The sequence below is a fragment of the Prionailurus bengalensis genome, chromosome B3 (genome assembly GCF_016509475.1).
Source record: "Prionailurus bengalensis isolate Pbe53 chromosome B3, Fcat_Pben_1.1_paternal_pri, whole genome shotgun sequence".
NCBI classification, from domain to species: domain Eukaryota; kingdom Metazoa; phylum Chordata; class Mammalia; order Carnivora; family Felidae; genus Prionailurus; species Prionailurus bengalensis.
In genome coordinates this window covers 31393353-31463112 of record NC_057355.1, presented here as the reverse complement: position 1 = coordinate 31463112, position 69760 = coordinate 31393353, and the positions used below count along the sequence as shown (strand labels likewise).

Genomic DNA, 69760 nt, shown 5'->3' with positions numbered 1-69760 from the left:
ATGAAGTCAAAACTATTTTTATAACAATGCTAAGACATTATTTGCCTTTTTCATTCTTATTATTTCATGAGTGTACAGTGGAATTTTCCAAAGGTTGCATGATGTGTGATACTGCAACAGATTTTTTTTAGCTGTTCTTTTTTTAAAAATAGCATTTTTTAATGTGTATTAATTTTTGAGAGAGAGAGAATGAGCGAGGTAGGGGCAGGGAGAGAGGAGGACAGAGGCTCTAAAGTGAGCTCCGTGCCAACAGCAGAGAGCCTGACGTAGGGCTCAAACTCAACAAGCTGAGATCATGATCTGAGCCAAAGTTGGACGCTTAACCGAGTGAGCCACTCAGGCGCCTCTTTTTTATTAAGTTTATGTTATCATGTGATGAGTTTATTGTTATTTTAAATGACTTTATGAAGAAACATTTTTTAGATTCCCAATTTTAATTTATAATACAGCAAATCTCGGTAAATCATGCTTACAAAGTGCTATGGTGTTAGGAATAATTTTTTTTTTCAACGTTTATTTATTTTTGGGACAGAGAGAGACAGAGCATGAATGGGGGAGGGGCAGAGAGAGAGGGAGACACAGAATCAGAAACAGGCTCCAGGGTGTGAGCCATCAGCCCAGAGCCTGACGCGGGGCTCGAACTCACGGGCCGCGAGATCGTGACCTGGCTGAAGTCGGACGCTTAACCGACCGCGCCACCCAGGCGCCCCAGGAATAATTTTTAAAAATGTAAAACAGGGGCATCTGGGTGGCTCAGTTGGTTAAGCATCCCACTTCGACTTAGGTCATGATCTCACAGCTGGTGAGTTCCAGCCCCACGCAGAGCTCTGTGCTGACAGCTCAGAGCCTGCTTTGAATTCTGTGTCTCCCTCTCTCTCTGCCCCTCCCCCACTCACACTCTGTGTGTGTGTGTGTGTGTGTGTGTGTGTGTGTGTGTGTCTCAAAAATAAATAAACATTTAAAAAAATAATAAAATAAAAATGTGAAATAGCTCTCAGACTAAAATGTTTGAGAGAATAGAAAGTAGAGGCTAAACTATTCTTCATGCTACAGAATTGGAGATTTGGGAGCTGATCACCAGCAGTTCCAAAAAGAGATGAGGGTTGGGAAGAGGCTAGGGGCCAGAACCCAGGGAAGAGTTGAAGTGTGCAAAGGAGCCCAGCATCAAGTGGCCCAAGCACCGTTGGAGGAACAAGGCCAGAGCAACAAGTCTCTGAATTTGATGATAACCAAAATTGTTATCTAGGGACAGTCATGTATGATATTAACTGTTTTGATTGGTCCAAAAAGATGGGATGCCTGAGTGGCTCGGTTGGTTAAGCATCTGACTCTTGATTTTGGTTCAGGTGATGATCTCATGGTTCATAGGTTCGAGCCCTGCATTGGGCTCTGCACTGACTGTGCAGAGCCTGCTTGAGTTCTCTCATCCCCACGTGTGCCTGCACATGTGCATTCTCTCTCTCTCTCTCTCTCTCTCTCAAAATAAATAAATAAAAACTTTAATTGCTTCAAAAAGATTTAATTTTTCTGGAGGAATATGCATAACCATGTTGTTCTTTTCATAGTAAGTTGCATATAAAAACAAAAGAATGAAGCAGCCAGATCCTTGAAATCAAAAGTGAAAAGCTTAACACTAGTGCTAGAAGCAGTTCATACTGGCTCATAATAGCCAATTGTTAAATTTTCGATTTTCAATTTTCAATACAGCCATTATTAAAATTTTAATTATATTGGGGGCTCCTGGGTGGCTCAGTTGGTTAAGCATCTGACATCAGCTCAGGTCATGATCTCGTGGTCTGAGTTCGAGCCCGTGTTGGGCTGTCAGCACAAAGCCCACTTCAGATCCTGTGTCTCCCTCGCTCTGTCCCACCCCCACTTGTGTTCTCCCTCTCTGTCTCTCAAAAATAAATTAAAATATATATATATATTAACAAATTTAATTGTATTAGCTTGCAATTAAGTGTAATGGATTAAAAGAAAAGTAATATTCAACTCATTCAGAACTCATCACTTTCTAATAACTTTATGACATTTTACTATTCGTGCTCTTGAATTAATTTATGCTTCTCATATTTGTGTGATGGAAATACTATAGGAGGGTGCATTATGGTGTATCTTTGCCCAACACAGCATTTAGTAACATCATATTGGCAGCTTGAAATCAGCCATGGGAGAAGTACTTACATCACAGAAATCGACAAACACTACAAATACAGAGCTTGGGGGCCCCTGGGTGGCTCAGTTAATTAAGTATCTGACTCTTGATTTTGGCTCAGGTCATGATCTCAGGGTCGTGAGATCGAGCCCCATGTCGAGCCCTGTATCAGGCTCCTTGCTGAACGTGGACCTCCTTGGGATTCTCTCTCTCCCTTTTTCTCTGTCCCCCCCCTTCTCTCTCTTAAATAAATAAACATTGAAAAAAATACAGAGCTTGATTTATTGTTTTTTGTTGCCGTTGTTAATTATCTCTGCTCATTCATCAGTTATAACTGTAGGCTGCTATGGATAAAGGACAAACCAATGAAAGTATTCTGTTGGCTCAGTACTCAGTTGGCTATATGGAATTTACAATAAGATTTTATTGTATATTTTATTATGCTTGTTATGTTATACATCCTTTATATCAGTAAAACTTACAATAAATATATATGTACATTTTTTCCCTGAAGAGCTGGTTGTTAAACATTTACCAAACACATGCTCAGCTGAGGTCCCCAGTCCCTGAGACTGGCAGTGGGTCGTGGTATGCAACACAGATGTGGGCCTGCTGCTTCAGCCCTGGCCCTGAACTCAGTCTGATGGGGAGTCAGAAACCTAGGTAACAACACAGCACTGGGTGGCAGGGAGGGAAGATGCTGAGGTATTTAGTCCAGGGAGGTGTTCAGAGAATCTGAGACTCATGTGGGCACTCAAGGGATGAGTAGGAATCAGCTAGCCAAAGGACCAACATGAGCAATGCCCAGCTGTTGATAGAAACAATAGGGACAGAGGATGGGAAGTTGAGGGACCCAGGGTGTGGTATGCCTTCAGGTAGGATAGAAACCTGCAGGCCATGTGAAGGTGGGGAAAGACCAGCTTTTACTTGACAGTGTCTTCTGGAAGAGTAAGAATTTCTGAGCAAAGGAACAAGGATGGGAGTCGGATGAGGGGAAGAGAGGACGGTGTGCGTGTGCTTAGAACTGTAAGCAGTACTGGGTGGCTGGAGTGTCTGTAGGGGAGGGTGTGCAAGAGGTGAGGCTGAAGAAGTGGCCAAGGGTGAGGTAAGGAGGGCTGTGAGCCAAGCCTGGGGAGAGGGTATGTATCCACAAGAGCAGTGGGAAACCTCAGGTGGGTCCTACATAGGAGAGTGAGTGGCACGATTAAGATCCCTGCGGCTGCTTGCAGGAGACTGGCTTGAGAGGGTATCAGGTGGAGAAAGACTGGAGGAGGTGAAAATTTTGGGGACACTAACACAGAGATGATGGAATTGGGGAGTGGGTGTGAGGATGTAAAAAAGAGAATTGATTCTGAAGGTATGGGGAAGCAGAATTGATAGGACTTAACTTCCAGGGGTCTGGCTTAGAGGACAGAAGATTGGCAGAATCTTTTTTTTTTTTTTAAGTTTATTTTTCAGAGAGAGAGAGAGAGAGAGAGAGAGAGAGAGAGAGAGAGAGCACATATGAGTAGGGAGGGGCAGAAAGCGAGGAAGAGAGCGAGAATCCCGTGCAGGCTCTGCACTGTCAGAGCAGAGCCCGAAGTGGGGTTTGATCTCATGAACTGGGGGCTGAAATCAAGAGACACTTAAATGACTGAGACACCCAGGCAGGTGCCCTGCAATCATTTTTGAACACTACTGGTCAGTTATTTTGTAGAATGTCCCTCAGTTTGTTTTTTCTGATTTTCCTGTGGTTAGACTAAAGTGCATTTTTTGGCAAGAATATCACAGAAGTCAATCATATCAGGAGGTACATGATGCCAATATGTCTCATTACTAATGATAGGACCATTCTTGGGGACAGGATCACTGGAGGAAGAACAAATATAGGGAAAGATCTGGGGTTCCAGTTTGGGATAGAGCTGGAGTGCAGAGAAGAATTCAGACCGGAGACAAAACTCTAGGAGTATCAGGCACCACAGATGTGGCTGAGGACTTGGGAAGGGGTGAGATTGCCAGAGCAGAAGGGTCAGGCTGAGGAGGGGGAGGGTAGACCGTGGGGGTAAAAGCAAGACTGGCTTTGCAATATATCTAAGTGGTCAAGCAGGTGAGGACTGGAACAGGTCCTATGGATTTGGCATCTAGGGGCTCAGCCAGAGCCCAAGGTCACTACTGCCGAGGCCAGGATCAGGCTGGGACTTGTGAAAGGCATTTTTTTTTTCTTTTGGCAGTTGGTAGGAGCAATTTTGGATGGGTAATTCTGTTTTGTTTTGTTTTTTTTTGTTTTTGTTTTTGTTTTTTTTTTTATAAACGACAAGATCATGACCAGGGCCAAAACCAAGAGGCAGCTGCTTAACCAACCTAGCCACCCAGGTGTCCCAAAGTATTTATTTATTTATTTTGGGAAAGAGAGCACGCATAAGCTGGGAAAGGGGCAGAGAAAGAGGGAGTGAAAGGATCCCAAGCAGGCTCTACACTGTCAGCTTAGAGCCCGATGCTCGAACTCAGCATTCTTAGGGCTCGAACTCAGGGAACTGTGAAATGATGACCTAAGCCCAAATCAGATGCTTAACTGACTGAGACACCCGGGCACCCCTGAAAGGGCACTTCTTTTTTTTTTTTTTTTTAATTTTTTTTTAACGTTTATTTATTTTTGAGCATGAACGGGGGAGGGTCAGAGAGAGGGAGACACAGAATCTGAAACAGGCTCCAGGTTCTGAGCTGTCAGCACAGAGCCCGATGTGGGGCTCGAACTCACGGACCGCGAGATCATGACCTGAGCCAAAGTCGGCCGCTTAACCAACTGAGCCACCCAGGTGCCCCTGAAAGGGCACTTCTGTTCTAAATTGACAAGTAAGCAGTGCGTGTTGCATGTTCAGAGCTGCTGGCTAGGTTATCAGAGGTGGTGGTGAGAAGATGAACTGTGTGTAGGCCAAGGGGGTACTCAGCACCCAGTACTCACAGCTGCCAGCAGAGCAACCTAGCGGTGGAAAATTAGCTCTTGCAAGTTTTAGTCACTGCAGGCGTGGGTGCCCCCAAGTGGTCTATTGGAGGCACTGATTGTAGAAGGGAAGCCCTGAGGAGTGGCTATTGACTAGGGCTTGTTACACAGCCAGAGGTTGGGGGCTGGGAATCATCCTTGTTTCTTAGATGCAAGCTGCTCCCAGGATCCCCATCTTTTTAAGCTAACAATACTTTACTGAGTTATAATTTACATACAATAGAGTACACAGATGTTAAGTTTTCAGTGTCATAATTTTTGACAATTTTATATAACTTGTATCTACCACCCAAAACAAGATCAGGAATATTTCCATCACCCTAGAAAGTTTTCTTCTGTCACTTTCTAGTCAGTCTATCTCCCAATCAGCAACCACTATTCTATTTGGATCACATTAATTTTCCCGTTGTTAAACTTCAGATAAGTGGAATCATAGAGTGTGGTTTTTTTTTGGGGGGGGGGGCACTTATTTTGCTTCGTATAATGTATTTTAGATTCATCCATATTGTTTGCACGTATCAGTTACTTATTCATTTTTATCCTTGAGTCATATTACGTTGTATGAATATACAATAATTTGTTTATCCATTCTCTTATTGATGGCTATTTCCAGTTTTTAGCTACTATGAATAAAGTTGCAATAAATTTCCAAGTCTTTTGTGAACCTGTGTTTTTATTTCTCTTGGGTTTATACTTTGCTAGGTCAAACCGTAACTCTATGTTTAACTTTTTGCAGAACTGCCAGACTATTTTCCAAATTGGCTAAACTATTTTACAATCCTACCCACAGTGTATGAGGGTTCTGATTTCTCCACATCTCCATTAATACTTATTATCTGTCTTTTTGATTATAACCATTCCAGTGGATGTGAAATGGTGTTTCATTGTGGTTTTGGTTTGCATTTCTCTGATGACTAATGATGGTGAGCATGTTTTCATGTGCTAATTGACCATGTGTATATCTTCTTTGGAGATCTTTCTTTCTTTCTTTCATGTTTATTTCTTTTTCAAAAATTTTTAATGCTTATTTACTTTTCAGAGAAATACAGAGACAGAGACAGAGTATGAATGGGCGAGGGGTAGAGAGAGGGAGACACAGAATCCAAAGCAGGCTCCAGGCTCTGAGCTGACAGCACAGAGCCCAATGCAGGGCTCAGACTCACTAACTGTGAGATCATGACCTGAGCTGAAGTCAAATGCCTAACCTACTCAGACACCCAGGTGCCCCTAAAATGTTTATTTCTTTATTTTGAGAGAGAGAGAAAGAGAGAGAGAGAGAGTTTGAGTAGGGAGGAGGCAGAGAGGGAGAGAGAGAGAGAGAGAGAGTGGATCCCAATCCCTGACTCGGGGTTCAATCCCACAAACTATGAGATCATGACCTGAGCTGAAATCACAAGTTGGACACTTAACTGGCTGAGCCATTCAGGTGCCCTTGTGAATTCTTCACATATTCTACATGCAAGTCTTCTATCAGATATGTGATTTTTCAGTATTTTTTCCTATTCTGTGGGTTGCCTTGGGGAGTTTCTAGTCTGGTTGGGGAGAGAAGACAAACACAAGGAGCAGGGTGGTAAGGAGGAGGTGTGGAGGGGAGAGGCACTGTATGGGGAGACCTAAGGTGAATTCTCTGAGTTTCAGGGTTGCCCACCTTTGTAGTAAGTGAGATTGATGAGCTACTCGGACATTGCCATGGTTCTGGAGGCAAGAATATGTATCATTGTAAATGCAGTGCTGTGCGATTAGAAACATATGCTAAGTGTAGGGATTTGGCATCTCACAAGACCAGGAGCATGGAGTGGGATGCGGGGAGCAGGGAGTTCTTTCTTAACTAAGGAGACTCCATACTGCAAACTTCCACAGGACTAATGGCTTACCTTGGAGGAAGCACGATGTGGCTTGAGAGCCAGGCAGACTTGGGTTTACATCTTGGTTGTAGTAGATGCTACTACATAGTGCTGTCTTCATACTTCCTTAACCATCTGATGGCTTCTTACTGAAGGTCCCTGGAATTTTCTGCATGAGGGCTTTCTTTGCTCAGAAGGCACACAGGAAAATCTAGAAATGCCAGAAGCCCTCAACCTTTAGCTCAAACAAACCTCATTTGTCTGGTGGGACAACTGTGTTGTACTCTGCACTGTGTTCCAGAGGTCCCCGGTAGGATGGACCCCTGTCCCCCATTGCCCATAGTGGTAACCTGCTCATTATTGTACTTTGCTTTTATTATTATTGTTGTTATTATTATTATTATTATTCATTTCTTTGTTTCAACTTCTTCCACTCCTCTACTAGTGCTTCCCAGGATCAGCTCTCAAATAGACTATTTGTACTCACATCCTTATCACGGTGCCCGCTTCTGGGGAAACTCAACCTTAGGTATTTTTATTTTTAAAAAAAAATTTTTTTTTCAATGTTTATTTATTTTTGGGACAGAGAGAGACAGAGCATGAACGGGGGAGGGGCAGAGAGAGAGGGAGACACAGAATTGGAAACAGGCTCCAGGCTCTGAGCCATCAGCCCAGAGCCTGACGCGGGGCTCAAACTCCCGGACTGCGAGATCGTGACCTGGCTGAAGTCGGACGCTTAACCGACTGCGCCACCCAGGCGCCCCGTCCTTAGGTATTTTTAAACCAGGTATTTTTTAAATACCGGTTCTTTCGTTTCTTAGATACATCCATTTTGTTTCCTTGGGCATATCACTTTACCTTTCTGAACCTCACTTTCCTCATATACAGATTGGGGATAATAGCACAACTTTATGGAATAGTCATGAGGCTTGGCATCTCATTTGGACATATTAAATGCTATTTATTTAGTAAAATGCATTTATTTAGTAAATTCTAGAGAAGTCCTCTTGTATTTTCAGTTGTTTACTGGCCTGTAACGTATATATTATCCTATATTATCCCAGAGACCCTTTGTTGGACATGCCTCAGCAGCTATAGATGGGCAAGAAAAGACAAGCAGCCTGGAGCTGACCCTATGAGAGATTGGATTATTGCTCCCAGTTACTTTCTCCCTCCCTGCAATAGAATTAGACATCCTCACTGTTTTTCATGCCTTGCATCCTTTAGAGAGAGCATGTCTTTCTGTCTATCATGCATTAGCCATATGACAAGGTTTGGTGAGTGGCATGTGGCATTCACCATATTTGAGAAGAAGCTTTGTATATATTATTGCATGACTTGGCCCAGGCTTTCTCATTCCTGCCCTCAACCATCAGAAAGACATATTCCCAGTGTACACAGTATAAACAAACACTGTAACAGGCACTGTCCGTGTGTTACATGTGTCTACAGGTGTTAATTCATTTCATCATCACAGGAAACCTAAGATACAGGTCCTATTATCACCTGATAATATCACTGAACTAAGTTTCAGTAAGAATGAGTACCTTGATCAAACTAACACAGCTTTAAAAGCCAGGTAGTCTGCTTTCTACGTCCATATTCTGAACCACTGCAGTATGCTGTTTCTCATAGTAGGTGATCAACAAATAATTGTTGAATAAAAGTTTGTTTAAATGATTGTCATTACTGACAGCATTATTCCCTTCCATTTACCCACATTCTAAAGGTGCAATCTATTGGGACAAAGATGCGCTTATGACTTTAGACATGGATACTTTTCTTTCCTTAGTTGTTGGAGAAATTAAATACCCTTCTGATTCTCCTGACTGGGAAAAAGTCATCTGTGGTCATCAGATGGGAACCCAAACATTTCTCCTGTAGGACCCACATGAACCACAAATATCTCCTGTAAATTCCATATGCGTCCCAGACATGTACACTGTGAGCGCCAATGTGGACCTCAGACCTCTCTCCTAAAGGCTCATGGGAATCCCTATATCTTCCCTGAGGCTCACGTGGACTCCCAGAATCTCTCCTGTAGGAGGTTTGACAACCTCCTCAGGTTTCCATTCATCATCTTATTGGGTCCTCCCCACAGCTCTGTAAGTCAGTTAAAGCTTGCATTATAGCAGGGACAGAGAGCAGTGACCATGTGAGTGAACCAGGCACAGGACTAACAGCAGAACCCAGGGTCCTGCCCTGTAGCACATGACTTTTTCCTCCTTATTGGCCTGGTGGCTAGATTATGGTTCCTGCTCAACCCTGCATAGCCCCTGAGTCTCCCTCCCTTCTCTTCCCTCTCCCTCACTATTTCTTGTGTGCTTTTCTTCACTCCTACCCCCTTTCCATCCCAGCTGTGGGAGTGAGGCCCCACTCCCAGCAGGCTAGAGCCAGACAATGGGCCCTTATTCTGGGCAAAGAATCCCCGCAGTGTCTCCCACCCACTGAGGCCCCCTTCCAGGCCTAGGATAGTGTTAGTGGAGGGCACTGTGGAGGGCAGGAGCCATTTTCTGGCAGGACAGAGGGTGGCTCTGGCAGTAGAGATCCCACAGGAGGTTTACAATGTAAACACCATTTACAATAAAAGCTTATCTTTCACTCCCAGCCCCACCCCGTCTCTCCAAGTGGGTCTCTCAACTGTCACTAGTTCTGGGTTGTTAAATATTAACCCTGGTCTCTACTCTCTTTAGGTGTTCATCTCTGCCTATCACAGTCTCTTTGATTCTTTATTCTGTGTCTCTCTTTCTAAAGTTCTGTCTTTCTATTCCCTTGTGTAGCTTGCCTGTCCCTATTTCTTTCTCATTTCTTTCTCACTTCGTGTTCTCTCTTTCTCCTATCTTTCCATGTCTCTGTCTCTCCGTGTTTCTATGTCTTTATGCTCGTGACTCTCCTCGTCTATGTCCATCTTTCCATGGATCTATGTGTTCATTCTCCTTATGTCTTGTCTCTGTCTCTTCATGTCTCATCTAAGATTTTCCATCCTCTGTCTTCTCTCTGTCACTTTGGGCCTGCGGATCTGAAGGACCGTCATCAGTTGTCCTGCTCGCAAAGCTCTTTCTCCTCTTTTCTGGTACGTCCCAGCAGCCCCTGGGGTCAGCATGGGAGGTTATTCTTCCCAATTTACAGACTTGTAAGCTGAGGCTCTGGCTGCTGGTACCAGGCTCCCATCTTTGGTTCTTTTTCTCTACGTTCTAGTTCTCCATGTATTCTTGTTCTCTTTGTACCCACCAACCACCTGATCGGCCGTGCCCGGGAACTTAGCACCTCGGACAGTTCCTGTAAGGTGCGGGGGTGGCCAGGCCTTCCTTCTCGCGAGCGCGGGAGGAGCGGCCCTAGAGGTGCCGCGGGAGTCTCGCGAGAGCGGCTGCTGCTTCGGGCGAGGGTGGCGCGGGCGCGTGAGGAGCCGGCAGGAGGAGCGCGCGCGCGCTCCCCGCCCCCAGCCCCGGAGCTGCTCGCGGCAGGCTCCGCGCCGCATCGCTGGGTGAAGCGCAGAGCAGGGCGACAGCCTTTCGGCAGCCGAACGGCAGCGGCGGGTGAGTCCTGGGCCTGAAGGCCGGGAGAAGGGATTTCCAGGGAAGCTGGGCGCAGGGCGAGATGCGGTCACCCACTATCCAGCTTTGTACCCCCTACGCTTCACCTTTGCATGCAGGGGCAGGCAGGCCAAGCTGCTAGAGAGGTGGGGAGTCGAGGTGACCTTCCCTGATTGGGGCAGGAGAAGAGCACCCCAGGTGCTTCCAGGTCCCTCTAACCCCCACCATCCCCATTCCCAGCTCCCGCAGAGGGAACCTGGGTCTTGGGTGACGTCAGACCCCTGGATTCTGGAGCCTGGGCCTTGGGCCCTCCTTTCCCCCAGCCCCACCTGGTGTTCCCTGGAAACCGGCCTCTTCCCCCTGTCGGGGGGTGGGGGAGATGTTGCACATGGCCAAGGATGGGGGCGACTGGAGACGGGGTGACAGTGGCCTCCTTTGGGTCCTTTCTCACAAGAGGTCCCTGCAGATGGACCCAGGCTGTGTCCCCTGTCCCTCTCCCGACCTTTAGTCGGCGGGTCGGAACCGCCTAAGGGTTATGGGGGATGGGTACACTGGCTTGATTGAGCCTGGGCTCCACCAGGGTTTTGGGGTAGTGAGTTGGGGACGCAGGACGTAGCTCATTCCAATATTGGCAGGAGTTGGCTATGAGGGTGGGGGCGAGGCGTTTGGGAACCCATCCCAGCCCCTACCTCAGGGAGCTCCTGCTCTGGGGGTTGGGGAAACCAAGTAGAGATTTCTACTGAGAATTCATCACAATCTCTGGCGGTTCAAACCGGTAATGCCCCAGCTCCGGGATGGGGAAATCAGCTTGGGCCTGGCAGACTTTCCCAGGGACATAAGGAGAAAGGGAGGCGAGAGCCAGTGAATAGACTTCTGGGGGGAGGGGAGATTTGGATGGGGGAGAGTGAAGAAAGAGCATTCCCTGGGAGTGGTATGGGCAAAGCGGTAGGAACTAAGCACAGCTGTTGGGGAGGTCCCCCTGGGTCCCCAGCCATGTGAAAGTGCCCACGGGGTGGCGGAAGTCTGGAGAATTTTGCAGCCTGTGCCCTACCTGTTCTACCTGCACAGGGGCAGGGCTCTGAAAGAGAAATGGTTCTTGTAGGAGCATGACTGACAGATTTTGTTTGGGGCTATACAAATCTTGTTAGTTTAAATTTAACCTGGGCTCACTTGGAGAGCCTGAAGGCAAAGTCCCTAGAGCTGAGAAAGGATGTCTCTGGTAATAGGTCACAGAAAGAGTTTTCAGTGTAGCAAACCTGTGGAGAGTTAGTGGGATCCTGGGAGGAGAGCTCTGGATAGGGGCCTTGGGCTCTGTAGCTGTTTCTTTCACTTTTTCCCTGGCTAATTGGCTACCTCTGAACAAGTTGGTTCCCCTCTTGGGTAGCTCTTTGCCAGCACTTTTCTCTGGGGAAGAAGTAACAGGACTAAGTACTGTCCTCCCTTGAGGAAGGGACTTGTTCTAGTTTAGAGTGTCCCTCCCAGTTCTTCTAACTTTTCCTTTCCTGCTCCCTCCCCTCCACCTCTTCCCCCTCCCCACAGCATTTCCTCTACTGACTCCACTTTGTTCCCTGCTGACAGCCTGGAATCTCTGAAAGTTTCCAGGAGGAAGTGTGGTAGAGCAGGGTTGACAGAGGTTGTGGGCTTAGCCTGACTGGGGGGAGGGCAGCAGGCACTCCACTCTCACCCCTTGGGAGGGTACTCAAATCTTAAGCAAGAACAGAGATTGGCTGTGCTCTGTGCCCTGCCCTGTGCTGCATCCCTGTGCTGTGCTGTGCTGTGCTGTGCTGTGCTGTGCTGTGCTGCATCCCTCCTGGAATACTCATCCATGAGGGAGTGAGGAAGAGATTGGATGAGAATGAGCGAGCACTTGCTGCCCAATAACAGATTCAGAATTTAAGCAGTGGGATGTGCAGCAGGGATGTCTGGAAAGTCTTCCCAGAAGAGGTGGGATGTGAAAAAATAGTAGGGCTTAGAGGAGGTGACAGGGTATGGGGCACTGGAGGCCAAGGAGGTGGCTGGACATGATCTTCTGCGTGAAGCTAGGTTGTGTCAGAGGCAGGTCAGCCTATGGTGGAGAGGCAGAGGTGGTGGTTTGGGAAGTTTGTAGCTGATTGACACGAGGCCTTGAATGTCAGGCTCGGGATCAGCACGGGTACTGAAGAGTAATCACACGACAGTGATAGCAATGCCAGATGAGTGCTGTTTTCTGAGGATGATTCGTAGTTCTGGGACTTCAGGGCTGGGGATGTGGGGTCTGGGGTGGGATAAGGGGACCAGAGGTAGAGCAAGAGGGGGGAACTTCCATCTTAGCAGATAGGCTCTGGACAGGCAGGAAGAAAATGACCATTACTAAGCCAAGGATGAGAGACTCATGCTAGAGAGGAGGGAAGGCTGGTAAGCAGGAAGCCCTCGAACTATCCCCAGGTCTCTAGCCTGATCTGAGGCCAGGCTTGACTCCCTTCTCTCTGCCATGGACCTCACTCTCTCCACTTCAAGATTTTCTGTCCTCCCAGCTTCATAGTAAGAAATAGAATAAATGACAGTCTGGGTTCTTTCGAACAAAGTTCAGGTAGTGTTTGCTATCTTATTAATAACTAAGGAGGTGCTTCCTTAGACCTACATTTTTAGGAGGTATGTAGCACCCCTCTAGCTCTCTATCCAATATTATGAAAGCCTCAGTTGAACAACAGATTGTTTCTTCTCCCATTTTGCAGTCTAAGAATTTTGGTTTGCAGAGACCAGTGACTGCAGGCTTTCTCTCTCTCTCTCTCTCTCTCTCTCTCTCTCTCTCTCTCTCACACACACACACACACACACACACACACACACACACACACACATACAGGCTAGCCCTGAAATAAGGGCAGAGTAGCTTAGAGCCCTCCATTACTGTGACCCTAACCTTCCACAGCCCTCCCAATCCTAAATTCTCTGGATTAACAAAGGAAACAGTCTTGCTCTGTCCTCTGGCTTCTCCTGCACTGAGTCATCCAGAGTCTGCTACACTGACTTCTCTGTAACCATGGGCACACCTTTGGGTGACAGCCTGGGAGCAGGATGGGAGTCAGGCTGGAGCAGGGTTAGAGTCTCCTCCTTTGAGTCTCCCACAATCTGAGTTATTACCTGCCCCCTATGCACACACACCTCTCTTCTTTGTTTTCGTGGAGGACTTTAGTGTTGGACCACCGTCATTCACTCCATTGCCTCCTTCTATTACCCTTTCTACCAGCCACATTTGAGTCTGGTCATCATTGGCATGTGACTACCTCTGAAATCTTAAGCTTCAGTCTTCTTGAAGCACAGTTTAACTTCTATTTTATCTGCTTTGTGACCTCGAGGAGACCTCTAGTTTTCTGACATCTCCATTTTCTCTGTCCCACACCTTCCACGTCCTTCCAAGACCCCATGGCCCACTGGCCCACGCTCTCAACAGCCATACAACTTTGCTAGTATGTCCCACTCTAACAGCAGACCCCTCAAATCTGGATTCTACACTCAGAATGTGGAAGTTTCTGGGGGCTGTCACATACCAGAGCAGTCTGGTTCTACTTCAGAGCATGGTCTACAGCCTCAGCTGTCCCTCCGTTACTTGTAGAAACCCTTCCCCTCTTCCCATCAGCTCCCCATTCCATTTCATGGGAGGAGTTTTCCAAACTGGACTACTCTCCTAAAACTCTACTCACAGAGAGGTTGGTTGGTTAGGTATGTGGGAGGTGAAGCCGCAACCATGTTTCCCCGTTTCTTGAATTGGATTTCTCAAATCCTAGGGGAAGGAGGGCTCCTAGTCTAATGCTCCTACTCTGCCCTATGGATGCTGGCCCTTTCTGTCTTCTGAGGTCCCACTGGCCATCAGCTGTTTTCCCTTCTCTTGTATCTTCAGCCTCTCCACTGTTTTCCATAATGCCTTCCTCCCGCTTCTAAATATATATGCTCAAGTATTCTATCTGGATAAACCTTTCTAACCCTATGTCCTCCTCCAGCTGCTGCTGTTGTAAACCTGTTGCTTTGTCCTCTACAAAAGTGATATGAGACCATTGTGGAAATTTTAGAGAATAAAGATAAAAAGAAAGAAAACCAACAACTTCAATTTCACTACCCAGAGATGACGGCTGTTCGTTCTTTGCTTTATGGTGTTTCAGTGTTGTCACTGATATTCTGTGTGTGTGTGTGTGTGTGTGTGTGTGTGTGTGTGTGTGTGTATTTAAAATTTCAGCCAAGGGTGCCTGGGTGGCTCAGTTGGTTAAGTGTCTGACTTCGGCTCAGGTCATGATCTCACAGTTTGTGAGTTCAAGCCCTGCGTCGGGCTCTCTGCTGACCACTCAGAGCCTGGAGCCTGCTTCGGATTCTGTGTCTCCCTCTCTCTCTGCCCCTCCCAGCACTCACTCACTCTCTCTCTCTCTCTCTCTCTCTCAAAAATAAATAAAAAACATAATTTTTTTTTTTTTAAATTTCAGCTAAAAGTTTGGAAAAACTAGTCTGCTAGACTTCTTCCTTTCTCTTCCTCCTGTTTTCATTTCTTGGCAGCTGGCCTCTACCCCACCCACCACTTCCTGAAACTGTGGCCTCTGAATTGCCAAATCAGCCCATGTCACACCTGCTTCATGGCCGTGATAGCGTCAACCCAGTTGATCAGTCATTAATAATATTGAGATAACCTGTATTCATTGATATGAAACATTTTCAAGAGATATTGTTGAGTGGAAAAAAACAGGTTATAAAACAGCATGTATAAAATGATCTCGTTTTGGTCATGTATGCTAATATATACATTAAAAACAAAACCCTAAAGGTCAAACTGTTAAGGGGGTGGCCTCTGAGAAGGTGGGTTTAGAAGAACTTTTATTTTCAACTTTATGCACTTTGTTTTTTTAAGATTAAAAACATTTCTTTTAGAGAGAGAGAGAGAGAAAGAGAGAGAGAGTGAGAGAGCACGAGCAGGGGAGAGGGGTAGAGGGAAAGAGAGAGAATCTTGAGCAGGCTCCATGCTCAGTGTGGAGCCCAGCATGGGGCTCAATTCCACATCATGACCTGAGCCAGAGTCAAGAGCCAGATGCTCAACTGATTGAGCCGCCCTGGCGCCGTGTGCACTTTGTTTTTTATAACTTGCAAATATTTTTATACATAGCTAAAAAGCAACATATTTTCATTTTATTAAAAAAAAAAAAAACCAAAACGGTGAGGCTATACAAATATATTTTTACTTTTTATTTAAATTATAATTAGTTAACAATGAGACTTTGTCTCTCTCTCTCTCTGTCTCTAGTTCTCTGACACTAAGATTTTGTTTTTAAGTAATCACTGCACCCAACATGGGGCTGGAACTGACAACTGTGAGATCAAGAGTTGCATGCTCGGCTGACTGAGCCAGCCAGGTGACCCCCCACCCCTATTTTTCTTTTTCTTTCTTTCTTTCTTTCTTTCTTTCTTTCTTTCTTTCTTTCTTTCTTTCTTTCTTTCTTTCAGTGAGTTTTATGCCCAATGTGGGACTTGAACTCACAACCCTGAGATCAGGAGTCACATGCTGTACTGACTGAGCCAGCCAGGTGCCCCATCAGGCTATATACATATATATATTTTACTATATATTTTTTAAGTTAATTTATTTTTGAGAGAGAGAGAGCTCCAGTGAGTGAGAGGCAGAGACACAGGGAGAGAGAGAGAATTCCATGTAGGCTCCACACTGTCCACATAGAGCCTGAAGTGGGACCTGAGCTCACCTGAAGCGGGGCTCAAACTCATGAGCCATGAGATTGCAACCTGAGCCGAATTCGGACACTCAACTGACTGAACCTATTTATTTATTTTTGAGAGAGTCCCTATTTATTTATTTTTGAGAGAGAGAGAGAGAGAGAGAGAGAGAGAGAGAGAGAGAACATGAGTGGGGGAGGGCAGAGAGAGAGGGGGACAGAGGATCTGAAGTGGACTCAGTGCTGAGAACCCCCAGTGTGCGATTCAAATTCACGAATCATGACCTGAGATCATGACCTGAGCCAAAGTTGGACATTTAACCGACTGAACCACCAAGGTGCCCCAAGGCTGTATATTTTAAAAGAAGAGGAATGTAATATTTCAGTGGCTCACAAGGCTCTTGAGGATAAAGCCCAAATTCTGCCGGTGGCCTTCAAGGCCAGGATGACCTGGCCCCTCCTACCTTTCAGCGCTATTTTTGCCTTTCCTTCCCTCCCTTCACTTTGAGCTTCATTCTTGCTCTACCCTTTCAATCCCTTGAATATGCATGCTGTTGCTCTCCTGACCTTCACCTGCTTTCCTATCCTCTCCTGACCGACTCCTATTCATCCTTCAGGCTTCAGCTCTGATATTGCTTCTTCTTTGAAGCCCTCTGTGGCTCCTCCAGGACAGATCAGGGAGGTGCTCCTCTGTTCCCACAGCTTTTTGTACTTGTTCTTCCAGGGCATCTCTCAGGCTGTGTTGTAATTGTCCATTGACTTAGCTGGGTTCTCCACCCTTACCTCTTCCTTCTCAACCCCATCCCGTCTCCTATACAATAAACAAAATTGAGGCAGATACGAGGAGGGGACTCTTACTGTCCTCTCCAGGGTCTCAAGCCTGTATGTGCTTGCATCATGTTCTCCTTCCCATCTGCTAGCTTTGGGGCTTGTCCCACCTCCTTGACCCTGTGCTTCTCCCCTTTTTAGGGGCTTGTTTTTCCGGTTAACCTCTGTGTCTGTTGTAAATGCAACCTTTCCCTTGATCTTTCACATCCCTAGCTTATTTCCATCTTGAACAATCATCAGTTGCAGCCCTCTCTGGATCCCATATCTCACCTATCTCTATTCTCTTCCTAGGCAGGCTTCTTCAAAGAGCTGTCTGTGTCCACTCTCAGTTTGCTAGTTTGTTCAGCTAGATGTAATTTGGCTTCTACTGCCCACCCCACACATCTCCATGGCCATCAAAACAATTCTTGCAGGGTCACAGATGACTTGATGTTTTTGAGTGTTATATGCACCTCAGTGTTCAGCTCTTTTCATGCCAGACTTCGCAGTGGCATCTGTCATATTTGTCCACTGTCTACTCTTGGCTTTGGAGACCCCACGCTCTCCTGGTTTTCCTCCTGCCTCAGTGGCTGCTCCTTCTCATTCTTTGCCAGCTCATCCTCTTCTGCCTTTTTTTGTTTTTTCCATTTGTATTTTTGAACAGATAATACATTTACGTAATTTTTAATTCAGAAAGATGTCCCGGGGTCACTTGGGTGGCTCAGTGGGTTAAGCGTCTGACTCTTGATTTTGGCTCAGATCATGATCACACAGTTTGTGAGTTCGAGCCCCATGTCGGGCTCTGTGCTGACAGCCTGGAGCCTGCTTTGGGATTCTTTCTCCCTGCCCTCCCCTGCTTGCACTCGCACACTCTCTCTCTCAAAATAAATAAATAAAACTTAAAAAAAAAACTATTTCCATAATAATACTAAGATGTAATGATACCGAAACATGTACAAAAAACTTGCTTTTCCTGGGCTCTTACTTTCCCACATTGCACATTCTCTCTCCAAATTCTTAACAGTGAGAGCCCAGGTTCCAACGACATCAACCCCGGACATCATATGTCCTCTCTTAGGGTACACGTGACAAGGCTTCAGCATTGCTACACTATACCAACAGTAACAGTAAAGTTGCTTATACTTCAGGTTTCTTTCCAGTTATTTTTGTCCTTGAGATGTATCCTTTTAAGAGAACACAGAGTGCTCTGATAAAGTTACTTGGCCAGTTCTTTTTTCTATGTGGTTGTTATCAATTTCCTGTACATTAGGTTCATTTGATTTTATTTCACTTTTAGAATTGCTTTTCTTTCTGGTGTACATTTTTGAATATGTAAGATATTATATGTACAAAGTATGTATAAATTTTTGCCCAGGGAAGTCTCACTACTCATCCTAGCTCTTCTATCACATTTTTTGCTGGCCATTTTTTTTTTTTTTTTTTTTTTTTAGTGTCTGGTTTACTTTTCCTGTGCTTCTTTTGCAAAAATAAGCAAATTTGTATGTATATTCTTTCCCCTTCCCCCCCTTTTTGCACAAAAGATAGCATAGTATTTATACCTGTTTGTATTTTGCTTTTTTCATTTAACAGTAGATCCTCGAAGTCATTCCACAGCAATTAATAGAGATCATCTCCATTCTTTTTACATCTATGTAGTACTCCATTGAATGATATACCATAGTTTATTCAAACAGTTGCATTTAGGTTACTTCCAACATTTTGCTATTGCAAAATAGTGTCACATTGAATGACATATGTATTTATTGTTTCTTATTTGTGGGTAAATAACCAGAGTAGGATTATTGGGTAAAAAGGAAAAAACATTTTTATTCTCCTCTCCCCTGCTTTTTTTTTTTTTTTACTCTGAAAGGTAGCATATTGTTTTGACTATGTCTATATCTTTTGTTGTCTATTGTCTAGACTGTTTTATGTCTGTCATTTTTTCAATGACTAGTAATCATGAAGATCTTCATGTTTTGTTTTGTTTTTTTAAATAGGTGTGGAGCCCAGTGCGGAGCTTAAACTCACTAGCTTGACATCAAGACCTGAGCTGAGATCAAGAGTTGGATGCTTAACTGACTGAGCCACCCAGACACCCCTACATCACTATTTTTTTTTTAATAGCTGCAGAGAGGGCTTGTCTGGGTGGCTTAGTCTGCTGAGCATCTGACTTCAGCTCACATCATGATCTCAGTTTGTGAGTTCCAGCCCTGCATCGGGCTCTCTGCAGTCAGCGCAGAGCCCGCTTCAGATCCTCTCTGTCCCTCTCTTTCTGTCCTTCCCCCACTCACACTCTCTCTCTCTCAAAAATAAATAAACATTAGGGGCATGTGGGTGGCTCAGTCGGTTAGGTGTCTGACTTCGGCTCAGGTCATGATCTCGTGGCTCCTGAGTTCAAGCCCTGCGTTGGGCTCTGTGCTAACAGCTCAGAGCCTGGAGCCTGACTGAGCTCCCCCACCCCCGCCCCGCCCCGCCTCTGCTCCTCCCCAGCTTGTACTCTATCTCTCTCTCTCCCAAAAATAAATGAACATTAAAAAAAAAATTAAAAAAAAAATAGCTGCAGAGGACTGCAGAACAGTCCATTGTATGACTGTACCATTTACTTAATCAGTCCTCTATTGATGTGTAGATTGTTTCCAATCCTTTGGTGTTACAAACAATGCTACAATGAATGCATCTGTAAAAGGGTGTCATTTCTTGTGGCCCTCTATCATGCCTATCTTTTTCCCTTTTATAGTAGGTGTTGTTGGGTTTCTGTATAGGTATTTGATTTAATATCACAAAGGGGCCATTAAAGATTATAACTGCCCGGGGCGCCTGGATGGCTCAGTAGGTTGAGCTTCTGACTTTAGCTCAGGTCATGAACTTACAGTTCATGAGTTTGAGCCCTGCATCAGCCTCTGTTGACACAGCCTGGAGCCTGCTTCAGATTCTGTGTCTCCCTCTCTCTCTGCCCCTACCCCACTTGCACTCTGTCTCTCTCTTAAAAAAAAAAAAAAAAAGCATTAAATAAGAGATTATGGGGCGCCTAGGTGCACAATTGGTTAAGCGTCTGACTTCAGCTCAGGTCATGATCTCACCACTGGTGAGTTGGAGCCCTGCATTGGGCTTTGTGCTGACAGCTCAGAGCCTGGAGCCTGCTTAGGATTCTGTGTCTCCCTCTCTCTCTGCCTCCACTCCCCCCCCCCGCCCCCATGCTCTTTCTCTGTCTCTCAAAAATAATAAATAAAAACATTTAAGAGAAAAAAAGATTATAACTGCCCAAACCTTTAGTTGGATCCAGAGGAATTTGACTGGAACTCTACGAGGGTTTTGTTTTTTGTTTTTGTTCTTGTTTTTTATGCAAACTTTTAATTTCCTAACACATAGGAAAGTGCACAAATTGTAATCTCATGCTTGATGAATTTGCACAAAGTCAACACTATGTAACCGGCTCCCAGACCCAGTAGCAGACCATTACCAATACTTCAGCTTATGCTCCCTGCTCCCTCAATGGTAACACTGTCTTGACTTTATTTATTTATTTATTTTTTGTTTCCCTGCCTCTTGACTTTTAACACCATAGATTCGTTTTGCATATATATATATATATATATATATATATATATATATATAATTGTTTATATATTTTGAGAGAGAGAGAGTGCATGAGAGCAGGAGAATGAGAGCAGGGGAAGGGCAGAGAGAGAAGGCGGGGGGAGAGACAATCCCAAGCAGGCTCCGTGCTGCCAGCACAGAGCCCTACATGGGGCTTGATCCCATGAACCATGAAATCATGACCTGAGCTGAAATTAAGAGTCCAACATTCAACCAACTGAGACACCCAGCCTCCCCTTGTTTTGCCTATTTTTAAGCTTTATAGAACTCTCTACCCAACTTTTAAGTGTTGCATCACCTTGGTGCTTGGTCATAGACCATTTTCTGATTTTGAATATTCCCAATGCCCACAAGGCAGCCCTGGACTTAGCATGTCTGTAAGGCAGCAGCTTCTTGTATTTCTTGGGACCCTGTGCCTGTTCTTTTGGTTTCTGCCCATGATGGAGATCTCAGTTAATAGCCCCACCACCATGCAATCAGTGGTTTAAGCTGGCAGGAAGTCTTCTTGATGGTGTCACTCCCCGCACTCCCCAGAGCCACCTCTGAGCCCCTTCAAACTTGCCTCCTAAGGGCCTCAAGAATCATTCCCTGCTTCCTTCACCTCCCCTCCAGTTTCACTCATGCTGCTTCCCATTTGTACTCTTTGCTTTGGCCAAGGTCGCCCTCTTTCCCATAAAAGTGTGAGACTTCTTCCTGCATCAGAGTCTGTGCTTGCCTTCTGCTGTGCCTGGAAGGCTGCCTTGCTCTGGGCAACTCCTCTGTATTCTTCAGGTCTTTGCTCACTGCTTACATTGAATTTCCCTGACTTCCCACACTGGGTTAGATCACCTTGCTCTATATTGTGCATATTTTCATGGTGGCCACCCTTCCCTTTTAGCATAGGTACTCCACAGGTTATTGACTGTTTCATGCAGAGGGCAGGAACCACATCGTGCTGTCTCCCGGTGCCTAACATATTACAAATCCCCAGTAAGTGAACAACTGACGGAAGGCAAAGGCAGGAGAGTGGGGAGGCCAGCCTGTGACTGATGCCAGGTCTGCCATGTTCAGGGTCAAGGAATAGAATTTTCTCTTTCAGAGGTCTCTGGTCTCCTCAGGCCTTCTCTGTCATTTGCCTTCCCTCATGGAATCCCCTCCCAGGTTTGTTTCTGAAGATAGACTTTATGCCTTCAAACAAAGGGCAGGAGTGCTTGGAAGGAGGGCTGGTGGCTCAGTGTGGGAACTGCCTCCATTGGGTTCATCCCACTGTGGGGGTTACAGCCCAGTTCTTCCCTAAGGAGCTTCTAGCCCTACCAGGGCTGAGAGAGGGACTTCATCCTTCTCTGGCTTTTCTTTCCTACCAGGTCAAGACAAAGAGGCGTGGGCAGGCCTCTGGGCCAGCTGGTGCCACCCGTGCCATCATGGCAGGTAAGGACAGGGTCATGTGCATAGGATATGCAGGTGAGCACAGGGTGGGTGGCCCCCTTCCTAGTTTCCTTATCCCTTTTAGTTTTTGGAGGTCAAGTTGTTTCTGTCCTCCTTTCTGTTCTCCCCAGGCTTTCCCTGGTCTCCCCCTGAGACTATCTATTTGAGACCCTCAACATGACATTGTCGAGCTCTCTGTCAGATCTCTGACCCTGGGGACCAGAAACTGAGCACCCTGATGCCTTGGTCCTGCTGGCCATCTGAGTGATAAGCAGCAAGGGTGGCTCAGTCCCTGTCCCCTCTGTCACTATTGCTCTTTAATACTCTGAGACCCTTTCCTTCTGATTTCTGAGTTGTTTGGTTTCCAAAGGCTCAAACACAGTGCCAGAGCTGGAGGGACCTTTAGAGACTATCTAGCTCAAGCCCTACCCAACTGGATAAACGGAGGTCCTGGGAGGGGTGGTAACTTGCTCCTGAACATGAATATTGGAATGGACACGGGAACTCCTGTCTCCAGGCTTACCCATCCTGCTTTATCTGCCTGGAACTGGCTCCCCCACCATGGAGGCAGCTGTGCCCCTGATGGACAGTATTTATTGTTTCTCTTCTGAGAGACAGCAACACTGCCTCAGGGCCTTTGGTTATTTTGGGAACCTTGTAGCAGACTTGAGGAAGCAGGGATGGCTGTGTGGGGATAGCAGAGTAGCTGTGACCACAGGGGTCGGGGGACAGCTGAAACCAGGGCAAGAGTGATCACACTGGGTCATCGGGGAGGGGGACGTTCAAGGTGATGCTATGTGATGTGCTTCACCCACAGAGAAAGTGAACAACTTCCCACCATTGCCCAAATTCATCCCCTTGAAGCCATGTTTCTACCAAGACTTTGAGGCAGACATTCCTCCCCAGCATCTCAGCATGACCAAGCGCCTCTACTACCTCTGGATGTGTGAGTGCTGTAGGATGGGGGTGGGCCACGGGGGCGGGGTGGGGGAGGGAGGACGGCTGGTGCGTGCCAGACATCAAGGTGGGGTGCCTGCAGGCTTGGCTGTCTACCCTTGCAGCATCTGCATGGGCCACCTCCCAGCAGGTTCTGCTCATGGATTGACTACCCATCTGGGCCCTGGTTTCCCTCATCCTCCCTGCCCCCCATCTAGGCCTCTCCTCCCTTCTCTCCCTACACTTCCCATTCACAGAGCATCTAGGTGAGGGGCTCTGTCTGTAGCATCATTTCTCTTTTTGCTCTCCCTTCCCCTTCCCCCTGGAGTGGTTCTCCAGGTGGCTGCCAGGACCTCCGGATTCTGGATTCGGAGAGGAATCCTTGTCTCAAAGCCACATTTGTCTTGCTTTCTTTGGAAAACTGCTCAGAGAAAAGAGCACTGAGTAGAAGTTGGGAGATACAAGATCAAATGGGGCTGATTGCCCTATTTCCTAAGCCACAGGTTCCTCACTTGTAGGAAGAGGGTGTTGGCTCAGTGATCACCGTGGTTCCAAGGAGTTCTGTGTTGTGCGGTCTGTACTTCTCTAAGAATCTAGAGTTCTGATGTTCTACAATGTCGAGATCCAGAGTTTAAAGACTCCAGTTGCTGGTGGGCTGTGGCAGGTTGGTGGGAAAGTGTCATCTTAGGGGGATGGGACTTTGCTCTGCCCAGGCTGGTCAAAGGTACCTCTTAGGCAGGTACACGCAGGGCAGGCTGGTTTTCCTGTGCTGGGTACTGGCCTCAAGGTACCTTAGACCTGCCGTGTGACCACAGCAGGGTGTGTCAGGTGTGATGTTGCCTTGAGTCAGGCCTGCACTTAGCTGCTGACTTGGGGAGGTGATTGCTTGTGCCAGGAAGGTGGTAAAGAATGCTGTCTTTGCAGCAGGTCCTTCATGGAGTGATAGAAAGAGTGTGGGGACAGACAGACTCAGTTTCAAGCCCTGGCTTAGCCTTTGGGCAGAGAAGGAATCTTTCCCTGTGTACATGAGAGGAGGAAGAGATGGGGCAGGTATGAGAAGGTCTGTAGATGTTGGGAAGAGAATGAGGAGGTTGCCTCTGATGGCTTCTATTTCTTCCCATCAAATGTGATGTAGAAGTGAGGATGGGAGTTTTGAGGAAAGTGGGATTAGAATGATAGCATTTGTGGGCAGAGGGTGAGGACACTATCCAATGACACATGACCCTGAAGACTTCTGGGCCATGCTCAGGGTCTGTTTGGGGTTGGCCGCTGTGAATTCATAGTCCTACCAGGCTTCTCCGTAGGCTCCTTCTTTTCTAGCAACATTCAGCTCAGATGCAGGTGGGCATTGTGTTCATCAAGGGTGACTGTGATCAGAAGACCAGGCAGGGGAGGGAATTAGAAAAAGTGTGATGAATTATGGATTCCAAGCTTGACAGAGAGAGAAGTGGAGATAGAAAAAAGCTGATGGTTGGAGAGAGAGTAGCCAAGTCAATGGATGTCTGTTCCAAAGAGGTAGTGGAATAATTGCAACAGAGGCACTAGATCCAGGGAGCTGGAGAGAGATGGGATCTGGGAAGAGAGATAGAAACCAATATAAAAACAAGTTAATATCTGTTCTATGTAAAGAGCAAATAAAATCAGTAAGAACACCAAAGTTGTGGGGAATTGGGGGGCAATACACAGAGATGGAGGAAATACAACTGAAGTGGACAGGAAGAAATGCTCCAGGGTGTTAGGAGGGGCCCTGAGATGGGTTTTCGTGCCCAGGTGACAGCATTGCCAGAGCAGACTTGGGGAGCACCCCACCTGACCCTGAGCTCTGGGAACTCTGCCCCTGAGAAAATCCAGGGGCTGGATTTAAGGGCTATAAATATCTTCCTAAGTCCTCACCAGGCACCTGCCAGATGCTAGGCTCCCAAGGAAATGTATATAACCCTTGAGATGCTTAACGGTTCTATTCAGAAACCAAGACCAGACAGATGTCTCGTGTTTGAGGCCACGAATGAGCCCGCCTGCTTTTGTTTATTCAGCAGATCTTTGTGGAGCCTTGAAGGGACTCAACTTAACATTTGAGGAAGGGAGCACCCTGAGGTCAGAAGCCCTGTGTGTGAGGTTTCTGCTGGCTGTGACTCAGTGATGCTGTGATTCTGAGTTCATCTAGAGTATATGGACACAGAGGAGAGGGAGCCTGGATTCTGCTCTTGCAGAGCTTCTAGTGTGGTTGATGGGCTGGGATTTGTACTTGGGAAACCATGCATGAGAGCAGCCCAGGTCTGAAAGAGGTCAGAGGGATGGGACATGAATAAAGTTGGAGTAGTGAAGGAAGGCTTCTTGGAGGAAGTGGCATAATAGTTATCTAAGAAATGAATTAGATAGAGATTGAGATCCCAGCCACTGCTGCATGCCCTATTTTTTAAAAAATTTTTAATGTTTATTTATTTGAGAGAGAGACAGAGAGAGAGAGAGAGCGAGAGAGAGAGAGCGAGAGCATGAGCAGGGGAGGGGCAGAGAGAGAGGGAGACAGAATCCAATGCAGGCTCCAGGCTCTGAGCTGTCAGCACAGAGCCCAATGCGGGGCTCGAACCCACAAACTGTGAGATCATGACCTGAGCTGAAATTGGAGGCTTAACCGACTGAGCCACCCAGGCACCCCAATGCATGTGCCCCATTTTAAGAGCAGGGTAGATGGTACAATGGCTTGAAGAGATGTTTCCACGAGGCCTTTTACTTTCCACTTTTTGGACCCCTTGCAAAAGAAGATGTAAGGGTTTCCTGTGCCTTGGGCTTGGTGATTGCTGTGAATATGGGAGGGCCAGCAGCTGAAGCCATTCTTATAAGAAGAGCATTTCTACCACCTGGAGGCTTTGGGGGCCCTTTAATGGGGCTTGTTGGGCTGAGGCTCTGGGTTCCTGCTCTGGAGACTCTTTGTTCTCTGGATTTCTCAGATCTCTATGAGTGGGTGTGGGGAGGGGAATGGAATTGGTCTAAGCTTCCAGTTTTCTTTCTTACAGTCTGTACTCCCTCTGTGTGTGTATGCATGTGTGTCTCGTGTATCTGTGTGTATTCACTGATGTGCGTTGTGGGTGTGAATCTCTGTAAATGTGGTTTTCATGCATGTTTGTGTGTATTTACCTCTCTGTGTATATGCTGTTTCCATGTGTTTGATTGTGGGTCTGTTATGTGTGTGTGTGTCCATGTCTGGGTGCTCACATATCTCTGCATGGGCCTGGGTGTCTGTGTGCGTGTCTGGTGTTTGTCTCTGTGCGTGCATGTACTCCTGGGTCTGCAGTGAACAGCGTCACGCTGGCCGTGAACCTGGTGGGCTGTCTCGCGTGGCTGATCGGAGGCGGGGGAGCCACCAACTTTGGCCTGGCCTTTCTCTGGCTCATCCTCTTCACACCCTGCTCCTACGTCTGCTGGTTTCGGCCCATTTACAAGGCCTTCAAGTAAGTTGTTGGTGCTAACCCCAGCTCCTAGCCCTGTCTCTTTGCCCATCTACCCTGTCTCTTCCCTACATATTTTCTCACTTTTTTTTTTTTTTGACCACCCCCTAGACTCACTTTCACTTCTGCACCCTCAGCTCAGACTGCCAGGTAGGACTTGGGCTTCCTGAGAGCTCAGTGCTGGGAGTCAAGAGTCTTAGTTCCTTCCTTTCCCACCCCTCACTTACTTTCTCACTTCCTTGGGTGGGCACCACATAGATATCAGGCCTATTTTAGTTTTGCCTTCCCCAGGCAGCTGTATGTTAAGTTTTGCCAGTGGGAGCACCTGTCTTGGTGAAGCTGCCCGTCTTTGTGCCTGTGGGGCTAGCTGATTTGGCACCAGGTGGGCTATCTGCCATGTGCTAATGGAACCAGTCATCCAGGTACTACTGACACTATGTGCTAATGATGTCATCCAACTCATTGGATGCTAAATGTGCTAAAGGGAACACCCATTCATGTACAAGTGGGGCTAACTCTCTTGGTGCCAATGGGTGTCTACCTTGTGTAAAACAGACCTTCTGTCTTGGTGCTAATGGGACTATTCATCTATGTACCAACAAGGCTATCTGTCTTGGTGCCAGTGGAGTATCAATATCAGTGCTAATGGGGCCTCAGATGTCTTTGCCAATCAGATCATCCAACTGTATACCAATTAGGCTACTATTTGGTGCCAGTAGGGTTCCATTCTTGTACCAACGAGACTTTCTGTCTCTGAGCTTATAGGAATGTCCATCCATGTGCCAGTGGAGCTAGATATCTTGGTGCCAGTAAGGCTGTCCATCCCCTTGACAATGGGGTTACTTATTCCTACCATAATCAACCCATCTATTTCTATGCCAATAGGGCCAACCATCCATGTACTGTGAGGGTCCATTTATGAGGAGATCTCTCCCTATGTAATGTTGCACGCACAAGATTAACACACGGAAACTTACACATGGAAACTTGCAAAGATCCTCGTAAACACTGTCCCATTTTTGCCTCTCAATTAAGGCCTTTGGGTCTCTTCTGTCCGTTGCATACTCATTTAAACTTGGAAGGGCTTGGGGGTCCTGAAGGCAGGGAAGCCCTGGCCCTCTTCCCAGGTGATGGGAGTCATCTCCTTTGGTGCAGGACTGACAGCTCCTTCAGCTTCATGGCATTCTTCTTTACCTTCATGGCCCAACTGGTCATCAGCATCATCCAGGCTGTGGGCATCCCAGGCTGGGGAGTCTGGTAAGAGACCGGGGTGTCTGGGATTGACCCAGGGCTGGTATGGGTGGCACTTCGGGTGTGTCCATTGTTTACCTCTCTGTGTTAGCTGCCTAGCCTGTGAGAGGATTCAGGGTAGTATAGTTGTCATAGTGACATACCCATAGCATCAGAGGGGAAGGAGAACCTCGCAGTGGCTTTTGGGGGTGCTAAGGTGTGTCAGGCATCATGGGAGAACCCAAGGGAAAGAAGCCTTATGCCTGAGGAGCTTGTGTCCTGAGCCGTGGGGAAGGATTCTTCTGAACCACTGACACAGGCCCTTTGGATGGTCTCTTTGCATCCAATGGTATGGCCCTTCCTTGTGACATTGAGATGGCTCCTGGCTGTGGTGGGGTGGCTCCTGGCTACCCGTCACCATGCCGGCAGCCCCACAGCTGGCCTCTTTCTACAGCGGCTGGATCGCCACCATCTCCTTCTTCGGAACAAACGTTGGCTCAGCAGTGGTGATGCTCATTCCCACCATCATGTTCACGGTTGTGGCTGTGTTTTCCTTCATCGCTCTCAGCATGGTATGTGGTCACCTCAAGGTTGAGAGGGTGGCTTTGGGAAGGGGCTGCGATCTGTAACGACCCTCCTCCAAGTTACAGGAGGACCCCGAGGTCTTCCAAGGGACTCACTCTAGAACGGCTTGGTGGACTTTGCTCCTAGTACACAGGGCAGGTGTGGGAGGGAGGATTGGTTTTTACAGGGACTTGTCTCTGGTTTCCAGGTCTTTCCTGGAAGGTCTGCCCCTTCCCTTTGATTAACCCTTCCTTGTGCTCCTCCTCCTACAGGTTCATAAATTCTACCGGGGCAGTGGGGGGAGTTTCAGCAAAGCTCAGGAGGAGTGGACCACGGGGGCATGGAAGAACCCACACGTGCAGCAGGCGGCCCAGAATGCAGCCATGGGGGCGGCCCAGGGTGCCATGAATCAGCCGCAGACTCAGTATTCCGCCACCCCCAACTACACATACTCCAATGAGATGTGAGCCAGCCACACCTACCAGGAGGGCAGGGCTGGGGGTCAGTGGGATGGGGACTCAAGCCACATCGTCAGTTGTGGTGACCAAGCAGGGTTCCCCCCCTCCCTTTTCTCCTCCCCCACTTTGTACAAAGAATCAGAGTTATATATATATATACATATATATATATGTATATGTCTCCCCCCTTTCCCCACCCCTCTGGATTTTGCTCTCAGAACTCAGAGCTGTGGGCTGCACGTGGAGCTGTCCCGTGCAGTGGTAGCTATGTCCATGTCCCCTTGTGAAATAGTACACAGTGGAGGTCTCTGTTGTTGTGGTGCTAGATGTATGTTTAGAACTCAACCAGCCCCCACCCTCCACCAGGGATCTGACCTTGGCCCAGGGATCCCTTATGGGCCAGGGAGGCATAGCAGAAAGCCTGGCCCCTCCCCAGGGTCATGAGCTGAAACTGTCTCCACTTTTGGTCTTACTGGGAAGCAACAGTATTTAGCGCTCATGGGGGTGGTAGGTAGGAGGGTGGGGACAGGCCAGGGATCTTCCTTTGCTCCTTCTGATCTGGTCTCCTCCACCTCCCACTTCTCTCCTCTTTTCCTGGTGTCAGATTCCCTGTGGCTTCTTTTCTTGCCCAGGGTCTCTGTCTTTCCCATGTGGCTTTTCTTTGTCTTCCCCAAGGCTGAGTGTGCCAGTTGTGTCTGCTCCTGAGACTGAGCCCATTCCCAGATCAAGGAAGTAGACAGGAGCTGAGCTTTAGTGGTGACGTGGGAGGGCACGCAGCTGGAGATGCAGAGCCCACCTGGGAACCTGACTCCCAGGGAGTGGAAGTGCAGGGTCATCTCCTTGATTCTCAGAGTGTGGCCTACAGGGGAAGGCTCCTCTCTTCTCTGTCCTGCTTTTCCTCCTTCTCTTTCCAGAGTCCCCTTGAGCCCCTCTGCCTATGTCACTCTCCTCGTCCCATGCTAGGTGGCATCTGCTACCCATGAAGGCAGATTCCAGTGTCTTCTCTGAAGAGCTGGGTGGTGTCCAGGTGATTTGGGGGTATAAAGGTGCAGCTGGAGCAGAGGGTATGCAAATAATAATTGGTCTTTGAGGGAGATCTGGCTGGCCCAAGCCCATTGGGCAGGTGCCAGGTGTCTCTGAAAGACCATTGGATTTCTGGGAGCTATAGCTGTTGTTTGGGTCTGGTAGAGGGGCAGGCTCAGAGGGCTGAGCCTGGATGGAAGATTGGAGGAGAAGGCAGGCAGGGCCCAGTGAGAGGAGAGGGTGCCTCTTCCCACCCCAACTTGCTTTTGGTCACAGAGCAGTTCTGGGCTCTTGAAGTCAGGGCCCAGGAAGAAGCACATGCTCAGTCCTATCCACAAGCACAATGAATGGCTGGAATGGGATTTCAGGGTAGACAGGGTGGGAGGGAAAGCCCTCTGGCTTTTTTTTTTTTTTTTTTTTTTTTTTTTTCAAATCAAGATTACTTGCTCCTTTCTGCCTACTAGACTTGGTTTTTGGCCCTTCCTCACCCTGTCAGAACTCCTTTTCCCTTGCAGGGTGGTGATTTAAGTCTTGTGGGGCTGTTCTGTTCTAAGCATCGTGAAAATGTTGCTGGTGGAGGCCCTGGCTCTTTCTGAGGCCTGGAGGGGAGTGGATTCTCAGCAAAGGAGCAGCTACCTGTTTTCCATCCTCCCTTCTGCCTGGGCTGTTTAGCCTGAAAACCCAAACCCAGCTTGGTCACTCTGGGCTGGAACCCAGCACTTGGGCTTCCAGGTACCATCTGAGCTTTGAGCTCCAGGTACTTCATTTTCTGTAAGGGGAGCCAAGGGCTCTGGAAAGTTCTCTTCCTAATGGTCCTTTAGGCTTGGGCCAGAGTATGATTGGCTCTCTGCTCTACCATTTTCTCTCTGGAAGGCAGAGCCTTCTAGTCACAAGCCTCTAGTACCTAAAAAGAGACCCTAGGTCTAGGTTTTCTTCACTTTTCCTCTCCCCTACCCTAGACCTCTGGCTCCCTTTCCCTTGGTCTCTGGTAGCTCCAGGAGGGCTGTGGTGGTTCCCATTCCTGTTGGATGCCACCTGTGGTCGATTTGATGTCCTACCTGCCCCTCTTCTTTCCTGGCTCAGACCTATATGGCTATGCCCTGGCTCTGCTCTTGGGAAGGCCTGCTACCTGGTTGTGGCCCAGCTTGTCCAGGCCCTGGGATGCTGCGTCTCCAGGCAACTATGCACTTTCCTAGGGTGGGAACCGGTATGAGAAGTGGGGGCTGGGCACGAATTTATCTCTGCTGGATGGTCTGTCTTGGGGGAGTGCTGGAGGAAGGCCCAGGTCAGTTCTGGGAATCCTCAGGTCTGGCCAGCCAGTGACCTGCTTTTGCATTTTGCTGGTGTCCGTTGCTCCTCCTTGTTTCTGGGGGACACAGACCATTGTCCAACTGGCAGTTGACCTGCCTGAGCTAATGTCTGTCTGTGGTAACTGAGTGAACCATAATAAAGGGGAACATTTGGCCCTGTGTGTCCTGCTGCGTCATGTGTCTTCATGTGGGCCTGTGTGGAGCCTCACTGTGGGCTGTGGGACATGGAGGTAGGGTGGGTCAAGTGGGTCTGTGGCCTGTCATTCCCAGGGCCCAAAAGTCACACATCTGTTTGTGGTTCTTTCTCTGAGGCAGCCTTGAGTAGTCCTTGAAATTACCACAGAGGCCTCCTGCCTGTTAGAAGGAGGAGTTCTGAGTTGCCTGAGGAGGAAGTAGAAGCCTGGATTAACGGGTGAGGGGTGGTTTGGTCCAGATGGTTGCTGCAAGACAAGGGCAAGGATAGAACACAGGGGGTCACCTCAAGTCTCACTGATGGGAGACTGGCAGCTGATTGAGCAGCCTCAACAAACAGGGCTTATGGGGGTCTGGGTGCCAGAGAATGAAGAAGGCAGTGAAGTGTACCCAATATGCTTTCTCATGTTGCTTCCCCTTTGCCAAGGCTGTGCCCTCCATTTGGGTTGCTGTGCTGGCACTTTAAGCTTCTGGTCATCCTTCAAGATTCACCTAGAGTACCTCCTCAGAGGGCTTCCCTGCTTCTGGTTGTTTAGCCCCTATGCTTCCCCATGGAGGATCTTATTCTGTAATTCCCTGTGTCCCTGCTTGTCTGGAGCAGGGACAGGTCTGATTTAGCCTTGTATCCTGTACACCTAGCACAGGAAAGGCTCGGCAATAGTTCAGTATTAAGTGCCACAAGGATGAACAGTGCGTACATGTGGTATGAGGGTGTGGGGTGAGGTCAGACAATTAGGCTTGGCCCAGGCGAGAGCACCAGCAGTATCAAAAACAGCTAGCGGACGTCCGCGGAAGGATTCCTTCGAATGGACTACAACTACCAGAAGGCAGAGAAGTAGACTACAACTCCCAGAAGGCGGCGCGAGCGCGTAGACAGCCGGGTGCTCTCGTGACACTACTTGCTAAGCGGAAACGGCGGGAGTGGCGGCTGAGATCTCGCGATATTTGGGGCTGCCCGAGATGCGCCTGGTGCTGGAGAGGAATCTCAGGGTACTTGGAGGTTGTGTCCTCTCGGCCGGGTGGTAGGGAGGTTCGAGGAGCTTCGCTTGATTGTGTATCTGCGACTGTTTGTGTGTGCCCTTACTGTCCCTGCGCGCGTGCGTGTGAGTGTGAAGGATGTGGGTCTGCAGGTGTGTGTGTGTGACCTCAGTTTCCTATCTATGCCGGTGAAGCTCTGCTCGCCACTGTGGATTAGCCGCTGTGTCTGCGTAGGGACTGTTGAACCTTTGGGACTGAATTTACCTATCTGCCCGTGGGGCCGGAGCATTAGGGACTTCTTTCTGGCTGGAGTCCGGAGTGGGGGATTTGTATCTGTGCGTTCCCACCCCTGCTTTTTGCTGCACTGCGATTGTTTAGTGCCGTTGAACTAAATGCATTTAGTGCCCTATCGGTTCCCCTTATTTTATTTTATTTTATTTTATTTTATTTTATTTTATTTTATTTTATTTTTTATTTTTAGTGTTTATTTATTAGTTTTGAGAGAGAGGGAGACAATGCGAGTGGGTTAGGGGCAGAGAGAGAGGGAGACACAGAATCCGAAGCAGGCCCCAGGCTCCGAGCTGTCAGCACAGAGCCCGTTGGGGGGCTTGAACTCAACGAGCTGTGAAATCATGACCTCACGAGATGTGAAATCATGTCCCGAGCTGAACTTGGGTGCTCAACCGACTGAACCACCCAGGCGCCTCTCAGTTCCCTTTATTTTAAAAGTTAGTAAAATAGAAAATGCAGAGCCTTGGCATGTTGGAATTATATCCCCTAGATCCTCCTAAAATTGCTGAATGGTATTTAAAAATTAGAGTGAGGCTAAATTTTGCCAGAAGAAAACTTCCTACTGTCTTTAGAAGTGTTTAGAAGCCTGTACCAGAGGATAAGTAGGAGACATTCCTAAGTAGGGGAAGTGGTGAATGTCTGGGGAGCAGGGTTTTTCCCACACATCTCTTGTAGTGGCTGTAACCACCTTGCTCCTAGCGTGTGTGTGTGTGTGTGTGTGAATATGTTACATATGGTTTAATGTAATACAAATATATATAAAATATGTACAATGTAGCATATATGTATATATCCCCAACACGTGGGCTTCAGGAGTGCCTAGATGGGATTTCAGAAGCTGCGGAGTCAAGCATCCCTGCCTCTAGTGAGCGAGAAGAGCAGTCTTAGCAGAATGCCAGCCCCTTGAGCTCTCTCTTGAGTTCCTTGCCTTACGTTGGAGCCAGGGATTTAAAGTGCCCTGTGGCCTTTTAATGTCTTTGGGTTTGGGAGCAGGGTGACATTTGGGGGAGCTAGAAGTTGTTCATTATTATGGGGGCAGAGAGTAGAGTGTGTTGACTGGTGGGGGAGAAGGCCAGAGCAGAAGCCAGCAGTGAGGGCATCCTGGCTCCCTTTCCCCCAACCCCCCATGTTTGGTTCTGCTTTGTCCTAGGCTCCAGCCCCTCACTGTTCCTGTGTTGAGCAGGGTTCTTACTCTCTGGCCCTTTTTTTAGCTCTGGTTCTGTGTGGCTCCACACATGCCCCTATTGTGACTGGCAGGTATTCCTGAAACCTTTACTTTGCCCTAATTACACTCAACAGAGGAGGCTTACACATCACAAGCTTGCCACAAGCTGAGGCTCTTTATTCTGGCCCTGTCTTTCTAAAGGGTAGGTAGAGAACCTGCCATTTTTCTGGCTGTGGCTTACCTGCATGACTGATGTCCTGGGAGCTTGAGGCTCAGTAATCATAGGCTTCAGCCCTACAACCTCTCTGCCTGCCAACTCTTCCTGCTGCTCAACAGTTCCTATGAGTCCAGCAAAGCTCAGAAGAATCAAGCGCTGTCAACAGCTACCTTGGCTGTGTAAATAGGTGGTTCCAACAGGAACTAACTAGAGTAATGGGCCTACTGGTTTGGGATTTGATCTTTTTTGAGCGTAAACATAAAGAACTGCCAGCTATCACCCTTCACATAACTGTTGGGTTGAACCAATCTGACCTTGCCTTCAAACGGTTAAATTATCCACTTTCTATTCCTCAAGGACACCTGCCCCCCCCCCCCCCCAACCTGCAACACGCACACACTTTTCTAGAAAGGTAGGTAGCTTTGGCCCTTAGCAAAACTTGCTCAGCAGGCTAAGTAGTAAATCTCGGGCTATACCACCTAACTGTGAGGAAGTAGTTGAAGTCGCCAACATGCATTTGTGCCCTAAGTTTAGCTGATTACTTTCAGTAACATGTTCCTTGGGAATGATCATCAGCTTGATGTAGAGGAGGTTAAGGGTCTGCCAAAACAAAGTTCAGTCTCTGGTTTGGCACCAGTTGGCTGGGGCGGGACAATGTGAGGGTTTGAGATCTGGAAGGTAGGTTTCCCTGGAGAGTCAAGAAATGTGTTTCCATCACCTACTGAGGATGCTCATCAGCGTGCTGATTAGACCTGGGAAGGAGCTTGCAGATAAGCCCTCTAGACCTTGCCAGTTGCTAACAGGGCTCCCCAAGCCCTGGAGTAGACTCAGTTCTGCTCTGGGCAAGCATGGCCCTGGCTGAGGCCCTGATGTAGAGCAGAGATTGAAATTACTGGCAAATGGAACTTTGGAGGAGTCTTGCTCTAGGGAACTGGCCTGTGCTTAACCTCCTGCTGATTAACCCCTGGGTCTGGGCCTCTGGGAGACCTTTCCAGTAGGAGTGGGATAATAGACCCAAATATGATCCTCAGCTCATGTGGGTGTGTGCTTGAGTCTCGAAGGCAAATACTGGGCAAAGAGACCCTAGGGAGCCAAGGGGTCGGTGGAGTGAAGAGGAAGACCCTTTGGGTGTGCAGTCACTCAGGTAGCCACTGCGTGACTCACAGATGCTTCTCCTTGGAGTTGGCCTTGGTGTCCCCTCTTGCTGCTGATTCTGCCCATTTTGAGTGCATCTGCCAGGACTCTGCTACAGAGAGTCCTCGCTGCTGTCTTTTATACATTGACTCAAGTTTCAGCTGGAAGGAGATCACCTGGTCCTACCTCCATATTTTTCAGATGAACAGACAGGTCCACAGAGGGAAGTACCCAGAACTGAGCTCACACACCAGCTCGGGAGCCCAACCATGGACAGGGCTTAGGGCTCCTGCTTCATCAGCCAGACTTCTGTGCCCCACCTTGCTTTAGAAGGTGCAGTTTATTATTCATCCAGCAGGTGCCTGGTGGTTGACAATTAGACCTGGTCACAGTGCAGGGAGCTTGCTGGTGGCAGCAGTGGTGGTGGAGAAGTATAGAGGAAGAGGCAAGGAAACAGATGAACAAATTGAATCACTGATCACCAGAAAGGTGCCTCCCAGAATAGGGCCCATCTCAGATGATTGCAGGTATGACACCTGTCTTCTCAGCTCACTTCCCTGAAGGCAGTGGCATGTTTTCCACAATTCCTTTGCCCGGTGCTAGATTTCACTGTCCCTCAGTGATTGTCCTGATGGAGCGGGTACGTTTTGCTGGCCCAGCTTGTAGAGTATAGGTTTTGGTGTGTCCATCAGTCATATTATCGTGGGCACTGGTTTCTGGCAACATCTGAGGGCCAGAGGAAGAGACTAAGCACCTGGTCTCATGGGGGTGGCCAACATCCCTTTTATGCTTGTTTCTTCCTGGACTTGGATTTGTAGGGTTTGAGATACCGGGACAGTGACAGAGAGGCCAATCTCTCAACTGCCAGGAGCACCCAAGTCCCCTTGTTGCCTAGGGTTTTACCACCTCTCAGGCATCCCTGCACCTGTCCCATCCTGCTACTCCCTTCAGTCAGCCCAGCCTCCTCCAATCTCCGCGTCCTGGGCCCCCTCCACAGTCGGCGCCAGCACTGTTTTTCTAAAATGAAAACTCACCCTGGCCCTCACTGCCCTTGACCTAATTGCAACCTTACCTCCTGCTACCCCCAACCTCCCATCGCACTTCAGCCTCATTACTAAGCTTCTCCTTGTTCCCCAAACCTGCCACCTTCCTTAGGCCTCTTCACCTTTGTGAGATGGTTCCTTCTTGCAAAGTTATTTTCTTCTGTCTCTGGAAAACGTACTCGTCCTTCAGGACTCAACCTGAATGTCATTTTTTTGGTCTCTGACTTTCTCAGACAGTTACTCCTGGACAGGCACTCCCCGGTATAGATGTTCTTCACAGCACTGGGCTGTGTTACATGGTGACTGACTTGTGTCTGGTGAGGGTATCTGACCTCATTAACTTGTGTTTTCCCAGCAGCCGGGACTGCTGACCCCTCTGCAACCCCAGCATCTGGCCCTAGGTACTCTGTACATTTTGGTCGAATATATGAATGAAGTGGGTACCCCTTGTTCTGCTTTTAGATTTTAAATCCTGATAGAGCCCTCTGGAGGCCAGTCCTGGCAGTTTCCCAGGATTCGAAGCTATTAGACCCCACATGGAATCAAGTGCGTCATGTCCAGCAGATGCTGCACCCTTGGCGAAGAGACAGTTTCGTGTCCTCGTGGGTGTCACTGGGAGCGTTGCAGCCCTGAAGTTGCCTCTTCTGGTGTCTAGGCTTTTGGACATTCCTGGCGTGAGTATCCTTATTAGACGGGCATGGCAGCCTCTGGCCTGGGAGAGCTGCTGCTCCTGGAGCCAGCCCATTTTATGCAGTGCTTGGGGTTTTTGTTAATGGTGTTTGTGGAAGCCCTCTGTGTGCATTGGTGTGTAGGGGGTCCCTGAGACAGTCCAGTATAACCCGGAGCTAGATTAGCAGGTGTGGACAGAGCGTGAGGGGAGGAATGCTTTGCTAGTGGAGGGTTTGTGTTCCCATATGTTGACCCTGGTTCCCTGAGGTTCTGGCGGGGGAGGAGGCTGGCTGCAGAAATGTAGCACATTCATCGGGTCCCCTTGCTGCATTGGACTCCCCACCCCTGCTTCCACTCCGTCTCGAACACTGCAGCTCTGTTCTCCCTCTTTGTTAGACACCATGGCTGTCCTGTCAGTCCAAATGCACTGGAGCCTTAGGGGTACCCCATTGCCTGTGGCTCTGGTTTTAAACTGTTCCTTCATGTGTTCAGAGATGTCTAGGGGCCACCACAGTGTACTGGGGAGGGGTACCTCAATTTTGATTAGTTTTATGTTTTTATATATATTGGGCTTCTGGGGCAGATTCTTCTGTGGGGAAAGTTCAAGGCTTTAGACCGTGTGAAAGCCAGCAGGTAATAACCTCATTTCCTTGTCTAGTATCTAAGGTCCTACATTTGTCTGTTGAACGCCCACTGCCTATACTCCACCCTGATGGCCTTTGCTTTGGCCTGGCCCTGCCAGGCTGTGCTGCCCTCCTGCTCCTCTGCCTCTCTAAATTCTGCACAAATACTTCACAAGAAAGCCTTCTTGGCCTGCCTCAACCCATGTGGCTTTGGTCTGTTCCTTTTCAGACTCATTTGATGAGGGGTGCCTGGATGGCCAGTTGATAGAGCACACAACTCTTGATCTCCAGGTTGTGAGTTCAAGCCCCAGGTTGGGCATAGAATTACTTAAAAATACATAAAATACTGGGGATACCTGGGTGGCTCGGTTAAGCATCCGACTCTTGGTCTTGGCTCAGGTCATGATTTCATGGTTCGTGAGTTCGAGCCCTGTGTTGGGCTCTATGCTGACAGTGTGGAGCCTGCTTGAGATTCTGTCTCTTCCTCTCTCTGCCCCTTCCTGGGTTGCATGTTCTCTCTCCCTCTCAAAACAAACAAACAAACAAACAAACAAACAAACAAACAAACTCATTTGATGCATTAAAGAAAAACCAGGGTGACTCCATCTGTTAAACATCTATCCAACTCTTGGTCTCAGCTCAGGTCTTGATCTCAGGGTTGTGAGTTCAAGCCCCACATTGGGCTCCATGCTAGCCGTGAATGCCTACTTAAAAAAACAAACCATGGAGCGCCTGGGTCACTCAGTCAGTTAAGGGTTCGACTTTGGCTTGGCTCATGAGCCCTGCGTCGGGCTCTGTGCTGACAGCTCGGAGCCTGGAGCCTGCTTCAGATTCTGTGTCTCCCTCTCTCTCTGCCCCTCCTCCACTCATGCTCTGTTTCTCTCTCTCTCAAGAATAAATAAGCATTAAAAAAAAAAAAATTTTTTTTTAAAAACCCAAAGATGGGCAGTAGTTAGAGTGGTAAAAACAGATTTTGTGCAGAAAGGGGCACCTGGGTGGCGCAGTCGGTTGAGCGTCCGACTTCAGCTAGGTCACGATCTCACGGTCTGTGAGTTCGAGCCGCACGTTGGGCTCTGGGCTGATGGCTCAGAGCCTGGAGCCTGTTTCCGATTCTGTGTCTCCCTCTCTCTCTGCCCCTCCCCCGTTCATGCTCTGTCTCTCTCTGTCCCCAAAATAAATAAACGTTGGAAAAAAAAAATTAAAAAAAAACACCAGATTTTGTTCAGAAAACCTATCACAATACGGGAAAAGAGGTCTCAGCATAGAACTAGGTTTTGATTACAAATACAAGGAAGAGTGGGGATTTATAGGCAAGGAGCCAGGTGGAGGGCAGTGGATGGGAAATTACTAAGAGGAAACATCAGGAATAAGGAGGGTTCTGGCTACACTGCCCTGACAGGATTCTTGGTGCAGGCAAGCCAGGGTGATGAATCACCGGTGTGGGGGGGGGAGGGGTTGTTGAGGGATGAAGAGCCTGATGAGCTGTCCAGGCTGGTTAGACATTGAGGGTGGGGAATTCTGGCTAAACCCACTTAATGGGAATCTTGCTCTTAAGGACCAGGCCCCAAGATGGCCCTAGTCAAAAAAGGGACACTTAGGATCCTGACTAGAGTTTGACCATATCCTGACCAAGATATGGGATCATTGGTTGCCTTTGATATTGTTCATGTTGTTGCCCATTGCTTTTGTGTGTACACTGCTGGGGCCCAGGCTGTGCTTTTTCCTTGTATCTGCCCCATAGCTTAACGTGTGACACAGGTGCATGTACCCAGTGTGTCCAGCAGGGGGCAGTGCTCACCTGCAGATGACCATGTCAGCACGGAAGGCAGGGGTGAGAAATCTTTCATTTTTTTTCTTCTTACTTTCCACAAACTTCTACCCAGAAAGTCACCCCCTCACTCCACCCCTCATGCGGAACAAGCAGTGAAAGGCAGCCAGGGATGCCAGCCAGGTCAGAAGGGGGAAGGGAGGTGAGTCTCATGGGTGCTCTGAGGCCAGGTGCTGGTACTGCCCAGAGCACCACCTGTGGCCTCCCCCACCCAGACACATGCCCAGCACCTTTGGTACAGCTGACTAGCTACACCCGGAATGGGGGGGAGGCCTGGGGCCTGGAAAGGGTTGTTGCAGCGGTGACAGCCTCTGCCCCCTCCGGAGGGAGGGAGCCATACAGTTCCCTTTTCCCATAGCCCCAGAGCAAGTGAATTTCCGGACTGGGGGTGAGTGGGGGCAGGGCGTCCTATCCCAGGAAACAGATGGGCAGCCTCAGAGCGGAGGGAAATGGCAACTCCACAGCTTCCTGTCATCCCACACAGCCAGCATTTACAGGGGTGTGAGGAAAGGGTTGCCTGAAGTGGGGAGGCTCTCCAGCCCACCCCAGGCCTTCTGGCCTGGCCCACTGTGGGGACAAGCCTTGTGTGGAGCAGGAACTTTGCTCTCCCTCTCTGGCTGGAGTTGAAGCTGAAAGTCAGGCAGCAAGAAGGGCACTGACCTAGGAGAGAGGACTCCATGACTTGGCCTCTTGGAGCCTGCCTTTCTCATTTATGTTTTTTTTTTTTTTAACATTTATTCCTTTTTGAGAGACAGAGTGTGAGTGAGGGAGGGGCAGAGAGAGAGGGAGACGCAGAATCCAAAGCAGGCTCCAGGCTCTGAGCTGTCAGCATAGAGCCCGACGTGCAGCTCGAACTCATGGACCTCGAGGTCATGACCTGAGCTGAAGTTGGACGCTTAATTGAGCCACCCAGCTGGCCCCTGCCTTTCTCATTTAAAATAAAGCTGATTGGGGTACCTGGGTGGCTCAGTCGGTTAAGTGCCCAGCTTCAGCTGAGGTCATGATCTCGTGGTTCATGAGTTCGAGCCCCACATCGGGCTCTGTGCTGACCGCTTAGAGTCTGGAGCCTGCTTCGGATTCTGTGTCTGCCTCTCTGCCCCTTCCCCGCTCGCATTCTCTCTCTCTCTCTCAAAAATAAACAAATATTAAATTAAAATAAAGCTGATTAGTGGGGCACCTGGGTGGCTCAGTTGGTAAAGGGTTACGCATCTGACTCTTTTGTAAAAAAATTTTTTTTTTCAACGTCTATTTATTTTTGGGACAGAGAGAGACAGAGCATGAACGGGGGAGGGGCAGAGAGAGAGGGAGACACAGAGTCGGAAACAGGCTCCAGGCTCTGAGCCATCAGCCCAGAGCCCGACGTGGGGCTCGAACTCACGGACCGCGAGATCGTGACCTGGCTGAAGTCGGACGCTTAACCGACTGCGCCACCCAGGCGCCCAACGCATCTGACTCTTAAACATCTGACTCTTGATTTCAGCTCAGTTCATGATCTTGAAGTTCATGGGTTTGAGCTCCACACTGTGCAGAACCTGCCTGGGATTCTTTCTCTCCCTCTCTCTCTGCCCCTCCCCTGCTGGTGCTCGCTCTCTCTCTCAAAAAATAAACTTTAAATAAAAAATAAAGCTGATTACTGCCACCCATCCCCTCAGGCTTTTGTAAAGGCTTCAAGAAGGGATAGAAATAAAAGTTTCTCATCTTGTGCCAATAACTGGGTGCAGCTCCTAGCACATGGACGCACTTACCAGTGTGTGTTTCCTCTCCTTCACCCTTTTCTTTCCCCTTGCTGTCATGTCCTTTGGGCCAGGCACGTGGTGGGGTTGTTGGGTTGGTGAGAGACAGCCCATGTGGGAAGAGCCGTGGGAGCCACAGTCCATCTGCTCCTGTGGAGGGGCCTGCCACCTTTTCACCTCTTCCTGCAGATAGAACAGCTCTCCAGAGAGCCTGGGTTTGCTTGGTGGAGTCCTTGTGAGGTTTTGGTAACCAAAGGGGGATCCTTGCTTGCCTCGTGTTGGCCTCAATGCAGTGGCTTTCCCCCTCGTCCTACCCCCCGCACTCCCCTTACTCCCTGATGGTACTGATCTCCCCTTTGCCGTCTTTCTGGGTCACCCCCAGGAGCAGTCTTTGTCATTTGGAAAGGTCCTTCTCAGCCCTTTGCCTACATCGTGAATTCATATGCTTGGGTCTTTTCTGAGCTCCCTGGGCATCGCTAGAGTTTGACCAACAAACAAGCAGCTGAAGTGTGGGGTGCAGGGAGCTGAGTGAGTCTGCAGACATGGCTCATAACTATAGGTATACTTAATTTAATTGTGCTTTGTACATAACTGAGTTTTCTTACAAATTGAAAATTTGTGCCAACCCTGCATCGAGCAAGTCTACTGGTGCCATTTTTCCAACAGCATTTGCTCACTTTATGTCACATTTTGGTAATTCTTATAATATTTCAAACTTTTCCATTATTTGTTATGGTGATCTGTGATCAGTGATTACAACTTGCTGAAGGTTCAGATGAGTTAGCCTTTTTTAGCAATAAGATGCTTTTTAAAAATTTACTTTTGAGAGAGAGAGAGAGACTGGGGGAGGGGCAGAGAGAGGGAGACAGAGAATCCAAAGCAGGTTCCAGGCTCAGCTGTCAGCACAGGGCCTGATGCGGGGCTCAAACTCACGAGCTGTGAGATGATGACCTGAGCCGAAGTTGGACACTTAACTGACCAAGCCACCCAGGTGCCCCAGCAATAGGATACTTTTAATTAAGGTATTGTTAGAAGTGGGTGAGAGAGAATAAAGTATCCTCCAGACTGAGAAGGCACTTTGAGCTACTCCATACCGTTTATAGAGATTTATTCAGGGTAACTTACTGATGAATGGGAGGGCAGGCAGGTTGGGCAGATGATGACCGAGGCGCTATGCAGCTATTCTCTGCAAAGTCTGGACCTTAATCCACAGCTTCTATAGAGTGCAGGTCATTGTGGTGAGGTCAGAGTAGTTTTCTAATGTGCGCAGATCTTCTGTGGTGGTTTTCTAAAGTGATGCCCTCTGGGGCACCTGGGTGGCTCAGTGGGTTAAGCGTCCAACTTTGGTTTTGGCTTAGGTCATGGTCTTGTGGCTCGTGGGTTCAAGCTCTGCATCGGGCTATGTGCTGACAGTGCAGAGTCTGCTTGGGATTCTCTTTTTCTCCCTCTGTCTCTGCCCCTCCCTGCCTCTCTCTCTCTAAATAAACTAAAAAAAAAAAAGCTTTAAAGTGATGCCCTCTCTGTGCCTGTCATATGTATGTTACCTCAAGTGGCTCCCTCTGTCCAAACAAACCTTCCTGCATTCTGGTCAGGGCATACATACATGCATCTGCGGGGAGGTCATTGCACAGGATGAACAAGATGGAGAGTCCAATATGGAGTCGGTGTTGTCAGCACTCCTACAGCACAATCCTGCAGATATGCACATTGCTTTTTCAGACATAATGCTCTTACACATGTAAGAGACTACAGTGTAAACCTGACTTTTATATGTCCTGGGAAACCGAAGAAAGTTTTACTGTGATATTTGCTTTATTGCAGAGGTCTGGAACCAGACCCACCATATCCCAAGGTATGCCTCTACTCCTGATTCACCAGTGTGCCCAGGCATGGCTAGAGCCAGACCAGGGAGATTGTGAGGGGGTGCTGGAGAGGGGTGGATTTGGCCTCATGACCCATATACCAGCATTCAGGAAGAATGGTCCTTGCAAAGAAGCCTTGGAGCCTTTATATGATCGGGGAAGTTGGATAGTGGGGGTCAGCTGTACCTCAAGAGAGGCAGCTGAGCAAAAGGATTCTGGGCAACTTAGGTCTTCATATGTCCCTATTTTTCTCAGCCCTGCAATGAAGGGGTTGGGGGGGAGTACTAAAATGATCTGTCTCCAAGGCCTCTTCTGGCACTAGTGGTGGAAGGTTCTAGATGTGAGGGCAGAAAGGAATAGGACCTGAAGGCAGCCTGGGAGAAGGTCCTGGGATTCAGGAGCTTCAGGGCGCTTTTGCAGTTCCATAATTGTCATGTTAATTGGGCTGCAGTTCTGTCTGAGCACCCTTCTCACTTGGGAGAAGACAGACACCTCTTTAGCTTTTGCCAGGGCAGAAGTCAGCAGGGCTGGAGCCGGAAGGGGATTTCTAAATTTTTTTTTTTTTTTTAGTATTTTTTTAAGTTTATTTATTTTGAAAGACCACATGCAAGCAGGGAAAGGGCAGAGAGAGAGAGGGAGAGAGAGAATCCCAAGCAGGCTCCACACCATCAGTGCAGGGCCCAACATGCGGCTCGAACTCACGAACCATGAGATCATGACCTGAGAGAGTCAGCCACTCAATTGACTGAGCCACCAGGCACCTCTGGCAGGGGATTTCTGAAGGTGGAGAGAGTCTGCCATTTGGGGAGTTGGCAGGCCTTGGGCTTAGAGAAGGTTATGTTTCTAGAATGCCTGTCAGGACATTCAGGGCTGTCAAGGGTGAGGGGAAGAAGTTCCCGCTCACGTGCAGGGTGAAGTGAATTCTGCTTCTCTGGAGGACCATTTGACAGTGTCTGGAGAGGTCAAAAGAGTTCATAGCTCTTGATTCACCTGTAGGATTGAATCCTATAGTGTGCCAAAATTCACCATATGTAGGAGGATGTTCATTGTAGCATTGTTTATAATTGTAAAACAAAAATAAAAGTGGAAACAAAGCATCCAAGGAGAGAGAGAGCTTTGGTGCAGCCTCACAGTGGATGACAGGCGCCCTTCAGAACAATGCCTGGATCTCTGTGTTGATGTGGGACTGTCCTCAAGATAGAAATGAAATGAGTTTGGTACAGGAGTTAGCAAACCATGGGCCACAGGCCAAATCTGGACTCATTACCTGCTTTTGTATGGTTTGTGAGCCAGGAATGGTTTTTATATTTTCCAGTGGTTAAAAAATTTTTTAAAGAATATTTTGAGAGCACAAAATTACGTGAAATTCAAATTTCTGTGTCCATAACGTTTTATTGGAACACAGCCACACATTTGTTTAAGTATTGCCCGTGACTGCAGTCTTGCTACTACAGAGTTGAGTAGTTGTGACAAAACCGAAAATAGTATCTGGCCCTTTATAGAAAAAAGTTTGCTGACCGCTGGCGTATTGTCTGGTTCCTTTTATATGTTCACATATCTGAGTTACTGCCTACAGATTTTCCTCTGGAGGTAGTTACCTTTGTGCAGAAAAGGGGGTAGGAAAGGAGACTCACATTTGGTATCATTGTGTTCAATCTTAATTTTCTAACCTCTGTGTATATTTTTAAAGTCAGTGGGACTCTTAGTGGGAATATTATGGAACATTCTTTGTAACTGTATGCTTTTTTTTTTTTTTTCCTTTAAATGCTTGCTGAGGAAAGGAAGCAGGAGAAACAGGACCTGGTTTGAGGTTTTCCTTTCTTTCTGGGCAGGGCCCACCTGCCTGCTCTGTGGTAGTGTTGTGGAAAGGGGTGTGTTCAATAGCAGTGGTCTGAGGCGCTTATCTGGGCTTCTGCTGGTTTGGCCAGCCCCTTCCGTCCTTGGCCCGCTCCTCCAGGGAGTCAGCTCTGCAGTCTGCCTCTCAAGTTCTGTTCTTGAGAATTTTCTGTAGTTGGGGAAGGGCACAGAGGGATTGGCAGCCTGGTCTCACTTGAATGGCAGGAAGGGCTGGTGAGACCATAACACCAGCTCCCCCAGGAGGCCCACAGGGAGGCCCAGGAGAGAATGGCTCCCCCCCCTGCCCCCAGAGCCTGGTGGGAAAGGGCAAGGGCCACAAGAGGGCTGGGACAGCATAGTGAGCTGGATGGGCCCCTGAAGGCCATGTGGTTTAAATGGCTCATGGCTCAGAAGGGGAAACTGAGGCCAGAGAGGAAGGGGATTCGCCCAAGACCACCTCCCCCCACCTGGCCCCCATGTATATAGTAGACTCAGTAAATGTTTGACAAGTCAAGGCATCATTATGAGCTGGAACATTATAAGTTGGGACACCCACTCAGCCAACCGGAACACTCTAGGGTATTTGTTAATGAGACCGCCACTGCCACAGCTCCCCACCCTATGTGCTAACTGCTCTGGGCACCAAGGGTCCTTTTTCCTAGAGTATACCCTCCCACCCCCGCCCCCATGCTCAGGTTTGGGTCAGCTTTTTGGCTGCTCTCCAGGCCCTGGGCACTGCCAGTGTCAACACCGGTCAGCTCAGTGTCAGAGTCTCAGCTGTGTGTGTCAGCCCAGAGGCCTGAGCCACCAAATCTTGCAGGTTAAATCATGGCAGGTGCTTCCACTTTAGAATCCTTACAGCCTCCTGTGGAGCCATCATCACACGCCCTACTAGAAACACCTGCTCTTTTGGGGCCACTCAGCTGGGGGTTCCCACTGGGTCTCTCCTTTACTTCTATATGCCAGAGCTGTGCTATCTAATACAGTAACCACTAGCCACATTCAAATTTAAATTTAAATTATTAAAATTAAATAAAACCAAAACTTCAGTTCCTCAGTCACTCTAGCCACACCTCAAATGTTCAGTAGCCACATGTGGCCAGAGACTGCCATAGGGGACAGCACAGGTATGACATGTTTCTATCGCTGCAGAGTTCTATTGAATAATCCTGCAGCGTGGTCATTCTCAACTGGGGCAGTTTGGCCTCCCAGGGGACATTGGACTATGTTCAGAAACATCTTTGGTTGTCTGAACTTGGGGAGGGGGTGCTGCTGGCTCCTGGTTATAGGTAGAGGCCAGAGATGGGATTGGAGGGGAAAAGTCAGGCCATGGGATTTGTCTCAACCTATGGCCGTGACAGTGCTGCTTCCCAAGATCCTTTGGTAGTCTGCCCCAGAGGCAGCCGGGCCAGCCTGGGGGCCTAAAAGTCAAAGTGGAGGTTTCATCCCAAAATCTGTTTCCATTTCCCCTCTCTGACTCTCCAGGAACCCCAGATGGGATTGCTAACGTACCTTCAGCAGAGAAAAGGAAACTAGACTTGCCAACTGGTTTCAGGAAGGGACCTCTGTAAATGCCAGGCAAAATGCAGACAGCTTATATAATAAAGTCTGGCCAAACCTCAATCGCATCACACAAAGAAGTTCAGGTTTTAAATATTAGCTATAAAAACTCTTGGCAGGGGTCTCACTAGGGGACCAAGCACAGAGCTGCCTTTCAGGAACTCTCTAATGTGGGGGCGATTGTTTTCATCCCAGCCCTACTTCTACCAGGACCCGGGGAGGGTGTAAGAGAAAAGAGGGTTCCTGCCCCTCCAGGGCTCCTTGGCATTTGCTAGGAGAAAGGTCAGGGTGAATGAGTGAATAGTCTGAGTTATTTAGTATTTCAGAAGGTAACCCAACATGTCCCTTTTTTTTTTTTTTTTTTTTTTTTTCCCTTTTAAAGTGTGTGCAAACCCAGGACCTAGCCTTTGGCTCCTAGGACATTTGGCAGAGTAAATGAAAATGAAAGAACAAAGCCCATGGGGTTGATGAATCAGATCAAGTGACATCCTTCTAAAACCAGAAAAACTGGCCTGGGCCTGCTGGACAGCCTGGGGGTCAGGGTCACTGCCAAGGAGAGGTAGCTGCTTCAGTGGGGTCAGGGGACGGGCAAGGAGAAGGTTGGCTCATCACATTCTCTTCATTTGAGGTAAAGACATTGACCCCGGGACGCTCCCTAACAATGACTATGTAACCTGGGAGGGTAGCCAGAGAAGGAATTGATTTAGAGATTGGGGGAGGAGCTCAGAGGAATAATTCATGCTGGGGCCCAGAGTGGGAGGCTTACCTGGCCCCCTGGTCAGAACTCCCTAGGGGCCAGGGAAGGCAGGGCTCAAACCATGAGTGGGGATGTAGGCGTAGCTGAGAGGGAGGAGGGAGCCCCAGAACAGGGCCATTACCAAATTGGGAACGTTTTCTGAAGGCTGGCCTTTGGCACAGTCCTCACTTGAGAACTGGCAGGCAGTTTGGGAGTTAGGGAAAGTAGGGGAACTAGATCTTCAGGAAGCTGCTTTCTGTATTTCAGGATAGAGGATGAACTGGAATATTCCTTTTTTTTTTTTTTTTAACATTTTTTTAAGTTTATTTATTTATTTTGAGAGAGAGGGGAGGGGAGGGGCAGAGAGAGAATCCCAAGCAGGCTCTGTACTGTCACAGTGCAGAGTCTGATGTGGGGCTTGAGCCCACAAACCACGAGATCATGACCTGAGCCGAAATCAAGCATTGGTTACTTAACCGAATAAGCCACCCAGTTGCCCCAGAAAGGATCCGTTTTTGATTCTTCCCCATCATCTCTCACCCCTACCTTGTGGACCTTGTGGAAGAACTTTTCTCTTGACCTTATGTTCAGGATTTGGATTCATGTCTCAGCGGGGCTCCTGATGGTGGTGCTAAGAGGACTGAGATCTTAGGAACTCTCTGTGGGCGTCCTCTGGAAAGTGGGATTTACCAGGGAAGCGTGACGGACCAGAAAAGTAGCTGTGCACTTATAGGCTGGGGTTTGTGGTTTAGCAGCAACAGGGGTGAGAAGAACTCTTTCGAGTTTGCTGATTGCAAACTCCGTATATGTCAGCAGGAGGATGTTGCTTCCAGAAGAGCTGATGTGGGCTCAGGCTCTGTAGGCAGACACTCAGTGGGTGCCAGAGACTTTTACTCCAGGTCGCCTGAGCCTCACCAAACACCGGGCAGGCAGAAGAGCTGTCTCCCACCTCTGAGTTCTTCAGTTCTGGGAAGTTTCCTTTAATTTCTCTCATAATTTTCTCACCTCCATTTTTCTGTTCTTTCTGGAACTCAGATTTTGGACCTCTTGAATTGATCCTCTGACTTTCTCATCTATTTTTCTAACATTACCCATCTTTTTTTATCTTTTCTGTTCAGCTTTCTGGAAGGTTTCTTCTAAACTTATATTGAGTTTTTTATTTTCCTGTTTATAATTTTAATTTCCAAGGCTTTTTGTTGTTGTTGTTCCCTGAATGTTCATAAAAAAACATTAGCATCTGATCTCATCTGATCTTCCAGAGTGTTGACATGTCTTAACTGCTGGTTTCTGGGTTCTTTTTCTGTTTGTTTGTTTTCATTTTCATTTTTTAATTTTTTGGTCCTCTTTTTATTCTTGGTTTATATCATTAAAAAAATCCCTTTACTTTTATTTCGTTGGGCTTTTGGGAGGGAGCAAAGTTGAATCCACATTATTTAACTGAAAGTTTATTCTTTTATTTAACATTTATGTATCCTTTTTTAAGATTTTATCTTTTATTTTTTAATTAAGAAATGTTTATTTACTTATTTTGAGAGAGAAAGAGAGAATCCTAAGTAGTCTCCACACTGTCAGTGCAGAGCCTGATGTGGGGCTCAATCTCGTGAACCATGAGATCATGACCTGAGCCAAAATCAAGAGTCGGATGCTTAACTGACTGAAGCACCCAGGAGCCCCTATTCTTTTTTTAATTTTTAAAAATGTTTTATTTATTTATTTTGAGAGAGAGCACGAGTAGGGAGGGGCAGAGGGAGAGACAGAATCCCAAGCAGGCTCTGTGCTGTCAGTGCAGAACCCGACATGGGGCCCGAACTCCAGAACTGGGAGATCGTGACCTGAGCTGAAATCAAATTGGCATGCTTTACCAACTGAGCCAGCCAAGCACCCCAATATATCCTTTTGTTTTAAATGTGTCTTTTTTGGGGAGCCTGGGTGGCGCAGTCAGTTAAGCGTCTGACTTCAGCCATGTCACGATCTTGCGGTCTGTGAGTTTGAGCCCCGCGTCAGGCTCTGGGCTGATGGCTCAGAGCCTGGAGCCTGTTTCCGATTCTGTGTCTCCCTCTCTCTCTGCCCCTCCCCCATTCATGCTCTGTCTCTCTCTGTCCCAAAAATAAATAAACGTTGAAAAAAAATTAAAAAGAAAAAATAAATGTGAATGTGTCTTTTTTGATGTGATTGATGAATTTTAAAACTCCAATATGAGAGTCTGAATTTTGATCAGAGAACTCAGCTCATTATATATTACTATTCTATTAGGGCTAAACTTCTGCCATCTTATTTAATGCTTTCTACTTGTCACGTGCCCTCTGCTTCTTGTTTTCTCTTTCCTCTCCTTTATCATATAGATTGAGCTTTCTTCTGCTGGTTTGAAAGTTGCCTATTCTTCTTCTGGTTACCTCTGACTTACCATTCCCATAACTTACCTTGTCACTGTCTTGTGTCTTGAGAGTCTCAGCACCATTCTGCCTCCCTCTGCTCTCCCTATCTGCGCTGGGCCCATGGGCTGAGCTCTGTGGACAGATGGCAGCCCTGTTCATCTGCCATTTTTTTTTTTTTTTTTAAGTAGGCTTCATGCCCAGTGTGGAGCCCAGTGTGGGGCTTGAACTCACAACCCCGAGATCAAGACCCGAGCTGAGGTCAAGAGTCAGATGCTTAACTGACTCAGCCACCCAGGTGCCCCACTGCCATCTTGTTCAGAGCTGTCCTAGAAAGGGCTCCAGTGCTCAGTGGGAGTTTGGTTTAAATGACCTTTAAAAAGGTCACCGAGGTTTTGTGCAGGTTCTGGGGATGCTAGGTTCTAAGGGGAGTGAGAGAGAACGGACACGCCTGAGAGCTCTCCAGCAGAGCTAGGAGCGGCAGACCTTCTGAAGTTGTGCACTCTGTCTCTCTGAGACTTCTGCTGCCTGCTGCCGGCTTTGCTCTTACATGCTATGCAGAATGCTGTCGCTTGGTAGGCAGGAAGCATGAGGGGGGCCTCAGTGACACGGTAGGGAGGGTTGGGGGACCGGAGTTGGCACGGGCACGTCCCATTCCGAGAGGCGGCCGTTACACGATACCTGCAGTACCACCATTATCAAGTAGGAATGTGGGCTGGGCCGTGCCAGAGCTTTTAGTTTTCAAGAGAAGCCAGGAAATTGGATTTTCTATGTGAAATCTCCCGATTTGTATATATTGGCTCAAAAATGTTTATAACCTCGTGCAGGCCAAATAGCATGTCTGTAGGCTGGATCTGGCCTGCATGCCATACGTGATTCCTGTTCTAGTCAGCTGATGATCCTGCCCTTGTCACCCTTGACTCTTCTCTCTCCTGGATAAATGTCCCCCAGAGATATCTCCTTCGCCTCCCAGCCGCTTCTGAGCCCCTTTACTGTGGCGTCTTAGTTTAACATCTCATTTTACAAATGATGGCAACTGGTCTAGCGCTGTCCACACTACGTGTGCTGTTTCTCACAACCGTTTGTTCTGAGCACCTTAGCCACCACCCCCCCTTGTTTGCTTTATTAATTAGTTGTGAATGAGTAGTGTGGAGGTGAACTTCATTTTTGCCCCATGAGTGAAGGGCACACTTCCAGGTTTGGTTTTCCTGGAGTCTGTCTGCAACCAGCGCCCACGAGGCCTGGTTCCTAGAAGTAGAGAAGGGACCGACCGCCTATTTTGTTTCTCTCTGGGGCTTGGATGCAGCCACTGCAAGCCAGGCCCCAGCTCCCTGGTACCTTGGCCTGCAGAGGGCAGGGTTGCGGTGTGGATTAGAGCTCAGGACCTGTGAGCCTCTTTGAAGTGGCCCCTCCTGCCTTCTGCGGCCTTCTTGCCCTGCATTCCTTCCCGGCTGCCTCTGTCTTTCTGCCTGAGTGGCAGGAGCCTGCAGCTTTATATGCACTGGGCAGTTGGTGACTCATTCCTCGGCAGCCCCTCAAATAGGGAAGTGAAACAGCCACATCTGGTGGGGCCTGACCTTTGGGTGACAGCGGAAGTAGCTATGCAAACATGGGGCTCCCTGCCGAGGAGGGAGAAGTCTCCACAGCCAGGCCCTGAAGAAAGCACTTGCCTGGCCTGGCCCCGTGTGGCATCCAGGCCTGTGGCTCTGGTAACAGTTTTCTTTCCCTCTCTCTCCCCGCCTCTATTTTTTTTCTTGGTGACAGCTGGAAGTAGCAGTGGTCACCACCGAGAGAGCCAAACATTTCTACAGCCCCCAGGACATTCCTGTCACTCTCTACAGCGACGCTGATGAATGGGAGGTCAGTGTTGGGGGCCCCAGGGCTGAGTTCCATCGTGTTTCCACCAACGGGACAGGAGTGTCCTCCTTGCAGTTCATAGTCCTGGTGGCCAGAGCAGACAGGCTGGGCTCAAGTCAGTGGTCAGGGCCCTCTGGGCAGAGGCGATGAGGAAAACATCTGTCTAGCTTCTGGCCTGCGGGAGGCCTGAAGTCTCCTCCCACCCCAGGCAGAGCTCAGCTTTGGCCCTGTGCCTGAGGTGGAGTGTCCTTGTACTTATCTGGGCTGATGAAACCACAGAGGAGCTCTGTTTCCCACCACCCTTGTCCACGTGGCTCCCAGCGTCAGGCCTGTCGAGAGCGCCTCACTTCCCACGGCCACTGGGCTCTGCTTCTCCTCTCCCGCAGAGGGGCGGGCACCGGCCGATTCACCAGACGTCGAGTGTGGGCCTCACAGGGGTGCCCTGCCAGGCATTTTTAAACATTCTCAGCCTAGAACATTTCTGGCTGGCCTGTCTTCTCCACCCCACCCCCTCCATTCTCACCGCCCCAGAGCCCTTCCACTGGCTTGGACAACCCAAGCATCCGCCTCAAGCAGACAGGCCAGGAGTTCCCTGCCAGATGTCAGTTCTCTTGAAAACCAAACCATAAAGGGAATAGCTTGGAGAGACAAGGGGCGTTTGTTTCCTCAGGCCTGGTTTCTCTCAGGCGGTTGGCTCCACAGCCGGTGCTCACCAGCTTAGCTATGAGAGGAACAGCGGTGGACTCGGGCCGGGGTGCTCAGGTGGTCTTCCTCGGTTTCTGACTTAGTGCACCTGGCCTGCGTTGCCCCCCCACGGCTTCCTCCCTCCATGCTGAGAGAGTAGCTAGCTCAGTGACCCCATTTCCTTCCCTCTGCCAGATGTGGAAGTGCCGATCCGACCCCGTTCTCCACATTGACCTGCGGAGGTGGGCAGATCTCATGCTGGTGGCTCCTCTTGATGCCAACACCCTGGGGAAGGTGGCCAGTGGTATATGTGACAACTTGCTTGTGAGTGATTCTGCTTTCTTCCTCCCTGGGCCTCACTCCCAGTTTGCTGAGCTGCAGGACTGCCTTTGTATGGGATTCTTGCCTTGGAATTCTTTATGGTGGGCTGGTTTGCCCCCTGGACCCCCTGCCCTCCACCTGGTCTCACCTGTGTTCCGGCAAGTGGGCACATGGATGGACTCAGCTTGTATGTATTCTCTGAGGGCATCCACCTCTCACCTGCCCCTTGACACTTTGTCCTTCGTTCACGGGCTACCCTCCACATGCTCATCCGTTGGTCTCCCTGCCTGGCTCCATTGCCTGTCCCCCTTAGCTCTGCCTTCTCCCCAGGATCTGGACATCCACATGTGCAATCTGATAAGAGTGTTTACTTCCTCATGGATCTCTTGTGCACACTTATCTCTCCTGTAGCATTGGCCGCAGAAATGCGGTTTTCCTGTATGTTCTGGAAAACTTAGAGAGGAAGAGAGGAGCAAGGGTGAGAGGTGCCAGCTGGTGGATGGTGGAGGAGAGGAACAGAAGTCCAGCTACACAAAGTGGGGATTGTCTTAGGCCTAAGGGACCTCCAGGGAACTGTTGTCCTTAAAGGCCTTGTTTATGTGATCATCCTGGGAGGAGCTAGGTGTGTGATCTCTCTCCCCTCCTCCCTCTCCATTGTTACCCACTTCCCTTGTGCACTGAGCTTTCCCCTATCATGAGCCGGTCCCGTGCTGAGGGACCCACAGGACACTTGGAGCTCTCAGTCTGGAAGGAGAGGGTTTTTGGTTACCCGTACAGGTGAGAAGGGAATGTGCTCTGGTGTGTGGTACAGCCTTAAATGACCCCAGTCGGTCCTTTGACAGTGGAGTCACCACTTTGCACAGTTCTAGGCATATAGTAAGTGTTCAGTGAATACTGTATGTACGAGGTAATTATTCTACTTTGGCAAAGAGCAAAGAGTTTTTCAGAGTTTAATGTGATAAGCTGGGCCAAAGTTTTTGGTGGTCAGACAGGAACTTAGTCTCCTTGTATGCTTGTTGATGGGTGCATAAGGCACTTCTCGAAGAATCTGCTAGTGACTGAAGCATCATTTGAATAAGAGCACAGGATGACCAGAAGAAGAGCAACACACAGATTGTGTGGCAAGGAGCAGGGGTAGGGGAGTAGAGAGAGGGGCGAGCCTAGGGGGCAGTGTTATCAGGAAGGCTTCCCAGTGGGGCTGGTGCATGGCTGACCGGGCAGTAGGAGCAGGTGAGGCTCTAGGCCACTTTCATCTCAGTGGGTCTGGGCTTCCCACTGGCTGGCCAGCACTAGCTGGTGGGATGAAACACACTGGCCTCTGGGAGTCATGCCCTGGGCTGGGCTGGCTCTCCGAGGGCTCCTTTCTTCCTCTCCAAAGTGCTGCTTCCTTTGTTTTTTTTTCATCAGAGCTGCCCCTACTCCCTGAAGTCTTGGGGGTTCCCTCCTCCCGAGTTGGCTGAGCAATATAATACGTTCCCCCAGGAATTTTTTTTTTTGTTTGTTTTTTGTTTTTGCCTCAAAAGGTTTCACTTGAACACACAAATATTTCAGGCAATTAGAAATCTCATAAAGTTTAAATTGTCATCATCCTTGCTCTGTGGCTCTGTCCTCACTCAGAAGATATTTTGTCCTTTTATCCCTGAAAAGATCACCCTGCTGCCCCCTTCCTTCAGACCTTGTCCCTTTTCCAGGACCCAGAACTTGTGGGGCCTTTAGAGCAGCATGCTACCTGTGACCTGTGACCTGTGCACCAGGCCTCTAGGCCCTTGGCCTGGGTGCTGTGCATCTCCATCCGCCTTCTCACCTGCGTGGGCCCCGGCCCCTTCTGTGTGCTAAATAGCCCAGCAGAGGGGCACCTAGCTGGCTCAGTCTGCAGAGCATGCAACTTTCGATCTTAGGGTCGAGTTTGAGCCCCACGTTGGGTGTAGGGATTACTTAAAAAAAATTTTTTTTTTTTTAAATATCTAAGCAGATCTAGAAACAGGAGGTGACTTCCCTGGGTCACCAGTCAACTGGGAGCTAGCCTCCTGATCAGAATCTAGGCCTTCTCTCCACCCAGGTGGGTTCTCAGGGGCAGAGCCTGAGGTACTGAACACAGCACTGGCCAAACAGATGTGACTGTAGGAACTGACACCTCCTTTCATCCCTCCTGCTGCCAGAAGGTTCAGAGGAGCTGTGGTTTGTCCAGGAAGCACTGAGCTTCGAGATGAGGTGGGAAAGCTAGAGAGGCATGAGACACGGACATACTGGTTTCTTCTCTGTTGGTGTGCTTTGCTTTGAAGACACTCAGAAACCCCAGCCCAGCCCCCACTGTACTTGACACTCAGGGGGCTCTTCTAGGTATGTTCGTGACTTTTGCAGAAGCCGCAGGTGGCACGGGGCCAAGAGGAAGTGTGACTGAAACTGTCCACTCAGCCCAGTTGCCAAATTGGGAGGACTTGGTGGGAAACAGACGCTGGTGTCTGGGACTACACAGGCAGCCAGATCCTGAGGCTGTGTGCTGTCCCACTTCCTTCCTATCCCCAGGAGGGGGCAGGGGCACTGAGAGGGGTAGGCATCAGCTCTGGCCTTTTCACGGCATTGTCTTCTGGACTCCCCCATCTTTTACCAGATGGGTTGCGCTTTGGGGAAGGGCTGTGTTGACCACTGTCTCCCCAAGGGGCCCACAGCTGGAAAGGAGGTGCTGGAGCAGTGAGGGCCCAGGGGAGCACGCTCCTGCAGGCCCCAAGGCTTATTTCTCTCCCAGGCAGCTCCTGGTCCAGGGAGCCTGTGCCTGTAGTAATCACAGGAGCTACTGTTTCTGGAGCCCGTACTTGAGGCCAGGCCCTGTGTGAAGAGCCTTAAGCATGTTCACCTTCTGTGCTCACAACCATCCAGTGAGCTTTTGCAGAGAGGAAGCTAAGACTCCTGAGGTTAAATTATTCATCCAGGTTCTCACGGCTAGCAGTAATCGTACATAGCACAGCCAAGATTTGAACCAAGGTCTGTGTGATTCTGCAACTCACTGAGCCGGTGGGTCCCTCTCACAGCTGCTCTGGCATGCACGTGGCGGGATGGCCTCGGCGGAGGATCACACTGGGTGGCGTGCAAAACTTCATGCCCCGGATCATTGTCTCCGTGGGACTGTGGGGAGTGCAGCTTCCCCATCCGGGAAACAGGACAGCACCTTCTTTGCAGGGTTGCGGTGAGGGTGCATGGCATAATACATATGAGAGAGTTTTTGTCACGTGGCAGGTGTTCTCATTGCCCAACTCTAGTCAGCCTCGAAGTAGAGCCTGTGTTGGGGTAGGTGAGCTGCACCTGATGAGTGGTCTGAGCCTTCGCTTTGGGAGGTAACTGTGAAGCTTGACTTCTGCTCACCTGGCTGCTTTCTGTCTGTGGCATGTGTCCCACAGTGGAGAAGCCTTGTGGTTTGGCTCAGAGGCACCTTTCTGCATAGGAGTGGAGGTCTGCGTGGGGGTGGCTGGGCCATTGCGAGTGTTGGAGGACCTCCTGTGTGTCAGGCCCTGTGCCAGCACCTGTGGAGAGGGGGAGAGGGTGAGTAGATTCGAGGTAGGGGGATACAGACAAGTGTCACCCGGTCATCCCAAGCTGGCTGCGACCCAGAGGATGGTGGGTAGGATTTGGGAGTCCAGAGCAGCAGGCACCCACCTGCCCCACTCCGGCCCTTCTTCACAGACCTGTGTCATCCGGGCCTGGGACTGCCGAAAGCCCCTGCTCTTCTGCCCGGCGATGAACACCGTCATGTGGGAGCATCCCGTCACCGCGCAGCAGGTGGGCCTGCTCAAGGCCTTCGGCTATGTGGAGATTCCTTGTGTGGCCAAGAAGTTGGTGTGTGGAGATGAAGGTGGGCATCTGGCCAGGCTCACAGCCCAGGGTCGCAGAAGGGCTCAGCTCTGGGGTCACACCCCAGTGTGTTGTGATCTTGGGTAAAACCATTCTGTGAGCTCAGCTTTCTCATCTGGGAAATGGAAGTCCTAGTTCCTCTCAGAGTTGGTAAGATTAAACGAGGTAGTGTTTGTAAAGGGCCTGCATTGTCCCTGGCACGCAGCCCATATACAGTCATGATGCTCCCGTAACTGTTACCGGGTCCTGTCCTGGGGGTACCTTGGAAGGGATTTGATGGGTCTGGCTCATGTAGAGGTGGCTCTGGCCTTCAAGGCTTTGGGCTTTGGGTGGAACTCTCGGGGGGGGGGGGCATTGAACAGGGCGGGTGGGGGATGGGCCCTGCCTTGGTCTGCAGGCCACAGCAGAACTTTGCTCTCTAGGTCTAGGGGCCATGGCTGAGGTGGGCACCATTGTGGACAAGGTGAAAGAAGTCCTCTTCTGTCGTGACGGCTCTCAGCAGAGCTGAACCTGGGATTTCTGTTGTTTGTATCCTTCTGCACCCTGCGTGTTTTCAGGCCAAGTCTATGAAGAAGATGGACATCGGCAAAATACGGTGAAGACTTCTGGGTTTACTGAGTAGGGGTGTAGCCTGGGCCTGCTCCAGAGCCTCCCCAGGGGCCTCACTTGCCTCAGATTAAATTAGACCAAAGGCCCAGATCTCAACTTCTTTCCAACTAAGAGATGGCTGCATTCTGGGCCCCTCCCCACCTTCTCCTGGGATAGGCATAGCAAGCTGCTGCTGTGTGGCCCTGTGCTCTGGGAAGGGGACTGAGGGAGGACTGAGAAACCTTGATTCTGCATCATGCAGGGGAGCCGCTTCAGCTCCTTGGTGGGGTGCCCAGCTGCCATGCAGAGAGTCAGGGAAGCCTGTAAGTTGGCAAGATGCCGAGTTTCTCCACAGACCATGCTGTGAGATCGGGGGTACTGGGGAATAAAGAAGAGTGACTTTTAGGAGACTGTGTCCTTCCTTTACCTGTGGCCTCGGAGATCAGGGGCATTGCTTGGGGTGGCTGGGGGAGGGTCTGGGCTGACGACTGACTGGCCAATATCATATGGTGGTTAAGGGCAGAGGGCTCTGAAGCCAGACAGACCCTAGTTCAAATCCCAGCTCTGCCATGTGCTAGCAGTAGACCTTGGCTCAAGGCTCAGCCCTTCTGACCCTCACTTTCCTCATCTGTATTATCCTACCCTCATGAAGTTTTTGAGAGGATTAAATGAGATAATGTGTGCAAGATACCCTCCCCCCCCCCCCCCCCCTTACATAGTAAATGTCAAAGGGAAGTTAAAGCTAGGTATGCATTCAGGCCAATGAGTTTTTCTAACATTGACTGAAATAGACCCTCTCATTTTGGGAAAAATAAAATCCCCAGCCCTAGGCCGAGATGGCCTTTTATGCAAATAACAGGCACACAAACAGCAGGGTTGGAACCCACCTTGGAATCCAGGCCCCTTGCTTCCTGATGTCCTCATCAGCTTTGCTGCACCTAGGACTGGGAACCTGGGTGTCTCTGCCTCCCCTCCAACCCCACCCAGTGGCACTTGTGATTATGGGAAGTAGACTCCAGAGAGAAGCATGTTCTGCCCTAGAAAACCCCACCACCCTGCCTTTGACCTAATTGCTGTTTGGTGGCTGCAGTGGGGAGGGGCTTGTTTGCCTGTTTGGAGCTGAGGTTGGGTCTGATTCCTGCTTTCCAGCCCACGGGTGAGTCGGCACTCCATGCATGCTCTTGGACCACTGATGGTGGGAGGTACCTCTGAGGGGCACCAGGAAGCCTGCTGGCTGGGACCAAGACCTCCAGTAGCCTCCAAGAGCCTTTGTCTCTACAGTGCTTGACTTAATCAAAGTGGCCCTTTGGGATGAAATTGCCAATAAAGAAAATATAACTAAAGTGGTAGCACCACAAACCAACCTCTTGACAGGTTTGAAGGTTGAGGTATGGGGAGGGCCTAGATAATTGAAATCCAGAGACAATCCCAAAGTTCCATTTAAATGGTTTCCAACTCCCTTCCTCATGTCCACATTGCCCTATCTTTTCCTCAGCAATGTGCTAATGAGTGGTGAGGCTCTCCAATATTAACAGAAACTGCTACCATTTACTGAGTGATTATTGTGCGCAAGGCTTTGTGCTGGGCATTTTAGGAAGACCTGCTACATAATGCCTGTTTTATTTTTTATTTTAAGTTTATTTTGAGAGTGCACATGTGCACACACACACACACACACACACGCACGCACGAGCAGGGGAGGGGCAGAGAGAGAGAGAGGGAGAGAGAGAATCCCAAGCTGGCTCCATGCCATCAGTGCAGAGCATGAAAATGGTGCTCGATCCCCCAAACCCTGAGATCATGACCTGAGCCCAAAAAAGCAGTTGGACACTCAACAGACTGAGCCGCCCAGGTGCCCCCACAACATCTGTTTTAAAAGGCCACAGGAGCAGAGAGGTTGATAGGCCTCTACCTAGTATGTCTGCAAATGGCTGTGACTCCTCAGAGCAGGACTGAGCCTTGTTGGCTGGAAGGGAAGAGATGTCCCCATGGGCGTGGGCCAGCAAGAGGTTCCGTCCTGGGGTCCACGTCTCCCATCACTACAGTCCTGATCCCTGTTGCCCATTTTGAATGAGGGTCTGGATGAATGGGCCTGGGCTGGCGCTGAAGAGCCCAGTTGTCCCCTGAGCCCCTAAGGTTGGAGTTAAGAGGAGAGGGCAGTTAGCATCCAGACTGCATTTAGCTGGCCCCAGCTGCAGAGGAGTGCTGAGGTGGGAGTAGTGGCCACAGCTTTCCCCACCAAGAGTCAAAGCTCTTAAAGTTGTCAGCATTTAAGTTCAAAGTGTTTCTCAGAGAAGGCGCTAGTTTCTCTGATTATTTTTATAGAATTCTGGAAGCTTGACAGAACAGAATACTTGGGTCTAAAAGTCACACTCTTGTTTGGCACCCTGGAGCCTCTCTAGGCTCCTGTGGCTACTGCCGGGTGAGAGGCAGAAGTTTCCAGGCCAGGGCCCAGCCTCTACACTGGTCTGTCTCTAGCTCTTCTGATGCCTCCCCCTCCACCCCCCACTGACTCCTGGGCAGTACACAGCTTGGCCCTCCATGATCTGGCCCCTGCCTACCTTTCCAGCTTCACCCCTATTACATGCCACCATGCAAGGCTCCCTGTCTTCTAGCCAGACTGGACAGCCTTGACTGAGCCCTGTAGCTTCTTACCTTTGCACTTGCTGCCACTTTTACTGGAAGGCCATTCTTCACCCAGCTAACTCCTATTCATGCCTCTGATACACCTGGGTGCCACCTCTTTTGGAAAGTCGTCCTTGGCCAACTCAGGCTAGATTAAATGGTCCTTATTCAGGCCCTATTATTATCCACTGAAATTGGGATCTGGAGGGCAGGAGTTGTCCTATTCCTCACAAAGCCTGGTAAGTCATTCCAAGCTTCTTATACTGACAAAATAAAAAAAGGTGTGGGGGGGGGAGGGAGGGGGAGTCTGTTCCTTTCTGAGAAAGACATACAACCTAGGAGCCATAAAAGCAAAGGCTGATAAATTTGCCTACAGAAAAATAAACAATTCCGCCTAGCAATAGCCCATAGGCAAGGTCAAAAGGCAAACAAATGGGAAATTACCTGCAGGTCATATAACAAAGGACTAATTCCCTTAGTATATAAAAAGCCATACATTGATTAGAAAAAGACCAAGAATGGGGTGCCTGGGTAGCTCAGTCGGTTAAGCATCTGACTCCTGATTTCGGCTCAGGTCATGTTCTCATGGTTTGTGGGGTTGAGCCCTGTGTAGGGCTCTATGCTGACAGTGCGGAGTCTGCTTGGGATTCTCTCTCCACTCTAAATACATACATACATACATACATACATACATACATACAAGAGACCAAGAATATAAAAGAAGTGAGCAGAGGATAAAAAATAGAGTCCACGTGTGTATGTGTGTGTGCATGTGCGTGTATGCGACACATGGCTCTTAAATATTAAATGCTACTCACAGGGCTGCCTGGGTGGCTCAGTTGGTTAAAGGTCAGACTCCTGATTTCACTCAGGTCATGATCTCACGGTTTGTGAGTTCAAGCGTCATGTCAAACTGTGCTGGCAGCTCAGAGCCTGGAGCCTGCTTTGGATCCTGTGTCTCCCTGTCTCTCTGCCCCTCCCCTGCTCTCTCTCTGTCTCTCTGTCTCTCTCAAAAATAACTAAACATTAAAAAAAAGAAGAAGCTCAACCACATGCATGGGAGAGGGGTGCAAACCAAATGGAGACTGCACTGCAAGGGAGGTTCTAGTAGATCAGTGAGGGCAAGGGCACTGGCACCCTGCTGCATTGCTAGTAGGAGTGCAGATTTGGTACAACCTTGTTGGAGAACAATCTGGAAATATCTATCAAAATTACACATGTACTTTACCCTTCGACCCAGCAATTCTACTCCCAGGGATTTGTCCCACAGATACATTATGTCTGAATAAGGCTATTCATTGCAGCGTTGTATGTGGCAGTAAAAGGCTGGGAACACCCTCGCTATCTCAACAACTGGAGCTTTGGTTACATAAATTAGAATTGTTCCTACACTGGACACTACGCAGCTACAAGGTAAGTGTGAGGGAGCTCTCTAGGCGTGGATGGAGGATGCTGTCTGAGATACATTGCTAAGCAGAAAATGCAAGACGCAGAACAGTGTCATTGCACGCTAGCTTGTGTATAAAAAAAAAAAGTGAAGGGCAAGAAGGAGGATATATTTCTATTGGCTTGTAGATGCATCAAACACCTATTGAAAAATGAACAGGAAACCAGCCCAATTGTTTGCCTGTTGGCTGCAGAGCTGGGTGGTTGAGAAATGTGGGAGGCTGACTTCATTCTAAGTTGTGAGGCAGATGAATGTATTATCTACCAAGACAGTGGTAAATACACACATTTTAAAAGGGTTCCTTCTGTCCTTTAGCCAGAAGTTCCTAAAAATGACTTGGCAGGGAGCTAATGCAAAAGACTTGGCAGGGGCGTCTGGAGATTTCCATCAAGGCGTTTGGAGTAGAAACGGATCTGTTTTTCTTGTCGTGAGCTAATAGACGACAACTTTTGAATACTGGCTGCTACTTACAAGCCTTTGAGGCCCCTGATCACAAGGAGCTTATGGGAAGAAGATCTAAGGCCTTAAAACAATCAAATGACAGAATCAAACACCTGACTGTGTGGTACAAAGTGTGGTGTTGAGAATCAAGAAGTAGTTAGGGCGGGCCCTTTTGGAGGGCAGGGAACTCAGGCCCATGTGTACTGGAGGACCAGTGAAGTTAAAAGTGGGTATGAGGGGCGCCTGGGTGGCGCAGTTGGTTAAGCGTCCGACTTCAGCCAGGTCACGATCTCCCGGTCCGGGAGTTCGAGCCCCACGTCAGGCTCTGGGCTGATGGCTCAGAGCCTGGAGCCTGTTTCTGATTCTGTGTCTCCCTCTCTCTCTGCCCCTCCCCCGTTCATGCTCTGTCTCTCTCTGTCGCAAAAATAAATAAACGTTGAAAAAAAAAATTAAAAAAAAAAAAAAGTGGGTATGAAACTGGGGTACCTGGGTGGCTCAGTCGGTTAAGCGTCCAACTTCAGCTCAGGTCACGATCTCGTGTTTAGTGAGTTCAACCCTACATTAGGCTCTCTGCTGTCAATGCAGAGCCCGCTTCCGATCCTGTCTTCCTTTCTCTCTGCCCCTCCCCAGCTTGTGCGTGCACGCGCGCTCTCTCTTGCTCGCTTGCTCTAAAATAAATATTAAAAAAAAAAAAAGTGGATGTGAAGGGTGAATACATGCTGCCGTATGCTTCATGTGGGGTACCTGGATAGGCACGTAGGCTTTGTGTGTGGTGGGACATCGGGAACTTCAGCAGGGGAGCAGGACGAATGGGGAGTGTGGCAAAGATCAGCTGTGTGATTCATGGGACAGAATGGAGGACTGAGACCCTGGAGTCAGGGAAGAAGCCAGATGCGAAGCCAGGGAAGCAAGGCCGTGCTGAAGGCCTTGGTCAGACCTGTGGTTCTGGAAAGGAAATGGGAGTGCAAAAGTGAGTGATGATGTGAAGAAAAGTCAGCATGATTAGAAAGTATAAGAACCACTGTCCTTGTGGCGAGGCTGCGGGGGTTACTTAATAGCAATTATGTGTGTGTGTTACTGTAAGATTTATTAACAGTCCCCAGTGCCACCCACTAAAAGGAATTTTGCTTTGCCTGCCACTGTTTTTTCTTTTGGGATAATTTAATCTGCCCTCATGGTTCCTGGGCATTTTGTGTGTAGAACTGGAAAAAGCAGACTGAGCTAGAGAACTGGGGAGATGGGAAGAAAGGGAAGGGAGGGAGTCTTACTTTTGGGGTTGTGTCTCCTTTGTGTGGTACATTCTGGTACTGGGTAAATGGGGACAGAAATTAAAGCCAGGAGCGGAGACTTGAGTAACTCCAAAATAGCTGAGAGAGACTCTCGTGAAAGGCCATGCAGGCTGGCCGGGAGTTGGGGTACAGTTTGTATGTTAGCTTAATAGTTTTTGAGCTGCTAGGGGGCACAAGAACCTGGAGGTGGGGAAAAAAGGGATTTTTTTGAGGGATGTTGCTGAGTGATGAGGTTTTTTGGGGGTGACACTGGGGTTCATGGGGTCCAGAGCCAAGGACCAAGAAACAATTCTTGAAGATGTCTTTGGTGCAAAAAGGTGATTTTATTAGAGCACCAGGACAGGACCCATGGGCAGAAAGAGCTCCCATGAGGAGAGACTGGTTTTATACTATGGGGTTGGGGGAAGTAAAGTCCAGGGGAAGTTTCCAGTGAGGTTTCCATATGCTGGAGAAGACTCCCACTCCCAGGATACTGGAGGCCTAGCTACTGTCAAGCTAAGGTGGCTTTTCCTCTAGCAAAGCATTAACATTAGGACTGTAGGGAGGTCCTGGGGAAACCTTTTGCTCTGCCTGCCTCAAGTATTTGTCAATGGGCTGCAGGTTATAAGGAAATTTAGTTCTGTCTGCCATTTCCTTCTGCCTTTGTTTCCCACATCACTGTGGAGGGGTGATGTTGGGACTCCAGGAACCAGAGTCTATAAGTTTCTGGAGATTAAGCTATTGATAAGATTGCCTTTTTCTTGTAATTTACTAAGATATTTGTAAATAGATGGAGACTCAAGTCTTGCAGAACTATGATCTCTATCAGTTAGCCATTTGTTTCTCCCCTTTCCTTTGTTCTTGGGCAGCCAGGAGTGCCCGAGGAATATCACACATATCCCACCTGGGGGTGGGGAGGGGGTGTTTGTGGCCTGTGAGCTTGCCTTATGCTCCTGCATTGGGCACACTTAAAGGTTCTTCAAGAGACCCATGTAAGGATTGAGGATTGGGGTTCCTTTTCTTTTTTTAATGTTTGTTTTTGAGAGCGAGAGGGAAAAATGTGAGTGGGGGAAGGGACAGAGAGGGGGACAGAGATCCAAAGTAGTCTGTGCTGACAGCAGTGAGCCCAATGTGGGGCTCGAACCCATGAACCGTGAGATCATGACCCAAACTGAAGTCAGACGCTTAACTGACTGAGCACCCAGGCGCCCCAGGATTGGGGTTCCTCTTAAATTCCTCTGCCAGTGTGTGCTTCTCCGAATGTGACTCTGCGCAGGACTGAGCCACCTGGAGCCCTGGATTATATTCAGGTTGTGCATATGTGTTATGTGTTGATCTCATTTCACCCTCCTAACACAACAACAGCTTCAGGATGGAGTCAAATAATATATTTAGTTCCGTCTTATAGATGGGGAAATGAGGGTCCCCTACCCAGTTTCTCTTTCTGCCCTACAGCCACCTCCACTCTGGCTGTCGCCTCAGAACCAGAGCTGCACCCTCATTAGCATTTACCTCGCTGGGGTCCTTTGAAACACTCCTTCTACCACATACCACTACTACCCCCAGATACCTGTTTTTCGTAGCCTCAATTTAGTAGCTGCCTCATTAGCTTTGTCCTCCTATGGCTTCCTTCATACATGCATTGTGGTTTCTAGGGCAGCACAAAAATCTGAAATGTCACGCAAATGCCTCTGAACAAAGAGGCCTGGAATCAGATCCCAGTGACTGACAGGTTGTTTATACCAAGAGCTTCCTGGTGGAACTGAATATTCTACAACGTTCAAGGCAGGTTTGGTGCTACCTGGAGCAAGGCAAGGATCATGCTGGAGGAACTGTCAGTTGTCTAATAGCAAAGGAATGTCAGGAGTGGGTGGGTGTGAGGGCAAGAGGCATGGGAGATTTGGGCTTCGGGGCCTTTGGAGGATATGCTGCTAATCCAGCTATGATCTGAGAGTATGTCATTTCCTTGCTGCAACAGGCCGGTCTCATGGTGGCTTTATCTGCTGAAAGTACATGGTTACCCTTTGCCTGTTGGCCCAGATAGCAGGTCCATGGGGGATTGGAGGCCCAACAAATTCCCTTTTGGGCCTCTGGATTCCTGGAAGAGCAGAGAGAGTTCAAAGGTGCCTTCACTCCATGTGGGCCAGGTGGGTGAGGGCTGAGGGTTTCCAGCTGTAGCGGCGGGCTTGGAAGCAGCCGACGTGGGTAGAAACACATGGATGCGTGCAGGAAGGGGAAGCTGGGATGCCCCTCAGAGTCTGCAGTGGAGCGTGGGTGGGGGTGGGGGTGAAGATCATTTCTGGCTCTCAAGAAAGAGCACAGCTTGGGAACTCATATGTCACTTTGATGGGGTTTCAGAGTGATGGTGGGGTCCAGAGCCAACAGCCAAGAAAGAATTCTTGAGACGTCTCTGGTGCAAAAAAGGTGATCTTATTAAAGCACGGGACAGGACCTGTGGGCAGAAAGAGCTGACCTGGAGTTGTGAAGAGTGACTGGTTATATACTATGGAGGTGGGGGAGGTAAAGTCCAGAGGAAGTTTCTTAAAGGGATTTCCATATGCTAAAGAAGACTCACAGGTTACTGGAGGCCTAGCTATTGTCAAGCTTAGGTTGTTTGTTCCTCTAGCAGAGGATTAAGAAGGTAGGGAGTTCCTGGAGATTAGGCTATTGATAAGATTGCCCTTTTCTTCTAATATGACTAAGATATTTATTTGTAAACTGGTGGAGACTCTATCAGTTTAACCATTTGTTTTCTGTCCTTTCCTTTGTTCTTGGGCAGCCTGGACAGACTTAGGAATGTCACACTTATCCCATCTGAGGGGGGCGGGGTATGTTTGTAGGGGCGCGTCAGCTTGCCTTAAGCTCCCTCATCAGCTTGGAACTTTGAACACTCTCTCTCTCTCTCCTTTTTTTTTTTTTTTTAAACGTTTATTCATTTTTGAGAGACAGAGAGAGACAGAGCATTAGCGGGGAAGAAGCAGAGAGAGAGAAAGGGAGACACAGAATCTGAAGCAGGCTCCAGGCTCTGAGCTGTCAGCACAGAGCCCCACGAGGGGCTCGAACTCACGAACTGCAAGATCATGACCTGAGCCGAAGTCGGACGCTCAACCGACTGAGCCACCCAGGCGCCCCAGTCACTCTCTCTTTTTAATGTTTTATTTGTTTTTGAGAGAGAGAGAGCACGCAAGTGGGAGGGGGCAGAGAGAGAGAGGGGAACAGATGATCTGAAGTGAGCTCTGCGTTGACAAGCAGAGAGCCCGATGTGGGGCTCAAACCCAGAACCGTGAGATCATGACCTGAGCCGAAGTTGGAGGCTCAACCGACTGAGTCCCCCAGGTGTCCCTAACAATCACTCTCTTGATGGGAGAAGTTGAACTCTGGAGCTCCACTCTTGTGGGAAAATTGGCATGATGGGAACGAGGGAGAGACCATGGAAGGGAAATCTTGCTTCTCTGGCACCTGGCATGTGCTTTGTATACCTTATCTCATTTAATCCTCCTAACCATCCTTCCACGTAGGCATTGTTAGCCCATTAAAATAAAGAAGCCGAGGGGTGCCTGGGTGGCTCAGTCCATTGGGCGTCCGACTTCGGCTCAGGTCATGATGATCTCACAGCTCGTGAGTTCAAGCCCCATGTTGGGCTCTGTGCTGACAGCTCAGAGCCTGGAGCCTGCTTCGGATTCTGTGTCTCCCTCTCTCTCTGCTCCTAACCCACTTGCATCCTGTCTCTGTCTCTTGCAAAAATAAATTAAAAAAAAAAAAAAAAAAAAAGAAGCCGAGGCTCAGAAAGATGGGTGCAAAAGTTGTCCTAACTACAAACCAAGACATGGCCTCTTGGAGAGTACTCTCATGGGAGAGTAGAGGTGGGTGGTGCTGCTCACATGGGCTGGGCCTGATCTGGAAATAGAAAGACATGCAGGTAGGCTGAAGATGTATTTGTCATCCAAAGTGAGCACTTCTGAGAGTAAAAAGGGGCACTAAACACATTTAGGACAACAGGCATCAACTGGGACTGACCTGAATAAACCAGACTGTGTGGTCACCTACACACAGGGCACCAGAGGGAAGTGACAGGCACCATTTCTAATGTAATCCTTATGGCAATCCCTAAGGTGGAAATTATCCCCATTTGGCAGATGAGCAAACTGAGGCTTAACTTCCTACAGCTTTGAAGTGGGGAAGCACTGGCCGGCTCCAAGCCCTGGCTGTCTGCCAGGCCCAGAGCCTTTGGAAGATGACCAGAGGAAGAGGCCAACTGGAGAAACAGCTGGAAAGCTTGGGTCTTGGAGTGTGACAGACTGTGTGGCAGGCAGTCTACGTGTGGCCTCTTCCAGGACTGGCCTACAAGCAGTGGTTGGGGAAGGTAAGTGAGTGTGTGGTAGGAGGCTGGGGCAGGGTGGAGGTCCCAAAGGCTTCTGCAGCCTTTCCTGATCTTCCCGGACCTCCAGGGGGGCAGTGGCCAAGGCACGGAATTTCTAGGGAAAAAAAATCTTCACTGAGTTGCCCCCTTCCTGCAATCGGTGAACAGGAACACTAAGAAATCTCATGGCATACTTCCTGGAGCCAGGAATGTCCCCTCTGGTCTAAAGATCCTGCCGTGGCTCCGGCTCAGTCCTTCTGGGGCTCCCGGAGAGACTGTGGTAGTCTGGGATGCCGGAATACTCTAGGTTATGGGCAGAGAGTGAGTAAGACCATGCATGCCTGGAGGGGTTGTGAGCCTCCGAGTTACTTCCTCCTACATTCACCAGCCAGTCTGGCCTTCCAGGAGTGGGGTCAGCGGCAGACACGAGGGCCTGCCCCAAAGGTCAGGTGGCTTTTGCAGACCCTTCGACATATTACATCCCAGGTGGATGGGCAGGGTTGGCCGCTGGGCATCCAGCCCGGCAGACCACACCACCTGGGTGCACCCACGCCCTGGTGGGTTGCAGGCTGGCAGGGAGGGGAAGTCTTTTCCCTCAGGGGTGACTGGTCTGTGGGTGGCGTCTCCACAAGTACAGTAGCCTGAGGCCTCTGTAAGCCAATGTTGTGTCATCAAAGGCTGATCATCTTTCTTCATTCCTTCATTCACTTAAAAAAGAATGAATGGACTTTAATTTTTAGAGCAACTTTAGGTTCACAGCAAAATTGAGTGGAAAGTATAGTGAATTCCTACATATCCCAACCCCAACACATGCACAGCCTCCTTGTATTCATTCATTTTTCGAACTCTGTGTCCAGACACTGTCCTGGGGCAAGGTCCAGGCTTGTTCTTAGGGCACTTCCTTCTTAGTGAAGTAGACAGAAGAGCAGATAGACCAGCCCAGGGAGGGGGTAAGGGACGGAGGTAAGCGATCCTAGGGTGCCAAGGGAGCTCTGCAGGACAACCCACCCAGCCTGCAGACACGGTCTGAGGAACGAGGAGCTCTATAAGGAGACTGCCTGGGCTGAATTCTAAAAGAGAGGTAGGCATTAGCAAAGAGGACGGGGAGAGCAGGAGTAGGGTGCAGTGTGTGCAAAGGCCCGGGGCTAGCTGGCCTATCTGATACAGACAGGTTCTAGGTCTGGCTTTGAGTTTGGATGTGGTAGCTGGAGGCAGGAGGAATCCCATCCTGCAGAACCTAAAACTAAGGGGTTTAGTTGAAGAAGGAAGGGTTCAGATGGGCCAGAGCAGGCAGGAGGAGCTTACTGGCATGGGCTAGGCCAGCAACGGCCCTTAAACGAGTCTGGGAAAACCCAGGTACTGGATTGTGCAATTTGTGGCTTTAAATGTGTCCTGGAGATGCTTCAGAGGTTTTCATTGGTGCCTCAAATGCAAGCTCCTTGAGGACAGGGTCATTTTTCTAATGGCCCAGGGGCTGATGCCCCCTTCCCTTCTGCCCAGAAATAACTTTGACCACTCAGTCTTATCTCACAGAGAAGCAGATAAGACCCACCTGGCACAAGTGTGTGCCTAGAAGGGCCTCTTAGATGAGGTCAGGTTTTTTCCATTTACTTATCCCTGGTGCTTATTGTAGGAAAATGGCAGGAAGAAAGGAAAACCCCCTCCTTTTAAAAATATTTATTTATTTATTTATTTTGGGGAGGAGGGGCAGAGAAAGAGAGAAGGAGAGAGAGAGAATCCCAAGCAGGCTCTGAGCTGTCAGCGCAGCTGACATGAGATCATACCGAAGTCAAAATCAAGAGTCCGGTGGTCAAGCGACTGAGCCACCCAGTCACCCCACAGGAAAACTCCTCTCTTTCTTTCTTTCTTTCTTTCTTTCTTTCTTTCTTTCTTTCTTTCTTTCTTTCTTTCTTTTTTTATTTTGAAGTTTATTTATTTATTTTGAGAGAGAGCAAGTGTGAGTGGTGGAGGGGCACAGAGAGAGAATCAGAAGCATGCCCCCCCCCCAACCATGTGGGGCTCCATCTCACAAACCGGGAGATCATGACCTGAACTGAAATCAAGAATCCATTGCTTAACCGACTGAGCCACTCAGGTGCCCCAGGAAAACTCCTTTCTAATAGTGTGAGCCAAGAAGGCACAGAGAGGGCAAGGACTTGGACCCCTCTCCCCAGCAAGCCTAAGGCACAGCCAGAGTCACCTGGCCCCCTAGAGTCCCCTGTGAGGGGCATCACCAGGCCTGGAGTAGACGAGGGTGCCCCATGCAGCCGTTGCTCAGAGCCTCAGCTTGCTTGGTCAGAAAATGGGGACAGTGAAGTGTACCCTTCCTTGTGATTCTGGAAGAGGGATGAGGATAGAGGGGCTCTGAGGCCATCTGAGAGTGAAGATAGTCCCAAACTAGATTAGAGAATTCCCAGAGCAATTCTCCTACAAGGGACAACCACTTCCCCACCCCCACCGTTTTGGGCCTGCAGCAGAGGAGCCCTGCACAGGTGATGAGGACATACCTGTTGGAGGTCCTAGGCTGTGAGCACGCCTTTCTCACCGCCTGGAAAAGAGAGTCGTTATGTTCTGAGTACTGTGTGTCAGGTTCTTTGTGTACATGGTTGTATTTCACCTGTCATCCTGTGCGGTAGACACTGTTAGCATTCCCATTTTACCGGTGAGTGAACTGAGGCCTGGAGAGGTGAAGTGACTCACCAAAGGCATAATCTTGGTAAGCGGCAGTGCTTACTTACGGGCCCACGTGGGCCTGTGTCTCAAGCCCACATTCCACATTGCGGCATCTTGCTCTGTCTTGGCAGGGTGGAGTGGTGTGGCAAACCGTCCGTTCATTCATTCCCTTGATCCCTCTTTATTGTACATATACCTCAGGCCAGGCACTGTGTTCAGTGTTGGGGGTACAGTGAGGGGCAGAAGCAGATAGGCACCCTGCCCTCAGGGGCTAGCTAGCTAGATTAGGGGAGAGACAGACTTTATCAGATAAGGAAGAGGAAACACTCTGATAAGCACCCTGGAAGAAAAGTACAGAATGCTATGGGAGTGGTAACTGTGGGGCCTAATTTAGTGAGGGCGAGAGGGGAGCTTTGGGGAAGATTTCTGGGGGAAAG

General features: G+C 49.0%; 2 protein-coding genes across 7 annotated transcripts; both read left to right on the top strand.

The window, feature by feature from the left end:
• The first annotated feature begins 10376 nt into the window (after positions 1-10376).
• On the top strand, positions 10377-31135 carry SCAMP5 (secretory carrier membrane protein 5). Its single transcript, XM_043554977.1, has 7 exons — positions 10377-10515; positions 21947-22010; positions 22825-22953; positions 26236-26392; positions 27545-27646; positions 28074-28191; positions 28456-31135. The coding sequence occupies exons 2-7, from the start codon at positions 22004-22006 to the stop codon at positions 28648-28650; spliced, it is 708 nt and encodes a 235-aa protein (XP_043410912.1). The 5' UTR covers positions 10377-10515; positions 21947-22003; the 3' UTR covers positions 28651-31135.
• Positions 31136-32030: 895 nt separating this feature from the next.
• PPCDC (phosphopantothenoylcysteine decarboxylase) lies at positions 32031-56914 on the top strand. 6 transcript variants are annotated; one of them, XM_043554978.1, is made up of 6 exons: positions 32032-32156; positions 36457-36668; positions 50978-51073; positions 51950-52078; positions 55754-55922; positions 56344-56914. In XM_043554978.1, the coding sequence occupies exons 2-6, from the start codon at positions 36531-36533 to the stop codon at positions 56427-56429; spliced, it is 618 nt and encodes a 205-aa protein (XP_043410913.1). In that variant the 5' UTR covers positions 32032-32156; positions 36457-36530; the 3' UTR covers positions 56430-56914. The 6 variants fall into 6 exon arrangements, with proteins under 6 accessions (XP_043410917.1, XP_043410913.1, XP_043410916.1 ...); XM_043554979.1 differs by having other exon boundaries at positions 32106-32166; XM_043554981.1 differs by lacking the exon at positions 51950-52078.
• Positions 56915-69760: the final 12846 nt, after the last annotated feature.

Coding starts and splice junctions, on each gene's coding strand:
- SCAMP5 (XM_043554977.1), top strand. Junction 26,393..27,544: donor CCCATTTACAAGGCCTTCAA/GTAAGTTGTTGG, acceptor CCTTTGGTGCAG/GACTGACAGCTCCTTCAGCT. Junction 27,647..28,073: donor ATCCCAGGCTGGGGAGTCTG/GTAAGAGACCGG, acceptor CTCTTTCTACAG/CGGCTGGATCGCCACCATCT.
- PPCDC (XM_043554978.1), top strand. CDS start 36,531: ATGGAATCAAGTGCGTCATGTCCAGCAGATGCTGCACCCTTGGCGAAG. Junction 52,079..55,753: donor GTATATGTGACAACTTGCTT/GTGAGTGATTCT, acceptor CCTTCTTCACAG/ACCTGTGTCATCCGGGCCTG. Junction 55,923..56,343: donor GTTGGTGTGTGGAGATGAAG/GTGGGCATCTGG, acceptor TTTGCTCTCTAG/GTCTAGGGGCCATGGCTGAG.